This window comes from Felis catus, chromosome A1 (genome assembly GCF_018350175.1).
Source record: "Felis catus isolate Fca126 chromosome A1, F.catus_Fca126_mat1.0, whole genome shotgun sequence".
In the NCBI taxonomy this organism is placed as follows: domain Eukaryota; kingdom Metazoa; phylum Chordata; class Mammalia; order Carnivora; family Felidae; genus Felis; species Felis catus.
This window is the reverse complement of record NC_058368.1, coordinates 20,654,230-20,726,318: the sequence shown is the minus strand read 5'-3', so window position 1 is coordinate 20,726,318 and position 72,089 is coordinate 20,654,230. Positions and strand designations below refer to the sequence as shown.

At 42.0% G+C, this 72,089-nt stretch overlaps 1 protein-coding gene across 1 annotated transcript; it reads right to left on the bottom strand.

The window, feature by feature from the left end:
- Positions 1-43,945: 43,945 nt before the first annotated feature.
- On the bottom strand, positions 43,946-61,572 carry DLEU7 (deleted in lymphocytic leukemia 7). Its single transcript, XM_023259966.2, is given in 4 exon segments — positions 43,946-44,414; positions 60,799-60,931; positions 60,933-61,050; positions 61,053-61,572. Coding segments are annotated over 4 exon segments (1,038 nt in total). The 3' UTR covers positions 43,946-44,147.
- Between the last annotated feature and the right edge of the window lie 10,517 nt (positions 61,573-72,089).

Sequence of the window (72,089 nt, the reverse complement as noted above, 5' to 3'; positions counted from 1 at the left end):
CTGTAAGGAGTGATGGAAAAATGCATCTCACATAGAAATCAGACATACTGGAATTCAATATGCATATCTGCCTTCATTTAGCCTGGTTATTGATTCTCTTGGGGTGCTTACTTCATACCTTCGCTAGTCTCCCTTAGCTTATTTCCATCTCAAAGGAAAAGGGAATTCTCAAGCACATTTTCTTCAAGAAAGATGTGTGTGCTCCAACTAAGTAACAAACATTTCTTTCCATAGAGCATGTCACACTCAGGAGAAGTGTTCAAGGATGTTTTCATACAGGCATAAACGGCAGCCAGTCCTGGAGACACTCATAGATTAGATCACCATGCATTTGAGAGCCTGGACCTCCATCCCTGATCCTTTTTTCCCTACAGGTGACCTCAGATAAACCACTTGAATTGACTGAGCCTCCTTTCTCTGATCTGCAGTGGGAAATCAATCTAACTGTTCAATTTCCTTCCCTGGATCCCTACCATATAATCCCTTCCCTGAATCTGTGTAAACACTTCAGTGCTTTATAAAAGTAAGGGATTCATATTCCTACCTAACCTGTAGCTCTGGGTAAACTCTTTCTTTTCTTTTTTTTAATTTTTTTTAATGTTTATTTATTTTTGAAACAGAGAGAGACAGAGCATGAACGGGGGAGGGGCAGAGAGAGAGGGAGACACAATCTGAAGCAGGCTCCAGGCTCTGAGCCATCAGCCCAGAGCCGGACGCAGGACTCGAACTCACGGACCGCGAGATCGTGACCTGACTGGAAGTTGGACACTTAACCAACTGAGCCACCCAGGCGCCCCTAAACTCTTTCTTCCTAGAGCTGTCAGTCACCAACCTGAAACTGGCAGTCTTCAGATGTACAAATTAGCACTTCCTCAGTGGAGAACAGTCCGGGATTCTTTGATCTCCAAATTTATATCATGGGCTTCCAAGGGGGTCAGTTATAGGAGGAGAAGTAATGACCCCTCAGTTAACATCATACACAACAGAAGTGCTATGACTCCTTTACGTTGCCAGCACACCATTCGGTTCACTATAGCCAGAGCTTGCCAAGGAGTAATCTACCAGGTAGCCTGTGTTAACATTCCTCCCGCTGACTCAAGTGGAAGAGTGACTCGTCCAGACATGATATGGAATCATTTGGAGGAAACTCAAATTCATGGGCACCTGGGGTTAGAACAAGTGAAACATGTAGATGGACACACCAGGCATCAGGAATGAGGCAGTCACTCACTAGCATTTCAGTTATTAACATCTTGGGGAATTTAGCTCAAGTCAGAAGAGGTAACAGTTGATAATAGCAACTGTTATAATGTTATTGTTTCCTTACATCTTGTTGATTAATTTGTTGGTGGGGAGGTTCTCCTAGAGTTTTGCTGTGTTAGAAGCCTAATATGGTAGTAGATGCTGGAGTCAACATAACCCACTGGACACTGGAAATCGGAATGCCAAATAGTCATTACAGCTCTATCTCCAGCTATAGAAAGGATCACCCATGACAACTTGACCAAGAGACTGCAAAGCTAAAGAACAAATTGGGCATCTATCATTGTCAGACAGGCTGAGTGGAAAACACTCTTGACACACCACTTTTTTCCTCTCTTGGCTATAGTCAAATTTCCTGACTTCGGGAGTTTGAGTTGTCATCCATGAAATGGAGATAAGCATCTCAAAGTATAATGGGGAAAAACTGTTTTCTTCAAGAGCAGATCATTTATCACCAATACTCGATGAAGTTCTCAGGGGACAATCTGCTGGTAGTTCAGTCACGGCAACAGCTATCTTTCCCAGGTCTCTTTATCTGATGCTTTCTTAGCCTACAGGCAGAGACACAGTTAGAACAACAATAGAACAATAGAACAATAGACCAATAGCTTAAATAGAAGGAAACCACCAATTATAATTGCTTCAAAAGATTCTAGCATAAGAACCAGAATTAACGTAAGAATTAGGTATGGCAACTGAATGCAGCTACTAGGTTATTTTCAAGGAGAACGTGGATGCTGGAGAGTTGGCAAAAGGGAATCTTTATATAACATCATTTTGCGTGTCCAACTTTCCAAATATGAATTCCATGGGCGCAGGGTTCAGAAAGACACCTAATCCTCGGAATTTTCATAGGCCCTCACCCCATCATCAAGGAGCCTGCTTTTTACTTTTTCTGGTTTCTCCCTCTACAATGGCAAGTATACTCGGTTCCCCATATGCAGAGGCAGCCATAGACACCAACTGAAAGAAAAAGGCAAATTCTATGAATGCCCAGAAGAGTCCTTGCCTGGCTGCTTCTAGAGCCTGGGCACATGGACAAGAGCTTGCTTTTAAGCTTGTGCTATACAGCCTTAATACAATATACCATGAAGTAGATTAATTCATAACCTGCCACATAGTAGCAGATCCATATATATTTGCTAAATGAAATAAAAAAATCTTTGCATTCAGTAGGAAGGGAAATATAGAAAAGTCAAGAATAGAGAAAAGTGTTCAATAAATATACATGGGGAATGAATAAGGAGACTTTTCTGGAACTAGAATACCTGAGTTTAAATCTCAGCTGCAGTACTTGTATCTCATTGACCTTGGGCAAGTTCCATAACTTTTCTGTGCCTCAGTTTACTCATTTGTCAAATGGGGATAATAATTTTCAAAATGCAATTTTCAAAAAATATGAAATCATTGATTTTTACATTCATTAAAAATGAAATAACTAGTAAGATGTTATGACTGGTTCAAAGAGCATCTGAGAAACTAGGACACTTACAAGAGAACTTAATAGAGAAATAGTAGGATAAGGTCATTGGGTTACATATGACCTGAGTAATGCCCAACATGTCGTAAATCACTGGGGCTATGTGTTCCACTTATGATAAATTATTTGTAAATCTCCTGGGTCAAAGTCTTCAAATGCACAAATGACTCCCTAAGTCTGGGAACTTGAATCAAGATTAAGCAATGCGGCAAACCAAGAACATTTCTGGAGAAAATCCTTGGGCGGCCTTTTCTCTCTTGCATTGAAAGGACATGTTGTCCACCTTTTTGCCTTCATTCTAACTTTTGGATAATTTTTTCTGACAGCACCTCCCTTAACGGGTTATTAGGATTAGAAGGCTATGGGGATTAAATGAGTTAATATGCGTACAGTCCTTAAACCGGGGCCTGGCATTTACTTAGTAAAAGCTATTAAAGTTACTCTCTGAGTTTGGCTGGTTAAGTCATGTCCACCTAATAATGCCCAGGAGAGGATTTAGAGCAAAACTCAGAAATGTTATGACTAGCTACATTGCCTTCACTTCGCTCAGGAGACTCCCCGCTATTTAATCAGAGGAGAAATGAATACCATTATCTGTTGTTATTACCAATATTAAAACTAGCATTTTGGGATGGGAGTAAACCAAACATCAGAAGGTGTGGAGGGTGAGCAAGAAGGGGACAAACAGAGAGAGAATCAAAGGGCCAAGGCCTTCCCCATCCAATCAGCCACCAGATCCTTGGAGAAGTCTTCCATCACGTCCCCACTATCTGCTCTGACATTTGTTGCCCAGGGTGCTGAGGCAGGTTCCTCACCTGGCTCCCTCCTCCTGCTGCTCTCTGACCACCCCTTCATCCTCCACACACCCCCAGAGCCTCTGCCTGTAATATGGATCCATCTATTCTTGGCACACCAGTTCCACCCTCCGTGTCCCCCAGCTGGTTCTGGTGGCCTCACTCCCCATTCAGGCTGAAGTGCCTGCCACCCTCACCTCTCCTCATCGCCACGCCCCCCTTCTCCTCCCCACGAAGTCATACTCACAGACCCACTTGAAAGCAACCTCTGCATCGAGACCCTCCCTAAGCCCAGGGAACAGGCAGTTCCCTCCTGTCTAGTCTCACGTCTCTGTTGACACCACCATCTTGCTGTATTATGCACATGCGCCTAGAGGAACTGAGAGCCGGCTCTGTCTCTGAACTGTGAGTTTCACTTCACCTCCTATTTCCCGCCTGTAGCCCAGTGCACGCAGTCACCAGCAGTAAATACTCACTCGCCGAGTGGTCTAGCCTTGCTCCGGTGCTCTCTCTAGGGCACAGCCTGGCTGGATGCTTAGCAACCGTGTGTTCTCATCTCTCAGGGTGCCTGGCGAGACCACATGGCTCAGCCTCCCCTTGGAATATGAGCGGAAAAGTGTGCCTCAGTTCCAGGCTTGCCCTTGACATCACCTACATTCGCCTCACCCCTAGTCCCTCCGTGTCTCCGTGTGTTTCTGGAAATGCTGACAAATAATACCGAGGCAGTGAGAAGAAAGGATGAAGGCAAGAAAAGCAACTCCTGGCCTCTAATTGCAAGAATTCTTCACTGCAGGCATACTCTTTAGATACTGGGCCTCTACCACCGTCATGCTTTCTGTGTCTCCGGCTCCCATACGTCACTTAGAACACGGAACTCTTAACACCGCCCTCTGTTCTCCGGACGGAAAAGAGCAGTGGAACGATATCACTTTTCGTGGGGTCAAGAAGTGAAAATATTATAAGGGGAGAAATATTTCCTGAGAGGAAGAGAGCATCAAGGGCCTGAGCCTGGGGTTTTTGGATGTGGGAACACAATACATGGGAAAGAACCTCATGCAGGGCTGATAGACAACCGGTGGGTGCAGACGTCTACCGGGACTAAAGACTTGCTTCTAATGCAGGTGATGTGAGAAGGGCAGTCTGCTCCCTGTTTGTCAGAGTCCTCACTGCGGGCCGCAGCCCAGGGGAAAACACGAGGAAGCAAATCCCGCGGGCTGGGGGATATCCTCTACGTGACTCTCCCAGGGGCAGTTGGGGACTGCCACACCGCCAACAGCACCTCACTGTCAGCCCTAGACAGAGACGGGGAGCTCGGGTTATGTCAAGGGGGAGAGCAGCTACTAAGAAGTCTGCAGCAGATGGACGTTTATCTTCCCTTGGTACGTCTGTAAATAAATGGTTTTGATTTGGGGAAACATACATCTGGAGTATCGCTGCATTGCCAAACAGACAGAGTCTTGTCACAATACGACAACAGCATCCAGAAGGTTGTCTGTTTCTCGTGAAATGTCGCCTAGAGGGTGCTCGGTGTCTCAGAATTCGACGTGCTCCGTGGATGCCCGTCACGTGGGCACGTTAACATGTTATTTTGGGGCAAGAGTTAGCCAGGGAAGGACTCGGGGGATGTTAGGGTCAGGGTGTGGGTCTAGAGTCTCCAGGGTCCTGGAGCTGCCCTGACTTCTCAGTAACCCCATTTAACCTCTCTGTGCCTCAATTTCATGCCCGGGGAAATGAGATGTAAAGCACCCTGGATTAACATACCTCCTTCTTTAAGAAAATTGAATTTGACATCCGAGACAAATAGGGCTCTGCAAAAAGCTTCATCATGAGATTCTTGAAAGGAGAAAACCCCATGGTATATATAAAATGGATGTTGATTCCTTTTCAAAATGTAGATTTCATTCACATTCTCAAGAACACAATTGTTTCCTACAGAAAAGTGCTTTTCTGAGTTATACAGCCCTGTTAGTGGTTAATCAATGCCTGGCGACTCGATTACAAGGCACTTAAAAATATATAAAACAAGACAAATGTTAACCAAATGTCAAGATAATGTTAACATTATTCGTATGAGATCACAGAGCATTAGCCCTAGAAAGGATCTCAAAAATTGTTTTGTTCTAACTTCTCACATTGCCGCCGAGAAAACAAAGTAACATGGATCACTGGCCACTTCTCCTGTATCAAAATATGTTGCCTGTATAAAAGTCTTCATGATGCTAGTTAAAGTGCTGCTCAGGTAAGCTGAAACATCTTAGAATGGAAGAGACTTCCACAAGCCTCTGTTTCCCCAAATTATCTATTCACACGACTATTGGGTGTCCACTACCATTAATATATCTTTCTTTTGCTGAAAAAACAAACAAACAAACAAAAACAACAACAAGATCTGAAGGGGGAAGGATCCAGAGTTGTGGGGAGAGAAGTGTGTTTTTCTTCCTACAGATCCTTTTTTACTGCTTCCATGGAACATTGTGGATGTTGAGATTTCCTCTTCAGCCCACAGGCTCGCGTGTGAACCCAAATAATGCTCCTTGTCTAAGGAGACCCCTGTTGCGTTTGCTTGTGATCTCTGAGGCATCTGCCATGAAGTCTGATGTCATCCTTGCTCAGAGTCAGCTCTGAGAAATGTTCGGTCTCACAGACACTAGTGGAAAGGAAACACGTCTAGGGAAAATCGGGAATGGCAGGGAGTGTGGAAAAGTGGGATGGCCAGGCCATGGTTAGGCTGGGATGGTTGGCATGGGGGGTGCAGACTTGCTGGCTAGGAGAGGAAGAGGACAGTGGATGCCATCACTAAGCCCCTGTTACAGATGAGGCAATAGCAGTCAAAGAGGCTGCGTGTAGAGATTTGTCATGGGTGCTATCTATGGGGTTTCCTGCATTCTGGAAGGAACGGCCAGGACTGAGCTTCGGTGCCCATTAGAAAAAAGTGTCCCCTCCTCAAGCTAAAAAAAAAAAAAAAGTGTTTCGTGTATTACTGGCCAACCTAAATAAACTGACTTGAGCTGTACGCAAGGAAAAGCAAGATAGGTGGTAGAGAAGGAGTCAGGGCGAGCCCCTCCTCCATCTGAATTAGTGGCTCTGGACAGTGGCCTGTGAGGGGGAAAGGAGTGGGGGAGGGGAGGGGAGTAAGGACTTAAAGGAAGAGTCAAGGGAAGTTCTGGCTCTGGGGCCTCAGGGGTAAAATTTACCATAAATGTACCCAACCTCTGGTTCCTTGAGTCACTCTCTTTATTAAATCAATATATGAGTCCCATTGGATTCAGGAGAATTTCTGCTGCATAGACACGTCCTGGGCTTGGCCAGGCTCTTCCCTGTGCCATCTATGGGGACAGGCAGGGCTATGCACATGCCCCGGAGCACCTGAACTCTTTCCCACTCACAGACCCAGCACCTGCCCTGTGCCCCCGACCCCACCCTAGCCTCCCACAGGAGGTGACCTTATGGGGTGCAGGGAACATGGGCAGTGAGGCTTGTAGCTCCAGAAGCAGCAGCCCTGGGGCCACCTGAGGAGTAGCTGGGAGAGAGTAGAGCAAGGTGCACGCGTGTAGGTACGAGGGGGTGTGTGCACCCTCTCGGCCACACCGGATACACCCGAATCTCCCCTCAGCTCCCCGAGGGGCCAGCTGCAGGGGTGGATTTGAGCTTTGTGGAGTCTTAAAAGTACACAGTTAAAGGGCTCTCGTTAAGAAAAAGTTATAAAATTATGAATAGCAATTTGCGTGGAAATATTTATCTAGAATGAGCAACGAAATTGCCACAGACGACAACTTTAAACATCTGGCGATGAAATATATTTTAATCAGGTAAAATCTAGAAACGTATTTTAATCAGTTAACAGCCTGACATCTTTGTATGTTTCCCACATTTTCTTGGCTGCTTACTGATCTTCTTTTCCTATGACAATGATAATGTCATAGCATTTTCTACATAGAGAATGGGAAGATGATTCCGTTCCAGCCCCTCCTTTCTAGTTGAAAACTTCAGCTGCACAACTTATTGGGAATATTTTACATTTTTTTTTCTTTTTTTTTTTTTAGAATTGCCACATGTGGGAAAACCTCTGTGGACTTCCTTTCACATGTGAGCTGCAGGATTTAAGGTCATTTCAAGTTTTCTTGCGCAGTGGCTAAGCCTAAATATTCTTTAAATATAACATTCATTAACCAGGGTATCATACATCCTGTCGTAGTGGTGACTGTATTTCCTGATTTCCTCATCGGTGTCCATCTTTATGTCACAGAGGCAAGAAATGAAAACCTTTTCAATGTGTCTGAGAAATCATGTGAATGATTTACTCCGCTTCATTAACTGATTATCAAATAATCCAAGTATCTGCCCATTACTTCTATTCGAAGTTCCATCCTGGAGGATATGTCTACACAGGAAATGTACTAGCTCAATAACTACACAGAGAAGTGACCGTGTGTCACGTAAATATACCTCACCAAACCCAAACTAAATGAATCCCCGGGGCAGCTTCCCTTTAGCTGCTTCCAAAAACGTCCTCAGCCACTCCACCACCGCTCAACACAGCAGAGGTGTGATGGAGGGAAAGACAGAGTGAAAACAGACAGCAGGCTTAACTGATCGCAATTTAAATACCCGCCCTTTGCAAATCGTACTAAAACGTATGACCGTGTGAAGACATTTCCTCCTTCGGGGCCTTGGAAGTTCCCTGGAGATGTGGGGGCCCTGGGTCGCCAGCTCCCAGCTTCACAGTGAGTGTGCCCCTGGCTAGTAGATCAGGGGCAGGTAGACGATGGAACAGGCAGTCTTGGGCAAAGCACCCCCCTGACCATACAGACGACCCGGAGGAAGGAAGGGAGGGGTGGAGGAAGCCTTTCTGAAACAAAGCTCGCCCTGCTCACTGGTCACTGGCAGTTGCAGAGCCTGCTTGGGCAGAAATGGCAGTCAGACTCTGAAAGATAATTTTGTCAACAGGCAAAATGTCATGTCGACACTCGTCTCCTTCTCACACCCCAAACATGGCCTGTGGCTCTCTGGAGGGAAGATAACACCCCTATCCTGGTAGCCGAGGCGTTACACGAAGAGACGGGGATTTTAGTGACAAAGCTTGCCCCGCAGTTCACCACTGGAGGTGCCCGGTCTCACACGGGAGGGAAGGTGAGGCCACACCAAGTGCTTGCTCGGCACTGCCCCGCCCTGGGGCAGAGAAGGGTGGAACCTCCCTGAGACACGATGGCCCCCGGGCACAAGGGTTCTGGGACATTGCTGACCCCCACTAGCAGTAGTTTCTCCTTGCCCCGAGGGGGTGGCTGATTCTCAGAGTGTGCGTGATAATCATACCCGTCAGAGCCTTGGTTACATGATTGCATCTAATCACGTAACACACGCAGAGGCATGTCAGAGACTAGAAGGGAATATAAGAAAAATGGAAACATCTGTGGTGGCGAGGTAGAATTATGGGTGATTTTTAAGAATTCTTTTAATGTCATTATAGTCTTGCTATAATAAATGAAAACTGAGAAAGGACAAGTAAAAGGACTAGGAGATTTGGATGCAGAGAGAAAGAAGGACCGTAACTCAGACAATCCTAGAAATGTAGGTAGTAAATCGCCAAATTGTGAGATGAGAAAGATTTCTCCCTGGGGCCCTTCTGCCTTCTTTTCCTTGGTCTGTTTCTTCCTTTCGCTTTCCCGCCCTGCTTCTCTGGCCACTTCCAAGAAGAGAATTTAACGAATATTTGTGGAGACTTGCTTGCACAATCACTTTCTGTCACTCTATTGTTTATAAAGTTCTAATAACCGACTATGTCCTTTGTATCTCGGCTCAAATGTCACCTCCTTAGAAAGGTCTTCCTTAACTAACCAGTTTAAGCCAGACCATTTTCTCCATATTCACTCTTCACACTGTTTAGTTTTTTAAAGTTTATTTATTTATTTTGAAAGAGGGAACGAACGCGCAAGTGAATAGCGGAGGGGCACAGAGAGAGGGAGAGAGGTGGAGAGAAAGCAGGGGGACAGAGAGAGAGAGAAAAGAGAGAGAGAAAGAATCCCAAGCAGGCTCCGCGCTGTCAGCACAGAGTCCGATATGGGGCTCAAACTCATGAATCATGAAGATCATGCCCTGAGCTGAAATCAAGAGTTGGACACTTAACCAACCAAGCCACCCAAGTGCCCCCAGGTTGCTTCGTTTTTGAACTACCCATAAGTATTTCAAATCATCCAGTTTATCTCTTTACTGGCTTATTGTTTATATCCTTCTACCCACCTTGCATCCACCACTGCATCCCAGCTCCTCAATGGTGCCCAGCACAGCAGTAAATATTTGTTGAATGAACATTTGTTGAATGAACAAGGGCCCTTGGGCCCTTGTCATAAAAGTTTGGGTGATTTTTAAAGTTGCATCAAAGGACCCAGTTTAACATGAAGCGATTGATAGTAATGATAGAATTACAAGCACTGAGCCTTAGAGAAGCCCTGGGAGGTGACTGGAGCGGGGATTATGTTCTTTATTTTACAAATGAGGAGCTAAAGTGACTTGCCCAAACTCACACAATTGAATTGAAGCCAAGTTTGGTATAGAACCCTGGGGTTCTGTCCCCTATTCCTGTGCTTTATCTACCCCATCAGGCTGTCTGACTACCGCGGGCTTGTGGTAAAAAAGTTTAATTCTTTTTCAATGAGGATCATGGCACTGACTTGCCACTCGTTGGAATTTTGCTTGTAATAGTGGTGAATTTGTGCTCAAGAGGAAAGAGCAGGTGTTCTTTACAGGCTCTCCATCCATTCTCTCAGCAACCTTTGGTGTGGACGTTATTAAGTAGTTCCATCTCACTGAGGCTCAAATGGATGAATTTGCTGCAGGGCACAATAAAAGTCAAATATAGAATTCAGATTTGCCCCCCACAAATGATTCTCACACACAAACAAACCCCTTGCAGATTAAGGCCTACATTTAAAAGCCGACTGGCTGACTTGGGAATTAAGTACATGGTTATCCGATAAAATAAAATTATTTGATGAAAACTAGACTGACTGTGATCTCCATCAAATTAAGAATTAAGTGTGGGGGCCCCTGGGTGGCTCAGTAAGTTAAGCATCGACTTCAGCTCAGGTCATGATCTCGCGGTTCGTGGGCTCGAGCCCCACGTCAGGCTCTGTGCGGCCGGCTCGGAGCCTGGAGCCTGCTTCGGATTCTGTGTCTCCCTCTCTCTCTGCCCTTCCCCTGCTCACGCTCTGTCTCTCTCAAAAATAAACACTAAAAAAAAAAAAAAAAAAAAAAAAAAAAAAGAATTAAGCATGACAACACCCACGGATCTGGCTTCAAAAACAATACACAGTGGTCCCAAGCTGTGGTGTCCTTGGACTGCTTTGTGAATTACCATTATTAACCAAAAGTTGGAACTCCTATCACCTGTAGAAAATCTATGCATGCTTTCCTGGAGAAGGGGGGGTGACGTGAGAAAACCAGCTTCTGGTCAACGGGTTATATATCTTTAGAACAAGATCTTCGTGAGCTCCAGTGGCCTTCTCCCAAGAGTCCTTGACTGTGAAACTAGGGACTACAGTGAGATGAAAGAAGGAAATTCACCTTGAACTTGTGCTGCCATGATCTCCCCAATGCTGTCCAGTACCTTGCTTAATCTCCTAGTCATCAAATGCAGCTTGATAGTAAAAGAAGAGTGGTAATGTGGGATGAGTCTAAACTAGGAAGGGACATGACTTTATCCTGTTTTTGGTCAGCATTTCTTAATTCAAATTATAGTTAAAATATTGAAATTCTCAAATTTCGAACCATTAGGTACCATAAGGATGTAACACGTGTTTGGGTTTTTATTAAATTCATTAATAAATGGCAAATGCTACTTATTTCCTTAACGTTTATTTATTTACTTTGAGAGAAAGAGAGAGGGGGGGAGAGCACGAGTGAGGGAGGAGCACAGACAGAGGGAGAGAGAGAATCCCAAGCAGGCTCCATACTGTCAGCATGGCACCTGACATGGGGCTAGATCCCAGGAACCATGAGATCATGACCTGAGCTGAAATCAAGAGTCGGACGCTTAGCCAAGCAAGCCAGCCAGGCACCCCACAAATGCTGTTTAATATGCTTTTAAATCTAAAACCTAAAATGTTAACTCGCGTTGAAATTCTTTCAAAGCAAGTGACGGAATTGAGATCAAGTACATAAACTGGAAGTTGAAGATGATTAATATGATTGCTATGACTGATCTATGCTCACTCCTTTCTCTGTTCTTACAGTGAGAAAAACGAGACTGCAAATAAGAGTTAGGTTAGATCACGAGTCCATATCTATCTAGTTAGGGGATAAGTTGTCTTATGCATCAACCGACACTTTCAACCTAAAAGCGTTTGGAACTACTTAACTTTAGCGCCTCGGTTTACCAGTACTCACCAACATGGACTCTCCTCTACTTTGTCAGCATGCGATCAGATTAATACTCCTTCCATTTGAGGGTGGTTATGGAGTCAAGTTCCAGTCAATGCAGCATGAGTAGAAGTGAGGAGTGCCACTACTCGTCCTGCTCATAAAAGACTCCCATGTCCAGTCCTTATTTTTCCACCATCGTCTGGTTGAACGGTGAGGTGTCTGAAGACCCGCACTGAATGGTGTTGTGAGCAAAAAGTAAACGTTTTGTGTTCGGCCACTACAAATTTGGGATGTGTCGTTAGTGCAGTTAGCTTATCCTGGCTGATGCATTGAACAACGTGTGCCACAGACATGCCTCAGGGAAATTCTGCACTTGAAAATGGGATCCATTAGAGGTTTTGCAACAGACTTGGAACACGGTCAGGCTTGAGAGGGTGTAAGACCTGACCATAGAGCATCGTAGATGGAGTCGGTTGTTCTGGGACACCAGTATGCAGGCCCCAAGCTGGGCCCAGACAGTAGGCCTAGAACCTGGATTCAAACCAAGGGAAGCAGTTGGCATTACAAAGTGTGCGGAGATTCATCCCCCCGGAAACTGGGGCTCTGTAGTAAGAATCCCAGCCTGGAGTCCAGGGCAGGAAGCTGGGTCACTGGGGGAGTAGGGCATGAGGGAGGAAACTCAGCCAAAGTCAACCTTGAGAGAAATCTAATCCTTTTCTGAACCATGCTAATATAATAAGGGTTCCAGACACAGGGGCCTTGTAGCACACTTTCAAGGCTTTAATCACAGAGCAGCACTTAAACAGGCATTTTTTTAATTTGCAAGTTTTTATATTTTAGTAACAGAATCAAAGATTTTGAAGTAGGCATGGGAGATGGAAAAAAGGCAGGTGTTAGTTTCTTCTTTGTAGTATTTAAAAAGCATTTTTTTTGCGTTTTGTTGGGGCTTGAGTTCGACAACAATTGTTTACTCCCAGGGAAGGAAAGATATGAAAAGATCTTTAGTCATGTAACTAAGGAAAAGGGACAGAGATGCAGATTCACTTTCCTTTGAAAAGGGCTGAGGACACCGAACACCCCTTTGGCACCACATATTTTCTCTCTCTCTCTTTTAAATTATTTGCTCATTCACTCAACACATACTGGACCCTGATTCTGTGTCCCCAAATCTGCCAGAATATCATGGGGTGCAAAAGGATTGTAAGGATAAATCACTGCCCCTATCATGGGGAGGATTCTTTAACTCATTTAGCAAAGGCCCCCCCTTCTGGGTCACACTATCTGAGCTTAGGGAAACACATGACTAAGAACTAAGAAGTTCGCACTCTATCAGGTGGGTAGATGAAGAATTAAGCGATTGTAAAAAAACAGAAACAAACAAAAACCACAAGCCTCGTCAGAAACTCAATGGTGCAAAACACAAAACTTTTTATATCTTTAATTACTTTATACCCTAAGTCCCCTTTCAGCTAGTGGGACATACATTGCAACCTGGGCAAATTGTGATTCCATTTAAGTTCAGGGCAGCAGGGCGGGGGGGGGGGGGGGGGGGTCCAGTGCAACGCCAGGGCTCCCACGGAGCACTTGGTTCTTCATCATCATGTTCTGTGCTGGCTTCCACTGACATGGTCACCATCCATCAGTCATGTGTACAAGGTCTCATCTAGCGCGGAGTCTCTTTATGCTGTCTGGGCGGTTCTTGAGCTCACGAGAAGTATTGGCTACTCCCAAACTGCACCAAGGCATGAAAAACCCTTGGAGGCTGGCCAGGTCCTAGCTCTACTTCCAGGCCGTGGCAGAACTTATAAGCAGGATAATTCTTTTGCTCACTGTCTGCATTGGAATGCGGGGAACTCCGTGCAACTGTCAAAGCCCTCATACCGCGCAGTCATTCCTTCTCCGGAATCTTCCTGCATCCTGGGACCCTGGGTCCCCCACTTGCTCTGGGGTCTCAGTCCACTTGCAGAAAAGATACCTCCTTGCTAAGCACTCCTTGCTTCTCCTCCAATTCCTCTCCTTCGCCATGGGAAAGCTTTATCTTTCTCCCGGACGTTGGAATCTTTGTTTTTGCTTTTCATCATCTCAACTTTTATCTGGTTTCGGAAACTCACAAGCCAGAAGAGGCTCCCCTCTCTCTGCTTTTGGTTAACACTTCCTTTCCCTAAGTCAGTAAACCACCAACAGTCAGCGAGCTTTGCCTGGTCGGGGTAGGGCAGCAAATGGGTCAAGATGTAACAATATTATTCTACTTACTATAAACTTGCACACAGTACGCACACTGGGGCCTCCAAATTACACAGAGATCGCTGTGGTCTAGATTCACCAAGTGCCCCTGTTCACTGATGCACTGATAAAATCTACACCACGAATGACCATGTGAAACACTTGTGCCCTGTTCCTGTCTGGATTCTTGTATTTGGCTTTACTGTTTTGCGTTATTTGCTGATGCTGTTTTTTCTCTTCTAGTTTGGTCTATGCCCCAGCTTAACCTGACAGATTGGTCAGACAAGTGACTGTCAGAGAAGTTTTGCTAACTACAGAGAATTCTGCTTCTCTGCGATGGTAAGAAGTTCTAACATTACAGTTAGTTCTAACTGTAAGAAGTTCTAAACAGTTCTAAATGTAAGAAGTTCTAACATTACCCTAAGCCTTAGATTCTTTAACGACGATATTTCTATAACACTTAGCTAATTCCATTCCTAGTTTATTCTGCACAGGTGTGGGCAAAGGCAGACACTTGGAGGAGGCTTGAGTCTCCTCCAAAATGGATTCTATAAAAGGATTGCTACAAAACGTCTTATCTCTCTGCACTCTGATGGGGAGAGTAGTATCCCTAGGCCACTCTGATTTGGGGACCGCAGTTGAAAATGTTTCTGTTTAGAAAACTATTTAGAAAGGCTGTCTCCTCTTTCCTCCACTCATTTGGAGTCATTTACTCTCTGATTACAGCCAGCATTGCATTGTCTTCATTCTCCCAAGGGCAGCAATGGCCTGGGGGGGTGGGGGGGTGGGGGGCGGGGGTTGATGATCTCTCTCCTGCATTGCTGAAGTTGTGTTATTTAACTATTTCAAGTCTACACACACGTGTGTAAACACGATCGAGGAACACTCTTGGGGGATGGAAAAGGGAATGATGAATTCTGCCTGGGGACAAAAGGATTGGCAAGGGGCACTGGAGGCTTTGTGCAGGAGGTGACATTCGAACTAAGTTTGAAGAATGGATAGAATTCCACCATTCAGGGAGGGTACATAGCTTGGAGGTGGCAAGTCATAAAGAACGCAGGAAGGTGGCAAATGGAAAGCAGTGTGAGCGAAGGCACAGGAGCGTGAGAGGGAGGCTGTGGGATGAAAAGAACAGAGGCAGTTTCTGGTAACTAAAGTACGTGGTATTTGTATCAGATGAGAAATATCTCTGGCCGGTACTCAGCCCTGGTTGACTGAACGGAGAAAAGAAACGGAAAATCTCCCAAAACACCAAAGTGTAAAAAAAAAAAAAGAATACCAAACTCAGAAACGAAGAAAGCACTTCTTTCCCTTCTATTTGGGGAGTGGGGGGGGGGGGAGCCTTTTGCTTATCAGAGTTTTGAGCAGGAATCACATGCTCTGAAGGAATAAAGAGCACTTTGTTCAGCACTCTGTTAAGTTACTGATTGCTACCTATACCCCCAGGCATTAACACACACAGAGGATGCCTTTGATCCTCCTCAGCTGCCCTTTGACTACGTAAGCATCTGAAAATATAGCCACTAGCAACCAGAAAGTTAAAAGCATACACCCTGGGGTTTTCCTGTACCCCGCCTTCCCCGCCCCCCCCCCTTCAACCAAATCACTTCGGTAATGAAGACCGAAATAGCAGTGCTGATATTCCACAGAGTTCTTTATACCCTCAAGTCTCCAAATTACGGCGAGAGAATTGTGGTCCTAGGTTGGAGAGGTGAGAACTGTCAATGGCCCCTTGGAGTTTTCTGTCTCTGCACGTCCTCCCCATGTTAACAGGTTCGCCCGGGGCTCCTCCCTCTTCCTTTCAATTTTCCCACAGGGTGCAGTATCTAGAGGTGAATGAGGCAGGCCCACAGGGAGGGACACCAACAAGCCAGCAGTGCGGGTGGCTCTTCTTTTGGAATGATTGTCTGAGGAGGCTTTGAAACTTCCTAGAAATAAGGATTGTGGCCGTGAGAAACATGCTGCCTGCAAGTTACCTTTATTCTTGGGGAGCAGCTTTCAGACTCTCCTCCCTTTTAAAAACTCACATAGATAAGGAGGAGCCCAGCATGCTCCCTTTGGATCCCCAGCCCAGAGGAATGTGGGGAATTAGTTTAAAAGACAGGGCCGTCTCTCAGGAGCTGAAGCTGCATGTAAATATGGTCACCCCTCCACCCACCTTCTCGCTACGCAACACCCTTCATGAGTTTGCCCCAAATATCATCAGCTACTCCCGGCAATCATTCTTCAGTAGCGTGGAGTTGCGTATACACTTTCAGGGTGTCACAGCCCCACATTTGTCATCTGTACGTGTCCTCTTTATGTCTGTTTTATGAGCAAGAACCTGTCCACCTTGGTAACGTCTGCATCTAGCTACCACAAGAGATCAGTGACTCAACACTGACCTCCACTGGCTGGCATAGAAATCCTTAATCCCTTTCTCTCCAAATGTTGCACATTGTCACAGGCTGAGCGGGGAGCCTGCCAGCGCTGTGCGTGGAGATGCTAGCATTTCACTGTGGACTGAAATTTAAAATGATTATAAATCCACCTTATGGGGGTATGTATGCAGATTCTGAAAAACTCTGGTCCGATGTTGAGCTATGGGACCACAGACCTCGGAGCGCCCAGCATTGCCAAAATCAAAATAGCACGTGCCAGCCACCATTTTGTCTGCCCCAGGTTTGGATGCTCAAGGTTGAGTTCACAGGGATCTGAGAAATCTAGGTCAATCTATTCCCAGGACGGTATTACTGACTACCCAATTGCCAAATGAGATTTTTTTTTTCTGTTAAATGCCTTGAACTTCAGTTGGTGATTGTAACCCCATTTTCAATTGGTATAATAACCTCAGCTACAGACTCAGCCTGCTCTAGATGCAATATTGCAAATGCCTTTGTTGGCTGCCAGGAGGTGGGCAAGGAAGGCCCACTTGGCTCAGTGCCACCAAGGTTCGGTTGTGATTCTCTTCATGGGGACCAGCCAAGGTTTGGAACCAGCCAGGGTTTTCTGGAGACATGGAAAGCCAAAGTCAACAAGGGGACCTCTGCACCCTGAAAAAATTGCAAGCTCGTTGCCTTTCCTGGAAATATGTCAGGAAATAGTTCCTGTGTACCCCTCAAGTCCAGAACAGCCCTTTAAAATTTGGGCACTTGCTGATTATAGTGGAAGCCTAGCTGAGGCCTCCCTACTCAGGAGCTTACAGTAAGATTAAGGGAGCGATTGGTGGAGGAGATTCTGATTTGGAAATAACTGTCATTTGGTCACAGTGAACAGAAAACTGTAAGAAGACAATGCACCAGGTGTTCCTGACTGTTAAGAACCAGAGTCAAAAATGTAACTCTCAGAGAGCAAACCTGTGTTCAGGTTAGTGCCTGCATTTGGAGCAAGATGTTGCCTTAACACTGCTATGTTGAGGTGAATTTTAACCAGAAATTTAAAAATATCCATTGCAGTAGATATAAAAAAAATTGAGCAAAACAGCTTCAGTAAATATCCTTATTGGTTCACGCCTTTTAACGGATGTAAATATTTTATGTAAAGGTTGAATAGGTAATACATGTTCATGGTACTAAATTAAAACCCATAGAAGGATACACAAGAAAAAGTAACTCTCCTTGTTATCCCTGTTCCAGAGTGAAGCAGTTCTTCTCCCCTAGACAATCTCTATTCCTAATTACTTGTGGAACCTTCTAGATAGATTCAATATGCCTGTACATATATCTATATATCTATATCTATATCTATATCTATATCTATATATATATATATACATAATTTTTTGCACAGTTGGTACTAGTCTTGGTATTTATACTTGTCTGTGTCTTGCCTTTTCCCTCTCATATGACAGTAGCTGGAATAGCCTCCCATAGCATCACCTGAAACACTTGCTTGTTAGTTTTGATTGCATAGTATTTCATTGTATAGCGTTCCACAATTTATTTAACCTGTACTCTACTGATACATTTCTAGGCAGTTTCCATTGTTTTGCATTTATAAACAATATCCAATAAATCGTTGGTACGTAAATAATTTCTTGCATTTGCAAACACATCTGTGGGGAGAATTCCTAGAATTGGAGTTCATAGGTCAAAGATATAGACGCTGGTCATTTTGATAGATACTGCCAAGCCTCCCTCTACTGACACCAATTTACCCTCTTACTGTCAATGTATAAGATGGCTGACTCTCCTCTTCTTCATGGACACAGCATGTTAGAAAATGTATTGATCTTTGCCAATCTGAGATGAAATGTAATATTATTTTCGTTTTTTTTTTTTTAAAGTAAACTCTTGTGGTGGTGTCTGGGTGGCTCAGTCAGTTAAGCATCTGACTTCAGCTCACGTCATGATCTTACAGTTCACGAGTTTGAGTCCTGCATCAGGCTCTGTGCTGATGGCTCAGAGCCGGGAGCCTGCTTTGGATTCTGTGTCTCCCTCTCTCTCTGCCCCTCCCCCATTCATGCGCGCGCACATGCTCGCTCTCTCTCTCTCTCTCTCAAAAATAAACATTAAAAAAAATTTTTAAATTAAAAGTAAAAAATAAAGTAAACCGTTATGCCCAATGTGGGGCTCAAACATACAACCTGAGATCAAGAGTTGCATGCTCTACTGACATAGCCAGCCAGATGCCCCTGGAATATTATTTTCTTACAGTATTTTAACTTGGAATTCTCTAATTTTTAGCAAATTAATAATGTTTTGGGGCACCTGGGTGGCTCAGTTGGTTAAGCAGACAATTCTTAGTTTTGGCTCAGGTCATGATCTCCTTGTTGGTTTCATGAGTTCTAGCCCTGCATCGGGTTCTGCAATGTCAGCATGGAACCTGCTTGGGATTCTCTCTCCCTCTCTCTCTGCCCCTCCCCCACTCACACTGTTTCTGTCTCTCTCAAATAAAATTTAAAAAATTAAAAAAATATTAATAATATTTTGTCCTTTTTTGTTAGATTTTCTTACAGATTTATGAGAACTCTATGTTAAGATATTCTATGATAAGGAGATTAACTCATTAAAGTGTCAAATATGATCACCAACTGCTACATGTTGCTATTGAGCACCTGACCAATGGCTTATGCATATTGTGATGAACAATAAGTTATAAAATATACACCAGGTATATTACTACAAAAATAAAAAGTTTGGAAACATGTCATTTATAATATTTTATTATTGATTACCTATTGAAATGAAAATACTTTGGATATGTCAAGTTAAATATAATAAATCATTTAAATTAATTTTGTCCATTTCTTTTTACTTTTTTGATGCCACTAGAAAACTTAGACTTGCAAATGTATTTTGCATTATATCTTGATTGGATGGTGCTAGTTATGAGCTGCAAAGTTTTGCCCAGTTATATTTTTATGTGGTCAGATTTATTTGTCTTTTTTTTATGACTTCTGAGTTTTGTGATATTCCATTTCCCATGGAAAGTCCTAGTAATTTTATATTTTTATTCTTTACATAAAAATCTTTGATTCTTCAGAAAATTATTTTGAGGCAAGGTGTGAGGTAAGAATCCAATATTACTTTGTCCAGAAGGCAACCCAATAGAATAACTGAGTCAGATTAAGCAACATTTATTGTTTAATCTCAACTTTTTTTCCCACTGATTTGAAATGTCACACTTATTACATCCTATATATGGTAACGTGTGGTAGGGCTAGTACTACATATTTTCTTTCTCTTTTTTGCTGAATTTTTCTGGTTATTCTTGCTTGTTTATTTTTCTGTATGAGCTTTAGAATCATATATAGATCCAGAATTCCATTGTTATAGTAACTATATTAATGTTTACATTAATTTGGAGAGAAATGAAAGCTGCACGATATTGAGTTTCCCTTGCCAAGAACATCATATATCTTTACATTTATGCTAGTGCTTTTTTTGTGTGTCCATGAGTAGCATTGTAAAAATTTCTTCATATAGCTCTTCCACAGCCGATAAATTTATTTCTAAATATTTTCTAGTCAAATTGTTATTAAAAATGAAGTCTTGGGGCGCCTGGGTGGCTCAGTCGGTTAAGCGTCCGACTTCAGCTCAGGTCACGATCTCGTGGTCTGTGAGTTCGAGCCCCGCGTCGGGCTCTGGGCTGATGGCTCAGAGCCTGGAGCCTGCTTCCGATTCTGTGTCTCCCTCTCTCTCTGCCCCTCCCCCGTTCACGCTCTGTCTCTCTCTGTCTCAAAAATAAATAAACATTAAAAAAAAATTTAAAAATGAAGTCTTTCCTTCTATTAATACTTCTTTTTTTAATATATGAAGGATGATGACTTTATATATTAATTTTGGAACCAAGGGCCTAACAACATTTCACTTTGTTTTTAAAGTTTATTTATTTATTTGGAGAGAGACAGAGACGGTGTGAGCAGGGGAGGGTCAGAGAAAGAGGGAGAATCTCAAGCAAGCTCTACACTGTCAGCGCAGAGCTCATGTGGGGCTCGAACTCATGAAACCATGAGATCATGACTTGAGCGGAAATCAAGAGTTGGACGCTTAACCAACTCAACCACCCAGGCCCCCCTGTTTTGTTAATATTTTTTTAGTTGGATTACTTTTTATTGTAATTCAATATTAAATCATATAATCTATGAACAAGGATGATTTGTCTTCTTCTTTTCTAAATTGTATACATTTTATTTCCTTATTTTATGTAATTGAATTGGCCAGGATCTCCAGGTCAGTGTTTATTAGTAGTAGTAATAGATATCCTTGTCTTGTTCCTGATTTTAAAATGAATAGTTCTGAGGTTCCCCACTCAGCATGATGCTAGGTTTTAGACTGAGATAAATGCATTTAATTATATTAAGGCAGTGTCAATTGCCATTTTATTGATAGGGATTTTTTCAATTAAAATAAAAATTTTAAATCTTAATTCCAATAGAGTTAACATACAGTGTAATATTAGTTTCAGGTATACAATGGAGTGATTTAACCCTTCTGTCCAACACCCAGTGTTCACCGGGACTAGTGCACTCCTTAATCCCCATCACCTATTTAACTCGTCCCCCGCCCCGCACACGCACCACGCCTCTAATAACCATCACTTTGTTCTCTATAGTTAAGAGTCTGTTTCTTGATTTGTCTCCCTCCGTCTCTCTTCTTCCTTTGTTCAATTGTTTTCTTTCTTAAATTCCACATAGGTATGAAATTATATGTCATTTGGCTTTCTCTGAGGGATTTACCTCACTTGGTATTAGATAGGGTTTTTAAAAAAAGACTCGACGTTGGGTTTTATCAAATGCCTCTCAACATATAGGCAAATGACTTTTAATCCATTTGTGTGGTGAAAAGAACAGATTTCCTAAATTGAACCATCCTTGCATCCCTGGACTAAATCACACTTGGTCACGGTGTATTAGTTTTCTAATGTGCTACTGGGTTTTGTTTAACGATGTTTTGTCTTGATTATTTTTGTGTAATATTTCTCAGATTGGTGTCTGTTATTTCAGTTTGCTTCTTTAGGGACACCAATTATGTATGCATTTAATTTATTTTGTATGTATTCCATATCTATCACATCATCCCTTTAACGTCTTGTGTGTTGATTCTTTATATTCCCTTTTTCCATTCCTGTCTTCCACATCCCCAGCTGTGCTTTCATCAGTACCCAGTCTTTATGCAGCTTCCAAGCCGCATTTGACCTTCATTTCTGTGATTTTTTTTTCAGATCTTCCCTTAATCCTGTCAGCATATGTGTAATCTACTTCTGTTGCTTTGTCATTGTTTCCTGTGAAATTGTATATAGGTGATTACTCATTTATGTTTAAAAATTCAGGAATATATTTAGCCATAATTTTCATCTACCTCATTGAACATTTTTCCAGTAAATGTTTTCCTTTTTTTCCTGCTTTTTTTTCTTCCCTTAATATATTTTTATAGATCCTGAGTTGATTCCTTTTTGATTAATCACCCTGGAATAAGGCAAGTTTTTCTGAATCAGCTCTTTTCAAAAGACTTCTGTGAAAGAGAGGTATGGGCCATATTCTAGCTAGCAAGAGTTGTTCTACTGAAAAAGCGGGTTATTTCACCCTTTAACTTTGTCCAGCCAATTGATTATCAGCAGATTTGGGCCATTCATAAGGCAAAGTAACTTTCTTCCTCACCGGCAAACCAACAGATTGTTTCCAGCAAGTATGGCTTTTTTGTAGAACTTTTCATTCAACACCATCTCTTCTCCTTTTTCTAGAAACCTCACCAGCTTGAGATCCAAACCAGAGAAGCTCACACTCAAGCTGGTATACTTTTATTAGCATAAAACAAGGGTCAGCAAACTGCAGCCCACGGACCAGCTGCCTGTTTTTATCAATAAAGTTTTGTTGAAACACAGCCATGCCCATGTGTTTGTCTATGGCTGCTCGGGCTCTACAGTGGCAGGGCTGAGTAGTTGAGACAGAGACCATATGTCTACAAAGCCTAAAATATTTACTATTTGGCTGTTTAAGAAAAAGTTCACTGGCCTCTGTTGTAAAAAGCTGGGTTTACATTTCAATATGTATCGCTTATAACTCTTAAGACTTTTTCTGAACTCAGCATCCATGGGCACCTTCACTCTGGAGCTTGCTATGTTTCAGTTTGACCTTCACTGATTTTGCAAGTCTTTTATTTTATTTTTTGTTTTGGGGTCTCTGTTGTTTCCTAGATGTATAAAGGGTAGGCTTTGCATTACTGTTTTTCTTGTTTTCCTTTCTGCTTTTGGGTGGTTCTTCTGAGATGTGAATGAGGAATTGCTGAGTTTACTCTGTATATTAAAATTAGAAATTCTCAGGGTGCCTGGGTGGCTCGGTTAAGCCTCTGACTTCAGCTCCGGTCATGATCTCACAGCTTGTGAGTTTGAGCCCTGTGTCGGGCTCTGTGCTGACAGCCAGTATCCCTCTCTCTCTGCCCCTCTCATCCCTCTCTCTCAAAAATAAATAAACATTTTTAAAAAATTAGAAATTCTCACGTGATATTCCAAAGAATTGGTTTTTTGTTTGCTTCTTTGGTTGGTTGGTATTTGGTCATTGATGAGAGATCCCAGCATACGAAATGTCTTTGTCCTAGATACATGTAGATTTTTTTCTCTTTAATTTAATTTATCATGACACGTATCATGATATAAGCATTTTCTCTTTAAATACATACATTTATATGAGGTCGGGGGTTGGTCCATGAAAGGTGAGCATATTTCTGGAGGAAATGTACCCGAATGTAGTTGCTATGAGAACAGGGATCCATATGTGTCTTGTCCGTGACTTTGTCTCCAGTACTGAAAGGAGAGTCTGGCACATAGTAGGGCACCCAATATGCATGTGCAGAGTGAAGGGGTGGAAAGGAAACCCTCTGGCTACAAGGTCTTGCTGTTGAGTAGGCAGGGATGCCTAAAGATAAAATAAGAACTCCAGAAGAGGAGTCAGCCTGGGATGGGTAGAAGTGAAGAGGAGGATTGGTTTACAAATTGGGTTTGGGAGTCAAAAATTAAGCTCTAGCAACTAGGAATAACATAAGGTATTCAAATGAGAAGCTGTTGCTATTCTTGCAAACTGAGTTTCTTTTAATCAAATCACGAAATTAAATTCTTTCTTCATCTCAAAACAACAAAAAAAAAACATAGAAAAGTCAATAGGAATAACAAGGGAAGTAAAAACAAAACACAAAAAGAAACTACTATGGTGTCCTTGAGGTGTATTTCAAATTAGAAGGCACTTAAGCAAAATGTCTTTTCTGTGAGGACATTTTTAAAAATAAGATCAGTTTCCAGTTTCCCAGGCAATTCCACATGTCAGGAAGCTTATCTACCTACTTGACTGACTCAAGTATGAAAATGATAGTAACAACTTGATGGATAGTCAGATAAAGCTTGGTAACTTTTCCTCACCAACCACTGGCCCCATAGGAGATATTAATCACTCTGCTTTTTATTTTGTATCTGATGTTTTAAAAGTAAAACCTAAGAAATTCATTTCCATGTGTTTAGGTTGAAAGAGAGAGAGAGAGAGAGAGAGAGAGAGAGAGGTTTCACTCAATCTATTTCAGAAAATATAGGCACCTTGAGACTGAACATTTCTTTCAGTCTTGGCCCAAAGGCAATCACATTAGGGACATTGCATGCATTTGGGGTGATAAAAATTGAGCTGTGGTCTATCCTATTGCATAATTTTCATTCTAAAATTACTTGCACTGGACATAATGACCCCATCAGTCAACCTATCATCTGGTTAGTTAAATGAAGTAAAATAATCTCAGCTGGTCTCAGAGGAGTGGGGCTGAGATTTCCTGTGGGTTTGTTCTAGATCTCTGTCAGCCAGCCAGCATTGGCTCTTACCTTCTGTCTCTACGGCAAAGACTACTCAGGCCAAAGGAGAAGCCGCTTTAGATGAGGTCTGTAACCCAAGATGGAAGCACTTAACTAAGCCAAGTTTTTTTTTTTTCCCCACCCCCCCCTTCTGGTAGATCTAATGCACAGTGATTGTTCCTAATTAGGCGGTCTTACTTGAAAAGTACCCCCCCCCCCCACAAATGCCAAGAGGGAGCTCTCTTTAAGTGTCTTTGAAACAAAGATACATTGGGGTAGAAAGTCACTTTTCACTTAAGAAATCACAGCTGCGTAAACAATGTTTGTTCACTACAAGAAGAAAATTTATAGTATTTGTCAGGAAAAAATAAACACATTGGGACTGTTTGTGACAGTGTCACACTTTGTGATCCTTTGAGCCAGGCAACACAAGAAACAGATCAACAATGGAGGCAACTTTCTCATAATGTTTTGGAGCAGCTTTTTGTTTCCTTACCCATCTTCTATTTCACTTTTCAAGAGGACCTATATTTCTATGCATGTTGGGAAAAAAAGAATAGAGTAGTAATGGACCCTTTACTATCCTCATTGTCTATGTTTTCCAGAAGAGAAGTTCTCCTTAAAAACAAAACAAAACAAAACAAAACACAAAACAAAAAAATAAAAAGATAAATTCTCTTATGAATTTTAGCGGTTGTAGGCATTCACTCCTGGTCTTGGGATTTGACCCAGCCTTAGAGCAATGTTTTCCAGACTAAATTTCATGGAGAGTTAAAATTGGTTTTAAAACCAATACAGAGTTTTCATCTTTTAATTTTATAAGGAAAGGTCATTTAAACAAAACAGAATATTTTTATCATCTACTATAACCCTCATTTTTTATAAGAAATGAATATTTTGAGGCGCCTGGGTGGCTTCGTTTGTTGAGCATCCGACTTCGGCTCAGGTCATGATCTCATAGCTCATGGGTTCGAGCCCCACGTCGGGGCTCTGTGCTGGCAGCTCGGAGCCTGGAGCCTGCTTCGGATTCTGTGTCTCCCTCTCCCTCTGCCCCTAATCCACTCACTTTCCGTCTCTGTCTGTCTCAAAAATAAGTAAACATTGAAAAAATTTAAAAAAAAGAAATGAGTATTTTAATACCAAAAGAGAAAGGACAGAAAAGCAAGTGTAAAAACCTCAAAACGAAAGACAGAGCCTTTCACGGAATACATTTAACTCTACGAGACAACTGAATCTATTTTCCCGAATTTCTCATTTCACTCCAACTTTCAGTTGAAGACCATGTCAACAGCTGGCCCCGGGCCACGACTGGCATTTGGAATTCACTAGATTAGGGCAAGGCCACAGAGAACTTCTGGTGCCAAGGGCTATAGAAAGGGGAGGTGTTTGGTTGAGTGCTGCCCATGCCCTTTCGTGGTCATCCATCATTACCCCATAGCTCAGCAATCTGTAAGTGTTTTTAAGGGACCTTGGGGGAATTCAACAGTTGTGGATTTTTCAGTTTATTTAAAGGTTTGGCAAAATTTATATTAAACACCCCAAAAGTTTTAAATCTTTAAGCCCCAGTGGAATTTCAAAGAGCTTAATGATATTTTCTTTTTAATGACTGGACCCTAGAAAATTATTTTTAAAAGTAGGGTTACTATAAAAAGGGTTCTGAACGTTTTTAGGACAGCTTATGGTACCAGTGAAAGCACATAGACTTCTTGGTGGTTTCATGCAGGAAGGTGTGCGTATGCATGTGTGTGCGTGCACGTGTGTGTCTGTGTGCACGTATGTGTGGCAGCTGGAAGCACCTGCCAAGGAGCGCCCTGCTTTTATTTGTCAAGGCCACAGAAACTTGCTACCATGACCCTAATAGATAAACTCCATGCTTTGGAGCCTTGATAGGGGGCACGTAAACAGAAAAGGAAAGGCGGATCAGAAGAGTGTAGGCAGAAAGTGAATGTTGAGGACCCAGAGAAAGCAGTGAGAAGGGGACGTATCCAGAGATGCACAAGAAGGAAAGATACCAAGGAGAAGTAGGGCCCATATCAGACTTCATACAATGAGTCCTCGGGTCTCCATGGATATATGGCTATACCGAGTGGAGCCTCATGAGTTTGGTCCTTTACATAGAACTCCTATCTGTTTAACAGAAATGCTGATAATTGGCTGGAACCTTCTGTCCCTAAAAGGATTGTAACGATTGGCATTTCTGAGAGGGAAATCTGCTCATCTACAAAAATTACCCAGCGGGGACTTCTGTGGTTAGGCCCAGGGAGAAAATGGACCCATTCAACAGGTTTAGCATTAACGCTCCCTTCTGCCTATCACCAGCCAAGCTGAGTAGGCAAAGACTAGCTATACCGGCAGCTTGATGCGTTTGAGTTTTGGGGTCTACCAGAGGGAAGCCTGAATCAGAAGTCAGAAGAACTGAATTGGTCTCTATAATCTTAAATATATGTAATTTTGTTTTGAATGTTTATTTTTGAGAGAGAGAGAGAGGCAGACAGACAGACAGAGAACGAGTGGGAAAGGAACAGAGAGAGAGGGAGACACAGAACTGGAAGCAGGTTCCAGGCTCTGAGCCGTCAGCACAGAGCCTGACGTGGGGCTTGAACTCATGACCTGTAAGATCATGACCTGAGCCGAAGTCGGATGCTCAACGGACTGAGCCACCCAGGCGCCCCGGTCTCTATAATCTTAAAAAAGTCACCTAAATTTTCTAGCCTTATACTTAAAAATCTATAAGAAAAAGAAGGTTGGTGTTTGTCAGTTTTTTGGTTTTGTTTTTATTAATTATAGTATTTATTTTGTGCTTTTTTTTTTTTCAGTAGCAGAATCCTGTTTTCACTAGAAATGCTATTTGAAATTGATATAAATAAATAACCATGAAGCCAACCTGATATTGTGGAAAATACCATGGGGATGAGTTCTGGAAGCCAGACCTGAGGCACCCCTGTGGGCTTGGCCCGTCTTATCTTTTCTGAGACACTCTTGGTGAAATTGTGGGGTAGATGGGATTTGACATCCTTCCAGCCCCCACAGCAGCTGACTCTGCTCCAGCTACAGAAAATCTATTTGGGTGTGTATGTGTGTGGTTAACGTTTCAAAGATGAGTGTTAGTCTGTACCTGGAGATACAGGTAAAGGGCAAGCAAGGCCATGGCAAGATAAACAGCTTACTCCTAAATAAGCACAAGAAAAATAGCTATGAAGGTCCTGAGGTCTAGCACAGGGCAATACCATAAGTTACATCAGCAGAAAGGCATAAACTTTCATCTACTGAATAAAAACAAGTGTCTTTCAATCAACCACAGTTGGGATTCAGGGTGTAACTTGTTGATATATGCGAAGTTATATATAGTTTTACGTGCATAAATCTACTTCGTAGATAAATATATTTAAAACAATGGAGAAAATCTTGATATGAATGTAGCAAAAGCTATGGAATTAATGCAAAAATAATATGTCTTAAAATTAAGACTTCTTTTCCAAGTTTAATATGACTTGTTGCTTATGAAAAACAAATGCTCTGAAGGGGTAAAAATGAAATAAATTATTCCTTTCCCAGAGTAATCTACAGATACAAGAACTCTTCAGTGCGGTGGTATTTGTCCGGTGAAAAAACACACTTAAATTTATGCATCTGAGGGGCGCCTGGGTAGCTCAGTCGGTTAAGCGTCTGACTTCGGCTCAGGTCACGATCTCACGGTTTTTGAGTTCAAGCCCCGCGTCGGGCTCTGTGCTGATAGCTCAGAGCTTGGAGCCTGTTTCAGATTCTGTGTCTTCCCCTCTTTATGTCCCTCCCATGCTCATGCTCTGTCTCTCTCTATCTCTCAGTAATAAAAACGTTAAAAATTTTTTTTTAAAAATAAAAAAATTAATGCATCTGAGTTTTACCAAAAGTGTTGTTAACCTTGAGAAAAAGGATTTAAAGAAGAGTTTAAATATTCTTTCTTGATTAACTAAAAAGTCTCCATAATTTCTTTGAAATTTTTGATATCAAATACATAAACACTTTAAGGTAAATAATAGAGATCTTTGGGTTAAATATTAAAGTGATGATTCTGGAATAATATGGTAAAATAAAACAGTGCTATGTTTTATGACTCGCCATCTTAGGAGACAAAATGCATTATTTATAAATCTAGTATTTATAAATAAATAAGTTCTATTTACTCTCCATGATACACTTACCTTATATAAATTATAACAAATCTCCCACTGATTAGATTGAATAGATTTTCTTTTTTTTTCTCATTTGTGTTTTTATTTATTTTTTTAATATAATTTTTGTCAAGTTGGCTAACATACAGTGTGTAAAGTGTGCCCTTGGTTTTTGGGGTAGATTCCCGTGGTTCAGCGCTTACATACAACACCCAGTGCTCATCCCAGCAGGTGCTGTCTCAATGCCCATCACCCACTTTCCCCTCTCCTCCACCCCTCCATCCACCCTCAGATTGTTCTCTGTATTTAAGAGTCTCTTGTGGTTTGCCTCCCTCCCTCTCTGACTGCGGGTGAAATAGATTTTTTAAGAGATATTTCTGTCCATAAAGGCATTCTTATTATCTATTTTACAATGAAATAGTAAATGCCATATTTTGATCTTTGAAATAACCAATTTATATTAAAGAGATTGAGCTTTTCTATTTCATGGCTAGAATAACAAAAAAACCCACAAAAGATGGCATTTTAAGCAATATGTATTTTTAAATTGAATTGAGCTTCAGCATGGAAAGTGTTTAAATTAGCAAAGTATTATCAGCCATACCTGGTAAGATCAAACAGGCAGTTTTTTACAATCTAATTTAAACTCCAGAAAAATGTATTAGAAATGTAAAAGGCTGGCTCTGCACCTATTTGAACAAGGTCATTGTCACCACTATAATATTTTAAGAGGCCTCTTGTGAAGTGAAAATATGGGAAATCACTTAAAAGGAAGAGTCACACTTGGAAATATTTAGTTCATAATATGTGTTATATGGGTTGGGGGAGAGTAATACACATATGGAAATTCATTCTACCAGCCCAAGAAAAGAAAATACTTTCACTCTAATGATTTTGATGAGGATTATGATGGCAGTCATTTTCATTAACTAGAATTTACCAACTTAGCAGAATTTCCAGTTATGAACATTGTATAAATTTTACAAAACTCCTTCATTTAGGAAATGAATTTTGAAAACAAGAAAGTGAAACAAATAGAAGCTGACTTCATGAGTCCTTAGCTCTCTTCTACAACCCACTTAGTCTCAGTCTAGAAAAAAACAGGCCCAACATTGATAGAACACCAAATAACACAGGCTGTCCATCCATGCAACCACCCATCCATCCATCTATCCAACCAACTATCCAGCCATCCAGCCAGCCATCCAACCATTCAATCATCCACTCAAATTTTTTTTAAGTTTTTTTTTTTTTTTTCAACGTTTATTTATTTTTGGGACAGAGAGAGACAGAGCATGAACGGGGGAGGGGCAGAGAGAGAGGGAGACACAGAATCGGAAACAGGCTCCAGGCTCCGAGCCATCAGCCCAGAGCCCGACGCGGGGCTCAAACTCACGGACCGCGAGATCGTGACCTGGCTGAAGTCGGACGCTTAACCGACTGCGCCACCCAGGCGCCCCTCAAATTTTTGAGAGAACTAATTTCGTGACTGAATTGAGTTTTAAATTATGTGGTTTATTCATTAATACTCAATGAATGAGTATTTATTGATATGTTGTTTATTCCCATAAATTATGTCGTTTCTACAACAAACTAATAATAAACAATTATACCTAACATATGTAAATAAATCACAACTCTTCCTTTTGTCCTGGTCATCTCAGCTAATCCATGCTTCGTAACAGTGGGATCTAGAATGGAGTAATTATCATTCCCTTACAAGATTGAAAAGCCAGAAGCTAAGGGACATATAGAGCACTCTGTAAGTTAGCCCTAGAGCCAGAGCTAGAACTCACATTTTCTGACACATGAAGCTCTCTACTTTTTATTTTGATTCCCTGGTTCCATCTTTACTTCAGGGAGACAAAAGAAGCCATACCATCTCTCCCATGTCCCCTTGTGAAGAGGGAGAAAAACCAGCCATGAGCCATAATGAGCAAAACAATGTGACATGGGAGAAGACCACAAGCATTGGAATCAGGCAGAAACAGCTTTATATCTTGGTGTCCACACTGCTTTCTGCAGGAGTTTGGGCAGGTTCCTATACCTCTCTGAGCCTCAGTTTTCCCAGCTTTATGTTTTTTAATATAATTTATTGTCAAATTGGTTCACATACAGTGTGTACAGCGTGCTCTTGGTTTTGGGGGTAGATTCCCGTGGTTCATCGGTTACATACAACACCCAGTGCTCATCCCAACAAGTGCCCTCCTCAATGCCCTTCGCTCATTTTCCCCTCTTCCCACTCCTCCCCATCTACCCTCAGCTTGTTCTCTATATTTAAGAGTCTCTTATGTTTTGCCTCTTCCCTCTCTGTTTGTAACTATTTTTTTCCATTCCCTTCCCCCATGGTCTTCTGTTAAATTTCTCAGGTTCCACATATGAGTGGAAACATATGATATCTGTCTTTCTCTGACTTACTTAGTTCACTTAGCGTAATACCTTCCAGTTCCATCCACGTTGCTGCAAATGGCAAGATTTCATTCTTTCTTATTGCCAAGTAGTATTCCATTGTCTGTATAAACCACATCTTTATCCATTCATCAGTTGATGGACATTTAGGCTCTTTCCATAATTTGGCTATTGTTGAAAGCACTGCCATAAACATTGGGGTACATGTACCCCTATGAATCAGCACTCTCATATCCTTTAGATAAATTTCCAGTAGTGTTATTGCTGGGTCATAGGGTAGTTCTATTTTTAATTTTTTTGAGAAACCTCCACACTTTTCCAGAGTGGCTGCACCAGTTTGCATTCCCACCAACAGTGCAAGAGGGTTCCCATTTCTTCACATCCTCGCCAGCATCTGTTGTTTCCTGAGTTGTTAATTTTAGCCACTCTGACCGGTGTGAGGTGACATCTCAGTGTGGCTTTGATTTGTATTTCCCTGATGATGAGTGATGTTGAACATCTTTTCATGTGTCTGTTGGCCATCTGGATGTCTTCTCTGGAAAAGTATCTGTTCATGTCTTCTGCCCATTTCTTCACTGGATTATTTGATTGTTAAAATTATTTGATTATTAAAATGAAGATAATAATGCTATTTTTGCAGGCTTTAAAATAATAATTAAACTGTGTTTATAACATATACATAGCTTCTGGCACATGGTAAATAACAAGTGAATAAGTGGGAGATATTTTTTTATTAATAAAGGGGAAGACTATGCCCGCTTAAATTAGATAATAAACATTTTATTATAAACACTTTTGTAGCGTAGCTCACTGGTCTCTATAGATTTCCTCTGCAAATCCCAGCCTTGTGGTCACCAGACCCCTTGGGTGACACACAGTTAAGGCCAAACAACAGCCACTCTGCCAACCCAACTAAAGGCCCACAGCATACAGTGCCCATAACATGATCCCAGGAACATAAGATGAACACTTAACACTGTCTAGACCAGAAGTTGCAAGTTTGGGAGCCAGCCTCATAAATTAAATGAAAGAAGCAGGCTGAGGCTTGACCGTGGGAAAGTTGAAAGCATGCATCCTCTCAGGAGGGAGCAGCCCTGAATTCCAGGAGACTGGAAGCCTCATTTAAGGGGGGTGGAGCGGGGATAGCAGAATGGGGATAGCAGTGTTTCCACCTCAGTGTTTCAAGAGAAACTGGAAGTCCTGATTATATGAACTCTCCCAGTGTCTGAACGTGGCTGACAAAATCACTCTCTCTGGGTCCCATAAAAGATATTCACAGCCCAGTTGGGCCCACAGACTATTATTTGGGACTCTATTCTGCACCTCCAGGTAAGGGGAAAACTCACTGGACTTCAAAGGAAAGCATAATAGCTTTTCAGTTCATATTTGTCTGCCCTTCCGTTCACATCCAATCACATGAATGACTTTTTCTGAACACAGACCAGAATATCTACATCCCTATTGCCCTAAGATACTAGAGTGAGAAAGTTGGATGATCAGAATCTTGAATTGTGCAAGAAAATTCCTTGTGCTGTTAACACGCATCCTTTGACAGAGTCTTGTCTTAGTTCCGAGTGAGGTGTCCTCTGGCCATAGTCTCCTGAGCCTGGGAAAGAATCTTCCCTCCAGGAATCTTTCCTCCAGGAAACTGGTTTGCCTGCATCTTTAGACTATGAGATGCCTCGCCGGCTGTTTTTCTCTTGTGGTAACTGCCAGGAAGCTGAAAGCCAAATTTTCTAGCAACTGTTTACCTGTGTTTCACGTGCTTATCTTCGTCCTGACTTCATTTTAATTTTCCGTTTTAAATTTATCATTGAAGTATAATTGGCATACAATGTTATGTTCGTTTCCAGTGTACGACATATTGATTTAACAATTCTGGGCATTACTCAGTGTTCACCACGACACTCGGATAAGTATAATCACCATCTGTCACCATTGAAAATTATTACAATATTATTGACTATATTCCCTATGCTGTACTTTTCATCTCCGTGACTTATTTTATAACTGGAAGTTTGTATCTCTTAATACCCTTTATTTATTTCACCCCCTACCAACCTCCATCTGGCAACCACCGGCTGGTTCTTTGTATTTAAGTGTCTGTTTATTTGTTTGTATATTCATTTGTTTTGTTTTTTATATTTCACATATAAGTGCAATCCTCTGGTATTGTCTTTCTCTGACCGACTTATTTCACTTAGTATAACACTCTCTAGGTCCATTTATGTTGTCACAAATGGCAAGATTTCTTTTTTTTATGGTGAAGTAACATCCCACTGCATATATATATATATATATATATATATATATATATATATATATATACAACATTTTCTTTATCCATTCATCTATGGATAGACACTTGGGTTACTTCCACATCTTGACTATTATAAATAATGCCGCAATAAACACAGAGGTGCATATATGGTTTTGAATTAATTTCCACTTTCTTCGAGTAAATACCCAGTAGTGGCCTTACTGGATTATACGGTATTTCTATTTTTAATTCTTTGAGGAATCTCCATACTGTTTTCCACAGTAGTTTTAACAATTTACATTCCTACCAACAGTGCATGAGGGTTCTCTTTTCTCCACGTCCTCACCAACACTTGCTATTTCTTATATGTTTGATACTAGCCATTCTGATAGGTGTGAGGTGATACCTCATGGTGGTTTTGATTTGCATCTCCCTGATGATTAGTAATGTTGAGTATCTTTCTCTCGTGTCTGTTGGCCACGTGTATGTCTTCTCGGGAAAAAGAAATGTCTATTCAAGTTTCTCTTCTCACTTTTTTTAATAAAAGTTGATTTATTTCTCTTGAGAGAGAGTGAGAGAGTGGGGAAGCAGCAGCAGCAGCAGAGAGAGAGAGAGAGAGAGAGAGAGAGAGAAAATCCCAGGCAGGCTCTGTGCTGGTGAGCCAGACGCGGGGCTCCAACACATGAACCATGAGATCATGACCTGAGCCAAAACCAGGAAGGAGTTGGATGTTTAACCTACTGAGACACCCAGGGTCCCCTCTCTTCTTACTTTTTAATCAGATTTTTTTTTTTTTTGGTGTTGAGTTAGATATGTTCTTTATATATACATTGGATATTAACCCCTTAACACGTATATCATTTGCAAATATCTTCTCCCATTCAGGTTGCCTTTTTGTTTTGCTGATGGTTTCCTGTTCAGTACAAAAAAATTTTTATTTTGGTATAGTCCCCCAAATTTATTTTTGCTTATGTTTCCGCTGCCTGAGGAGACATATTTTGAAATATGTTGCTAAGGCCAATGTCAAAGATTACTGCCTATGTTTTCTTTTATGAGTTTTGTGGTTTCAGGTCTCATGCTTAGGTTTTTAATCCATTTTGAATTTATTTTTTGTGTGTAAAGTATAAGAAAGTGGTTCAGTTTCATTCTTTTGCATGTAGCTGTCTAGTTTTCCCAACACCATTTATTGGAAATTCTGTCTTTTCCCCATTGTATATTGTTGCCTCCTTTGTCATAGATTAATTGGTCACATACACATGGGTTTATTCCAGGGGTTTCAATTCTGTTCTGTTGACCTCTGTGTCTATTTTTGGGCTAGTACCATACTGTTTTGATTTCTATAACTTTGTAGTAGTTCTTGAAGTCTGGTATTGTGATAGCTTCCGCCTGGTGCTTCTTTCTCAAGATTGTTTTGGCTATTTGGGTTTTTTTGTGGTTCCATACAGATTTTAGGATTATTCGTCCTAGTTCTGTAAAGCTACTATTGGTATTTTGATAGAGATGACATTGAATCTGTAGATTTCTTTGGGAAGTATGGACATTTTAACGATATTAATTCTTCCGATACATGAGCATATTAATTCTTTATACCAGATTCTGATGTTCTCACTTACATTTTTTATTTTAGTGAGCCCCCCAAATCCCATGTTTGGAACGTGTTGTGGCAAAAATCAATTTGAAAAATACATAGAGATCGAATGCTGCTCAGCAATTTAAAGGAAGAAACTATTGATACATGGAACAGTTTGGAGGGGTCTCAAGGATACTTTGTTTAGTTTAAAAAAGACAATAACAAAAGGCCATGATTCCATTTACATAAGATTCTTGAATGGCATTATAGAGATGGAGAACACATTAGTGATCGCCAGAGGACAGAGATATGGTGGGTGGAGTGGGTGCGTTCAACTACGAAAGGGTAGCACAAGAGAGTGCTTTGGCTGGAACGGCTCTGTTTCTTGATGGTGGTGGTGGTGACAGAAATTTATAATGGAATCAAATTGTGTAGAACTACACACACGCACGGAAACACACGAGCATATGTAAAAGATGATGAAAACTGGGTAAGGCTTATAGTCCAGTTAGCAGTATTGTACCAATGGTAGTTTCCTACTTTTGCTGTCGTGTCACAGTCATATAAGATGGCATCATTGGGGAAAGTGGTGTGAAAAGTGCCCAAAACCCATGTACTATTTTGCAACTTCTCGTGATTCTGTAGTCTCTGGATAATCTGTGAATATAATCTATAGGCCTATAACTATTTTAAAGTAAAATATTAAGAAATAAGTAGATGCATAAAGACTTACCTGGATGCCTATCAAAGGGCCCAAGTTATTTATTTGGCAAATTCTTTTCTTCCCTAGTGATAACCGATTTGCTAAGGGCCACCCTCACTTTCCAAGGAACTCACTTTATTCGTGATGAACAGTTTTAAAACCTGTAGCCAAAGGACCTCTGGGAAATTATAATGTAATCATTAGTCAGTGCTCAAAAAACCCACTTGGGAACACATTAGATATGTAACGATTGCTTAGGACCGAATGTCCCTCAGAAGTTTTCATTTTTACCCATTGCTAATAGAGAAATCTCTCCACTCAATGACCTCTTTAGCCTGCTGAAACGAGTAAAGGAAAATGAGAAGGGATGCCTAGAAAGTCTGTGTTTATTAATATAGAGAATTACGCATATGCACATGCATACACACTCCTACTGAGTTGATGGGATTTGCTATCAATTATTTTCCAGTTATTGCCATACTGACCAGATCAACTATTGATCAGATTGATCAGCTTCAGTCATCAAAACGCCTGGAAACCATGGAACGGCTGCAGTCTGCATCTAGAATAGATGGTGTTTTGTATAGAGTTAGATCAAACTTAATGAGTACATTTGAAGTGAACTGTCCCACGGGCCCACTTAGGCTGCAGCGAGTTGCGAATGTTTTGTGACTTAATGTTGAAGCAGGCCCCGAGAACAGGAGCAAAACAGTATTCAGTGCAGCTTCCTAACAGTAATTCCAGCCCCATTAACTTTATAGCTCCTGATACTACTAAATAGCAAAAGTTCCTACCTTTTTAATAAAAAAATTCAAAAATTTGGTTTTGAGAGCAGAAAATATTATTAAGGTGCCTACAAAAATGCAGAATTCCAGAATATTGAGGAATATAGGTAATGAGGTAACCATTTAAATTTGATTGAGCAGAAGTACGAGGGACATTTCATCGAGTACGATAATTCTGAGCACCAATTCCACTGTGTGTGTATGTTTGCAGGGGAGTGGTTCCCCACGCCACTGAGAAATTCTCTGACACCAGCGGTGTGTCCCACAATTCAACTGAATTCTGACACTATCTACTAGAGGGAATATCAAGTTGACCCACAGGTCAAGGGCTCAGTCCCACAAAATGCCTCCCCCGCTTCCGATGCCAATCACAAGCCCCAGGTGATACCTGTGCTTCAGACCCACCTTATAAATCAGATGTTCCCATCACTCCCTCCTTGAATTCTATAAATCTGTTAGTGTGGCTCACAGAACTCAGGATACTAACACTCACTAGATTATCAGTTTATTACGAAGGATACGAAAAGATATGAATTAATAGCCCAGTGAAGAGATCCACAGGGCAAGGTCCCAAGCAAAGGAACTCTGCCCTCATGGAATCTTGGACACCCTCTCGTTTGCCAACCTGGAAGCTCTCAGAACACTGTCCTTTTGGGGTTTTATGGAGGCTTCCTTACATAGGCATGATTGGTTATATCACTGACCACCTGCTATTGATTCAACCTCCAGCCGCTCTCTCCTCCCAGAAGGTTGGGGTGGGACTGAAAGTTCCAACTCTCTAAACACATGGTTGGTTCCATTGGCAATCAGCCCCCATCCTTTGGTGCCATTCAAAAGTCACCTCGTTAACATAAGACACCTGTATAGTCTCAACAGTTTGGAAATTCCAAGGTTTTCAAACCTACAAGGCTTATCTCCTTCTGCCTTTTTTTTTTTTTTTTTTGTCTTTTAATCAACATTGCCTCAGGACAGGCAGGAAAATGGACAGAAAAGTTTTATTCATATTCCTCTAGGAAGAACTATTCATCCAATGTGAGTGTAAATAGTGTTCCTGCTATATACGCTTACAGTTTAATTCTGAGTTACACAGGAAATAGATGACTGACAAATGTCCTAAAGTCTGAAACCAGAAGAGAGGCAAGAGAATATATGAAAAATGGAAAGGACCAGAACCAGCATCCATTTGTTTTTGCATAAAATAATGTTTAGATATAAAAGCTATACTGCAATTAACAGTCTTATGAATGCCTTTGCCCTCAAACTCTAGGAAAGATGGTCCAAGACGTGGAGAAGGTTGAGACTGAGAGAGGAGAAGGTACTGAAGACAGACTAAGGATTGAGTGAGATCGTGTATAAAACACCTGTCACGTCGGGTATACAGGTGGCATGAACAACTTCATGTGAGACAAGTTCTGTATTTTTCATCTGGGCAAATCAGCAAACCAAACAAACTCATTGGATATGCTCTTCAAGGTGAGTCTGGATATCCCCAAGGACGTTAACATTCCCAAATTATTCCACAGCTTTCTTCATGTGTGAGATTGCGGCACCTTGGGTGTACTTCTTTGCCTTCCTTCTAGTCCCTCCACCCCTACACACTCCAGATTGTTCCAAGAATATCCTGTATGCGTAAGCTACACTCAGAGATACAGTGACACATGCAGGGAAGAGAAGGGGGTTTCGTAGAACCTCTTTTCTCCTCTTTGCTCCAAATTTAAGTCAACACAGTTTTCTGTGACTTGTTTCTGTGATCACTGTGAATTTATTTCTCTGCCAGATACCTTTTACACTCCACAGACATTTCATAATGCTTGTTTAAGGAAAAAGAAAATGAAGCCACGATTATCAAAGACTTCATCAAAGCAAGGGGAACAATCACTGTTACTTCTGTGCTGGAAAAATTTCTGCCAGTCTTGAAAGTGTCTCCTGACTTATGACTGTAAACTCAGATATAAACTTGTCTACCAGAGGAGAAATTTATAAACTATGGGTCAGCTTTAAATATCACTTCTATTGAGCATAGCAGTAAACAAGTCACATCAGACAAAGGTAAGCTCTACTGGTAACACATGCCAGGGCTACAATAGCCCAGACCTTTGCTTCTGTTGTATATTTAAGTGCAACCAGGACTGTGGTAAATTTTTTTGGCTGTAAAAGAGAATACTAGAATCCCTGATGAGGATACCCAGATTATATGGAACACTTCTTGTTTGAAGTTCTGCTGAATTAAATGTGTCTTAAAACTCATGAATCCCAAGAATTTATACTCCTCTCAGATAGATTTACTACATAAGTATCTGGCACTGGAGCATGAAGAACAATGGAAATGGTGCTGACTGTTGGAGAGAATTTTTAGACGTGAAAGACACATCTTTCTGGCAATCCTCTGGTCTATAGGAAATAAGTATCTTACAGTTTTCTACTCTCTGAAGGCCTTCATCTAAACCAAGAAAACTAATCTACTTTGGGGAGTAACTACCAGTTAGAAGAGTAAGAGAACATTTATATGGGGAAAGGGGACCAATTCTGAAGAGGCAAAAGAAAATGGAACACAGCCAAAGGGACCTGAAGATAGTTACTATGTCAGCATAAGGCATGCAGTCAAAACGATGTAGGATCAAGCTGACCTGGAAGCTCGTGGAACTTCCAGAGAAGTAGAGGAGGCAGTGAGGAGACCATCTAAGGAAAAGAGGTGTGTAGGTACCATGTTGTCATTGCTTGTCTACCTCTGCTTAAAAATTCCCAGCATGGCCCCTATTTTTATTCCATAAGCAAATGTGTTTCCACTGTCCAGAAATCTATTGTTGTGGAGCATTGAAACAGAAGAGTCCAGGGGCGCCTGAGTGGCTTGGTCGGTTAAGCGTCCGACTTCGGCTCAGGTCATGATCTCACGGTCCTTGAGTTCGAGCCCCACGTCGGGCTCTGGGCTGACAGCTCAGAGCCTGGAGCCTGTTTCAGATTCTGTGTCTTCCTCTCTCTCTGCCCCTCCCCTGTTCATACTCTGTCTCTCTCTGTCTCAAAAATAAATAAACGTTAAAAAAAAAATTAAAAAAAAAGTAGATGAAACAGAAGAGTCCAAAGGAATGGGAGCATGAAGTATCCAAGGAAATCCAAGAGAGAAAATATCAGATGGCTCAAGTTTTTCTCAGCATTATGAAGAGACATCCAGAACCTCTCCTTATACAAGTATCACGTACTGCCCAAGGCACCATACGGTCTTAAACAAAAACCACCGCCTGACTCTGAGGTGATCAAATCTCTCCAAACATTGCTGGAGCCACAAAAATGTGGGAATTTCATTAAGATTGTTGTCGTTGATGATGATGATGATGATGATTATAGAGCTATGGAAGAAAGAAGCCCACAATCATAAGGTTTAAAATGTGCCTTTTTAAACATACATTTATGTAGCATTTGGGGTAAAGGGAAGAGGAAAAGGACTGCATGGGAAATCTGAGGCGAAAAAGACTACTCTTCAGAGTGACTTGGACTGGCCCCATCATTGTTACAATGAACATTATGATTATTAACCGTTTATTGAGTAGTAGCTACATGACTGTTTTTAACCCAATACTTAACCAAAATGTTCTGGATAAATTAATCCTTAAAATTGCCCTTTTAACTTTTCTCTTGGTGTTTAGATATTTGCTGAAAGATGGAAGGCTTGTAAGCATACTGGAGGGATCAAATCCCTCAGTAAAATGCCACTTCTGATGGCATTTAGGGTCCACTCAGATGACCTTAAAGAATCTAATCTCATTATCTGTGATGTAATCACCTCTGTTACTATCCAACGTCATATTCGCTTTGTTGGGAATATATAGTAACGGACACACATTCTACTGACTAAGACATGGACATACTCTTCGGGGGCCACCATTCAATCCACTACACTGGTCAATAAACACATAAATTTAGGCATTAGAAGATGGCTTTATGAAGAAAACAGAGCAGGGAGAAGGGTAAGAGAGTGACAGGGGATACTATTTTTGATAAGGGTTAGAGAGAGCATCTGTAATGAGGCGCATTGTAGTGGAGACTTACTTGAAGTAGATGGGAGAGAAGTCTTTCAGGCAGAGGAAAGAGTAACACAAAGGCCCTAAAACTAGTTGTGTTAGAAGTGAGAACAGCAAAGATACTGGTATTATGAGAATAGAAGTATAGTAGGAGACGGGTCAGAGGCAGAATTTGAACTTTATTCTGAGTAAAAGGGGAAGCCATTGGTGTATTAAGCATAGAGGAATAATCAGTCTGACTTTTACTACTGTGCCTGATATACAATATGGAGAGGGCAGCAAAGTAGTGTGACCATTTAGGAAGATACCGTGATATTCCAGGTAGGAATAGGGCTAGGGTAGTAGCCATGGAAGTGGTGAGAAGTGATTTGATTTGGGATATACTCTGAAGGCTGAGCCATTAAGATTTGCTGATTGAGGGGCTATATGTGAGAGTGATAAAAAGAGTCAAGGATGATTTCAATGTTCTTTTTGCACATGTGGCTGGATGGATATAAGCCAGCACCAAGTGAGACTTAGAAGACGGGGAAGAAGCAGATTTGGGGGCGAGAATCCTGTTTTGGATTTGGAAATTCCTTTTAAACATTCAAAGAGAGATACTCTTTTGTGAGTTGGCTATAGGAATCTGGAGTTCAGGGCGAAAGCTATATATCTTGGCATCATTGGTGGATACTCACTGTAGAGTAAGTGTAATATAGAAAAAGGACTAAGACTGAAGAACTCTAAAATCAAGAAGCCAGCGTGATGTGGAGGAATTAAGAAACAGATCCTTGAAGTGAGTTAGTGATGTAAAACCATGAAAGTCTGCTGATCTGGAAACCAAAATATGAAAGTGATTCAAGGAGGAAGTAGTCAACTGTGTCAAAAGCTGCTGATAGATACAATAAGATAAGGATTGAGGATCTGCCATGGAATTTGTCCATGGCCAATCATTGGGAGTCATGAAAAGAACATTTTTGGTGGAGTGTGGACACAAAACCCATTTAGCACGAGTTCAAAAGGGAACTAGGAAAAAGAATCGTAGACGACTAATTTGGGCAATTGCGATGACTTTTGCTTTTAAGGGGAGGAGAGAAATCGAGTAATAGCTGGGGGAATTGTTTTTTTAAGATTGGAGGAGACACTATAATACCATGCTGATGAAAATGCTCCTGTTGAGAAGCAAAAAATGATAATGCAGAAAAAGGAATGAGTGCAAGAGGGATGTCCTCAAATAAGTGAGAAGAGACAGGGTCCAGCGCCTGAGTGGTCAGTCAGCTTTGGAAAGGAACAGGGCATGTCTTTCTTATAACAAAAAAGGAACTCGGAGTATATAGTAGATCTATTAGTGTGAAGATGTGCCTTCTAAGGGCTTTTATTTTCCCCGTGCAATAAAAAGCAAGGCCATCAGCTAAGAATGAGGAGAATGGAAAAGGATCAAGTGTGAAAAGGTGTGGAACAGCCTTCCTAAGGGAGTAAATTGTCAAGCACAGCACTGAATTGTCTAGTGAATTTTCTAGGACACCACTATCCTATAGATACACGATGTAAGCCAAGAATGGAATTTCAAACTTTCCAGTAGCCACCTTAAAAGGGCAAAATAAAACTGGTACAATTAATTTTAATAATATATTGTATATAACCAAATATATTCAAAATGTTATTTCAGCATGTATGAATATAAAAAATGGAGAAGATTTTAAAAGCCAAAAAGAGTGCATTTTACGGTTTCAGCATACCTCAGTTCAGACTAGCCATATTCAAGTGCTTAATAGCCACATGTAGCCAGTGGCTACCATATTAGATATTGCAGTTCTAGGGCATGAAATAGTTCTAATGGATAACATGAGGGCCCCTTGAGATTAGTAGCCATGAACTGAAGTGAAATTTGCATGACTATGTGTTGTTCTTAAGTCACATTCAGAACTCACATAGAGATGGGGAGTAAGCAGAATCGGTCTTGACCAGGGATGGAGTTTTGTGAGCAGAATTCAACCAAAGGAAAATGGGAGAAGGGAATTGGTGGCATGTACAACCAGATGATTATACAAATTAAGCAAAGAACATAAGCCACAGAAGTAAGGGAGGGGGGCAGTGTGAAAAGGTGATAGAGACAATGGGAGTTCTAGCAGGGTCAAAGAACTTTCAGAATTGTAGCTGCTATGCAATATACAAATCTGTCCAAGCACAACATGTGTTTTATGTGAGTTCAGAGGAAGAAGAGACCATGCCCTACCAGGATGATCCAGGAGAGTTCAAGGAGGAGTTGATGGGTAAATCAGGGCTTGAAGGATGAAATAGGGTTTTTATTGCTCTATGTGAAACATTGCAAAATGAGGAAAAAACACAAGAACTGATACAAAGAAGCAAAGATATTCAATATTTCCTGGGGATGAGAGTTTAAAAAGCCTTAATATTTATTGAGATAGCTATTGATTACAATGGGCAAAGTGGCCTATAATGATGGGTCTTTAGAGAAAGAGTCCTGGGGTAATTTCACTGAGGAAAGAAAGACTTGACTATATAATATGGTGATAGTCCCAGAATACAATGTTTCTTAGGAATTGGAGAACCAAGGGCTAACAATTGTTTCCAAGAAATACATGCTCTTCTCTTCTGGCCCACCTCACCCTTACACACACACACACACACACACACACACACACTCATGCACAAACACACACCTTTCATCTTCCATTTAGAATTCAGTCTCATTAATGTAATTCTCTTCTATGGAATAGTCAGTTACATCCAAAGAGAATCAATATATATACCTTTCATCATTATATCCTGGAATAAATTTTGGAGCCAACTAGGATTAGAACATGTGGGATTAAAAAGGCTTTGATTACTACTAATACTTTATTTTTTAATAGCAGATCAACTCTCACCATACAGACCTAGTTTTTCATTCCTTCAGAAAACAAGGCGCACTGTTTACAATATACATTGTACTCTTTTTTTTTTTCTAAATACAATGCCATTTCTATTGAAATTGTAAGGGTAAGGCATCACTTGAATTTACTTTGGTTCTCAATACAGCCATTAAACGATACAATCATTAAGCAATAGGAAATTTAGTTTTTCCTAGCATGTTCAGATCATTGTTGCAAAAAAAGTTAGCCTCTCTTTTCCCAGCTCTAAGTGTTTAGGGAAACCTGCCAGTATATCCACTGCCTCCTTTTTTTTCACGAGAATTTCCTACTTCAGTTGGAATATTTAGAAACAGTAAGAAGAGCTACATGTTTCCACATGAGACTTTAATAATACTGTACTTTGTATTTACATATCATATATCCTTGGTACTTCATAGCTCATTATCATTATAAATTTACAAATCAGTACATGAAAGCACAAGGCTTAGAAGCAACTCTTTTCCTGTCCAACAGTAAGTTATTAATGCCAGGATTGGAACTCATAATTATTGACACATGTGGTCCTACTACATCTAAAGATCATTTTCATAACATGAAATGAAGTGCTCAGTAAGTAGAACATATCAATTATCAAATATCCTATTTATTCAAGATAATTTTAAGAACCATGAAGCTTTAACCACATAACCATATATAAATAACCATATTAAATAACCATATTAAACCTCATAGGCTTACATTAATATAAGTATAGATTAATGTATCATTTGATCAAAACTAATCCTTCTATGGATTGGTAAATATAAACATATATGATACAATCAGCTCTACCAAGTGGAATACATTTCAATCGAACAGTAAGCAAATATATCAACATACTTAAAAATGTGGAGTACTGCTTTAAAAACCTGTCACCAACATGCTGTGACTCTGAAGGGTACAGATGCCACTGGTCAGACTGCTATATATGTCATCACCTCTCTCCTTCCTGGGAATAAAAGCACCCACTGTCTGCTGATTCAATTAGGAATGTCAGGTACCCAGTCCTCTTAGCAGTACTGGCTGTGGTTCTAATTCTGGTGTCTTGAGCATCCACATGTCTGGGAGATTCTGTAAGATCTGTCTCAAAGAAGCACAGGCTATCACGTGGGCATCTGAAGGAAGATTAGCAAGTGACTGAATCAGCTTCATGACTATCATCTTCAAACACCGGTGGGCAGTATCCAGATCTCTGTCAAACTGTTGTCCTTGAATTTGTAGAGCCAAATGACTGCAGATGTGTCTAAACTCAACACGATCCTGAAATAAACAGCAAACACATACAATTAGATAGTTTATGGGACATTTGTTATGTTTTGTGTACCTAGCTTCCATTCCCATCTCTTCTCATCATAGGACCTCATTTTTTCTCTCGGAGAACCTCTCCCCTCCATTTTCAGCCTATGTGGTTTGACTAAAGCTGACCCCAATTCTACGACTCCAGGGACCAGACCAATCGGAGACCACCCCCCTTCGGCCACTTGGAGTGGTCAGGAATGGACAGGTCTAACAAAGACCAATAAGCCACAGTTCCAGAATGTCTGTTAGATTGTGAAAGAGAAGCTCTCTTTAACTGGGGCTTTTAGAAAGCATCTTGTCACTCTAAGGGGAGAATCCAAATGAGAAAGAAGACAGCACAGAAGAAAGTAGAACAAAGGTATTAAAAGTGATTGATTCTAATTACATTGTCTGAGCATATTGACCCAGCAATACTTGAACAATAAACCCCAGGATTTTGGGGGTATCTGAGTCAATAAATATGCCTTTTTACTTAAGCCATTTGGAGTTGAGTTTCTGTTATTTGTTCCTAGCAGAGCTTTGAAGAATACACAAATAGCCTTTGTTGCTATTATTCCATATTCACTGTCTTCAAAATTCCAATACAGGATTTGTATTTGATAACATCATCTCAAGAAGTTTCCAATGCAAATTTAGAAAGAACAGTTCCCAGGTAGTTAAAAATAATCAAGTAACTAAACAGATTTTTAATCCCCAAATGGTTCACATTCTAAAATCCATTATATAGACATGGTATACTAAAATTATTCCAATAAATAATCAAAATTATTCCATCTCAGCGATAATGTTAAATAGATAACTTAATTTAAATACATGTAAATGACTCTCCACAGGCTTCCGGCTCTGGTAACATGGCACACTTAGTTTCCCCGAAACCTTTTGCTAACTGAATTCTAAATAAAATAGAACAAACATCCTTTCTGATATTGCAAGAAAGCAATGGAAATTCCTAACAGCCCAAGATAAAGGAAGAGTAGATTATTTGAGCTGTGCATCAATACTCATCAAAAAAAGAAAGTCGGTCTCGAGCTGGGTTTGGGATAGAGGATAAAGTTGCCCCGAGGATGCATAACTATTGACCTTTACTACACAGCAGCTTAAGTTTGGAGCTGCCCTCTACACTCCATACCATATATATGTTACGGAAACACTCACGCTAAGAAATTAACTTAAAAAATTGGAACTGGGCTGAAATATCCACAGACACGTTGGTAAAAGCAAACAAGAGCCTAATCCATGGGGACACATCCACAGCCCATGCCCGACAGTAGTATTCTCATAAAGCTTTGTCAAAGACAAACTCAGAATATGAAATTTAAAACATAGTCCACCATGATACAGCAGATACCAATGCAGGGCAGGATTAAACTCCGAGTATTTCAGCTAGAAACTATACAATCTGTTGAAAGTGATTAAAAATATAAAAAGGAACCAAAACTATTTGAAGTAAAAACAGGCTTGAGAAAGAACCAAACGCCATTTCTAGCATGACAACTATCATGACAAATTAAAAACTCAACAGACAATTTATACACCTGAATAAACCTCTGAAGTGAGGAATGGTAAACTGGATGGTTAATATGAGAAAATTACTCAGAATTCAAGATGAAAAGTCAGATACGGAAAATATGAATGAGATGTTAAGCAACATGGATGACAGAATGATGAAACCCACCAGATGCACTTCCAGGAGAGACGAGAGAGGCTGGGGGAGAGGTGGGGAAGCAATATTCAAAGAGAAAAATGGATAAGAATTATTTGAAATCGATCCAAAACATGAATCCAAGTTCATGAACAGAGATTCAGGAAGTAAAATAATCCGGGAACAGAATAAGTTAAATGAGATTAAAATCTAAACTTATTAAGGCAAAAGTACTTTAAAAAAATTTTTTTTCAAGGTTTTTTTTATTTTTGAGAAACACAGAGTGAGTAGGGAAGGGCAGGGAGAGAGGGAGACACAGAATTCAAAGCAGGCTCCAGGCTCTGATCTGTCAGCACAGAGCCTGACGCGGGGCTCGAACCCAGGTACCATGAGATCATGACCTGAGCCGGAGTTGGATGCCCAACCGACTGAACCACCCAGGGGCCCCAAGACAAAACTACTCTTAAAGGCAACCAGAGAGAAAATGGCTGATGGCTTCAGGAGATGACAAGTCAGACAGCCAACTACTGAGCTACAACCACTGAAGACAGAAAGGAATGAGATAATTTTTCAAATAATTGTCAACACAGAGTGGTTTTTTTAGTCCAAATAAGCTATTATTTAAACGTCAGGGCAAAATAAATATACCTTCATTTAATAGCACAACAAGAGTTACCCCACTGTCATATTTTTCTAGAGCTCTAATTCAGAAAGGAAATTTAATTCAAAAGGAAAGAATGAGATATAAGAAGCAACAGTGAACAAAGGAACTTAAAAATATGACGCAAATCTAAAGAACTGATTAGGCAATTAGCTAACAATGAACTTGGGGCTTACAAAAGCAAGATGCTTCTAAGACGCTGAATAGGAGTAGCATGTAGGATGCAGTGGCATTCTGAGACTTTGTACATATTCAGAGAAAGGTGGCAAAATTGATAAACATCAGACTTGTTAAGTATGCATGTGGGAAATGTCAGTGCTATCATTAAAGCACAGAAATAATACGTAAAGTTAAAACTCAGCAGGCTTAAGAGGTATATTAAAACTTAATTGATCCTATCATTCGTCAGTAAAAATGAAGAAATATAAATCGAGGTGAAAAGAAAACATCAAATAAGCCACCTTTTGAAATATAGTGTTCACCAGATTGGATTTTTTTTTTTAATCTATTGGTATGTTCTTTATAAGAAACACATTTAAAACTAAAAACACCTAAAAACTTAAAACAAATGGATGCTAAAATAGATACAAAGCAAACAGAAGCCGAAACAAAGCCAGAAAATTCATTATTGGGGATAAAATAAACAACAATTAATAAAAGAAATTATACCCCAAGATGTTACAACAGTTTTGTACCTGTGTGTGCCTAATATGATAATGTCAATTTACATTCAATCCACAAACATAAAAGCTGATTTTTACCCAGCTTGCTCGGAAACTAATAAGTCAAACAACAATACAATCAACCTTGAGAGAAAAGATGGAAACACTAACCACAAGCTTGGTCCAATAAAGATAAGCAGATACACTTATTCTCAAAAACATACAGAAAAATTATGAAAGCTGATTATATTATAATAGGCCAAAAGCAAATTCTCGATGAATATCTAGAAGTCTATATCATACAAGTCACGATGCAAATAAACGAGAAATCAGTAACATAATCTTCCCAGTACATATATGACTTAAAAGTCGACTTCTAAATAATTCATAGATCAGTGAAAGAATAACTGAAATTTTAAAATGCTTTATACTGAACAATTATGGAAACCGTAGATCGCGAATTTGTGGGATCCAGCTGCATTGAGAAATACATACACTTACTGCTATAGATAAGTGAAGAATAATCACTGGAAAGTCATGAGCTAAGAATTCAACTCAATAATTTAGGAAAAGGAAAAAAAAAACAGATAATCCCAAAGAAAATGAAAGAACTGAAAGCTGAAATTAGAGTTTGGAACTAGAGTTTTCTTCCTAATTCTGTACAGAAAGAGAAGGTATTCTTCTCCCTAACAAAAAATACTGTCACTTGGGTTAGAAGGACTTGGGCTTCTGGCAAAGTGTTTATTACAGAACATCTTCTGGGAAACAAAACAAACAGTCATCTATTCAATTCAGCAAACCATGGCAAACCATGGCAGCAGGACCCAGGTGACTTAGGTGCTGGGATAAAGATAAACACAAGACACCACAGTTCCCTTACTCAACTATTCACAGACACCCATGCTTCTTGTTTTGAATTCCTCTTTAAAGCATTCTCGCGTCCCTGCCTTTGTGTGTTGCTCCTTTCTGCTCAGAAGGTATCAAGGGGCTACTGAGATAATCTGTCCCCTACTTTATGGAGCAACCTATATTCCTGGAGCATATTGCTTGGGAATGGGAAAGTAGAGGGGGGAAAAAATGCCTCTGGACTACTTCCCCTAGATCCACATCAAGGGAAATTGTCTGCTTGCTTTATAGAAGTAATACAACTCTAAGTACAAAGTGGAAGGATCAAAGACAACATGCAAAGGGAAATTCAAAATTGAAGGAACCACCGAAATGTGTGCTGACGTGCGCCTATTAGCCAGTCTGCAAAGGCATTCATCACCCAAATAAGATTAAAATGCCTTTAAAAATATGTTTGTGGGCCTAAAATCTGAAGTCAATTTCACGTTTACTGTAAAGAATCAAAGAAGGCATCGTTTGAGGAAAGTATACATATAATAAAATTCCACTGCTGGGCTGTACTGGTCCCTGAGGCCCTGGGTAAACTTCAAATCCCTGGCAAGCTCTGCAAAGTCTCTTTATTTTACTCTTTTAGTACAGTATTTCTTTTTAATCCTTTCTCAAATATATTCACAGTCAAAGAAAACAAATTAATAGGCATAGGCTTTCCATGGGACTCTTAAGCCAGGGGATGGAAAAATAGAGCAGGTGGTTGCTTCTCTTCCTTTCTGAAGGGTCTGAAGGCCAACTGTGGATCCAATAATCATGGCCTCCAACTAAACCTCTACTGATTCTGTTGCACAGGCGGGGGCCAAAAATTCACAGCATAGAGGCAACGGAATATTGAATGGCTCATGGGCTTTCAGTAGAAAATCACATCATCAATATTCGTGATGATTTCCTGTATGGTGCTTTCCGTTCAACGACAGAGCACATCCTCCCGGCAGCCTTTATTTGACAAGTCCCAGATGCTTCCAGAAATGATGTAATATCCTACGTGGGGTTTTGAGCACATTGTCAGCATTAGCACTATGAGCAATCTAAAAGCAGGTTTTGGAGCTTCCAAAGCCTTGTGTAATTTCAGACTCTGGATATGAAATGTATTGATTGCTACAGTGGTCCAAACTGATAGCCAGCATCTACATTTTATACGGACTCAACTAATCTACTGGGGTAATGGCCTCAGCCTGTTTGGCTCAGTAAATTTAAGTTAATAATTACGTTTATTTCAAACGTGTAAAATCTCCACTACGTGCTTGCCCTCACTGGGTAAAAAGCATTAAGACATGAGTGCCTACTTTCTAACGAGCTTCTAACCTAATAGGAAGATTGAGACACATACAGCATGTATCCAAGTGTCTAGGGAAATGGGATGGGGGCTATGGTAAAAACACGGAAACCCAATCCTACAGAAGACAAACATTTACAGACTCATAATCCAAGCACTGCAGAAGTTCATACGAAGCTCGTTCCGATGTGTGAATCCTTTCTATGGCATACCTGATGTCCCACCGCTTGCCACACTGGAAGCAACCCGTGGCTCTAGTCTTCAGAACATTTTTTCTTAATTCCTAGCCAAAGTCTGCCCTATAGTAGACAGAAGAGTGGCCTCCCGAAGATGTCTATGTCCTAATCCTCAAAACCTGTTGAGCATGTTACCCTATGTGGCAAAAGGGACTTCATAGGTGTTAGTTAGGATGGGACAGACCTCCAGGTATCTACAGAGACACCTGGAATGTGGGGTTGACTCCTTCATGAGCACTGGATTTGCCACCAGAGCCCTGGTTCTGCCCCTCTAATCGGCCATCTGCGGACAAGACATTTTATCTATGGAATAGTCAGTATTCTAATCTGTAAAATGGAAGCAGCGACCACGTGGAGAGGCCGTGAAGGTCAAATAAGCTTACGGTCCCACAAACTCTGCATTTATAAGGCACTCCATCAACCTAAGCTTGTGCATAGGGTACTCCGCTAGATGGTGATATCAGCAAGAAGGACAGAAGGGGAAGGAAGGACAGCAAAGCAAAGAAAACTATGTCCCATAGGAGTTGGGAATCTAATCGGCGAGATGAAACTATTTAAACTGTTCAGTAGAGATGTCACACAGGATAAGATTAAGGCTCAAAAAGAGTGGTCGAGCTCACCTCATATCCATTAGGATGACCACCGTCAGAAAAACCTGAACGCAACAAGTGTTGGTGAGGATGTGGAGAAGCTGGCACCTCCGGGCACCGCTGGTGGGAAGGGAAAGTCACCGAGCCACTCTGGAAAACAGTATGGAGGCTCCCCCCAAAAATGAAACAAGGAATTACCATATGATTCAGCAATTCCACTTCTGGAACATACAAGTGCAGCCAAAAGACGGAGTCAGGGTCTCAAAGAGATACCTGCACATACACATCCACAGCGGCACTCTCCACCACAGCCAAGAGGGAGAAGCAGCCCAAGTGCCCGTTGACAAATCGATGGATAAACAAACTGTGGTATATACATAGGAGGAAATACTATTTAGCCTTTAAAAGGTGCTATGACGTGAATGAACCTGGAGGACATGATGCTAACTGAAATAAACCAGACACAAGACGATAAATACCGTACGATTCCACCTATGTGTGGTACTTAGAGTCAAAGTCACAGAAACAGAAAGAATGGTGGATGCCAGAGCCGGGGGGGAGGAGAAATGGGGATTTGTTGGGTTTTTTTTTTTTTCATTTTTAAAAAATGTTTATTTATTTATTTTTCATAGTAAAAGCCTTTATTTTTTTTTTATTTTTTTTTTAACGTTTATTTATTTTTGAGACAGAGAGAGACAGACCATGAACAGGGGAGGGTCAGAGAGAGAGGGAGACACAGAATCGGAAACAGGCTCCAGGCTCTGAGCGGTCAGCCCAGAGCCTGACGTGGGGCTCGAACTCACGGACCGCGAGATCATGACCTGAGCCGAAGTCGGATGCTTAACCAACTGAGCCGCCCAGGCGCCCCATAAGCCTTTATTTTTTTAATGTATTTTTGGGAGAGAGAGGAGAGAGAGCGAACGGGGGAGGGGCAGAGAGAGGGAGGGAGACACAGAACCTGAAGCAGGCTCCAGGCTCTGAGCTGTCAGCACAGAGCAGACATGGAGCTCGAACCCACCAACTGTGGGATCGTGACCTGATGTGAAGTCGGAGGCTCAACCCACTGAGCCACCCAGGTGCCCCTGGGGATTTGTTGTTTAACGTGTACAGGGTTTCGGATGTTCAAGATGAAAAAATTATGGAGATTAGTTGCACAACAATGTGAACGCTCTCTATACTGCTGAACCATACGCTTAAAATAGTACACTTTATGTTATGCCCTTTTTTTTTTTACCACAATAATCTTCTTTTAAGTGGTCAAGACCATCAGAGTTCTGTCCTGCCAGCCCTTGCAGAAGAAATGAGGCATCAGAGAAGTGGTGGGAAGACTGTACCGATATTACGAGGCAGGTGATTCTAGGGAAAGCAGTATCGGCCCCCCAGGGAAAAGACGGCCCCCGCAATCAGAATGAATAACATGAGCTACGGCCTGAAGTCAAGGAGGGGCTGGGACTGGGAAGGGGCCAGTCTGAAAGATCTTTGTGCTCCGAACCAGGACAGAAATTAGTGTGCGAGCCTTGAGCGCCACAGTAAGGTCCCTGGACTCTTCCAAGCGTGGGGATAACAGGGCGAGCCAGAGTTTTAAGAACGCTGGTCTGGCCTAACCCACTAGATGCAGGATCCAAAGCCAGGCTCCCTCCTGACACACCCTGTCTCACTCAGTCCTCACAACAGTCCGTGAATGACAGGGGTTTAGAGAGATCAGGCAATGTACCCACCTCGCACAGCAAATGAGTGGCAGGGCTTGAGTTATCCTCTCTTCCCAAACGCAGATGTTCATCAAAGACCCGCCCCCAGATCAGAAACCAGGCTGGTACAGCAGTGATTCGCAAAGCAGAGTTTACTCTCCAGGGCAGGCAGCAGAAGGGGGTGGGGGCCTGGATCCCCCCCCCCCCACCATAGACGCCACAGAGGGGTGAGCAGGGATACCATGAAAGCACGCCGCAGAGGCACCGCATTAGCTTTGGGATGGAACAACAATGTCTGCAAGTGAATGTTTCTTCTTTGGCCACAGTCACTCTATTTTTCTTAAGGCTGGGTGTTACGAACCTCAAACTGGCATTGGTCACATACAAATTGAAAATTGGTCCATTGGTCCATCCCTCCTCCCTGCAACATAATTGAGAGGGTTTGGCTGTCTGGAAGACGGTCAAGGTGTGGAACCTTCTACACCCCATGCAAAGCCAACCCGTAGCTAATCAGACGCCTCCTAGCTGGAGCTCACTCTTCCGCCGCTCGGCCCTCTCCTACCTGGGAGAAAGGGAGGTCTCTTACAAAAACTGCCCACTTGCCCTTTGCTGCCTTCTGCATTGTATTTATTAGGAATGCGCACATCTGGAACCCTGGAGCAACCGTAAATGCACCTGCAAAATCCAAAAGGGAAGAAAAGCTAGGCCTTTTTTTTAGCTTCTTACTGAAAATAAACAGTCCCATCGAAACTGAAGGCTTGAAGGCAAAAAGAATCTGGCAGCAGCAGTTTCAAGGCTTGTTTTCTGAAACCAACACCAACGGATAGTAAAGTCAAAAACACAATATGACTTTATAGGCTCTACAATTCAGATTACTTTTAAGCAATCCACGAGGAAGATCTTTGGCTTTTTCCCTACCTCATCACCTTCAAAATCACTTCTAGATCTATAAAAACTAAAAACCAGTTCAAATAGGCTTACCCTCCGGCTTTAAAATAAGTCCATTCTTTTGGAAACAGCAACATTTTAAGCTATATTCTCTTACAAGGGCCTCCGCAACCTTGTTTCTTTTCACATTTTCCTTTCTTGCTCCCCATGAACCTAATGCCCTCTACAGAGAGGATTGAAGAAAGAGCTTTTTCCCAGCTTTCTGGGATGAAGCCTGACCTTAATGAACTTCAGCTTGGCCAGCAGGCCGCTCTCCACTAAAGGAACACAAACCCCCTCCCCCAGACCCATCACAGCCTTCTGCACTGGATGTGTACGTAAAATGAGAACGCCATTTCTTTATTTAGAAGCGTGTTGTGAAAACCACGCTATCAGAAACAGTATACTACAAATTGCCCCTTGGTTCATCAACATCTGGCTTTGAACTACAAGTTCACAGGGCCCAGAGCAGCCTCCAGTTGCCTGGACCCCAGGTCAATCTCAAATAGATATGCAACTGTGTTAATAAAACACTCAGTGAAGAACCAAAGTATCTGCCAGTCACCATAAAAAGTCTACCGTCCACAGGAAATTAAACATTTTTACGTGTGGGGTACCCAGTTTCAACACTCAAAAGTAACTAAGGTTCCTTATGCATTTGCTTTGGGTATGGTATCGTTTTCGTTAGAAAAGTCCAGTTAAGGGGCGCCTGGGTGGCGCAGTCGGTTAAGCGTCCGACTTCAGCCAGGTCACGATCTCGCGGTCCGGGAGTTCGAGCCCCGCGTCAGGCTCTGGGCTGATGGCTCAGAGCCTGGAGCCTGTTTCCGATTCTGTGTCTCCCTCTCTCTCTGCCCCTCCCCCGTTCATGCTCTGTCTCTCTCTGTCCCAAAAATAAATAAACGTTGAAAGAAAAGTCCAGTTAAAAGCACTTTGCGATGGATACAAGCACTTGATTCAGGTACGTTCACAAGGCAAACCCCAAAACTGTAAAATAAAGCACGGCAGCATTTCCAGCAAGATGTTATATGTAAGTAGTTTTGTTTTAGGGCCTTCCTGCCCTATCTTTCCCCAAAGTTTCATTTTGGAAGCATAAGTGCCCTGATTTTCTTATCATTCACATTATGAGCAATAACAAAGCTAGAGTTAAGCTACTTGAAGAGCAGTCACTGGGCCTTTCTGTCACAGAAAAACATGATTTTATCCCCAGTGAAGGGCAATTCTGTGGCTGTGCTACTAACCCTATAACCCTGAGCATTTATTTCTTCAATAGTATGTTCGTAATTTTTAAAGGCACAGTTCCCACGTTTGCAGAAATTGGCTTCAAAACTCATATTAATGAGGAAAAAAGCAGTCATCACCAATGTCTTCCTCTGAGTGACCCAACATTCACACTTGCAGTTTGCAAAGAACATTAGCAGGGACCGTGAAGCCAAAGCCAATGGTTTTATGACCACCGCACTCGGTATGTAGAATGAGAAAACCAGCAAAGACTACTGAACATGAAGGAATGACTGCTAGTGGAATTAGCTCATTGAAATGAGTGAACCCACAGGCAGGTTTTTTTTAAGCTTTATTTATTTTCAGAGAGAGAGAGAGAGAGAGAGAGAGAGAGAAAGAGAGAGTCCCAAGCAGGCTTCACAGTGTCAGTGCAGAGCCCGATGTGGGTCTCGAATTCATGAACAGTGAGATCATGACCTGAGCAGAAATCAAGAGTCTGACACTTAACCGACTGAGTCATGCAGGTGCCCCTCCAAAGGCAAGTTTAATCTGTAACAGCAGGAATGTTCTCTTGCCTCCGAAAGTTGGCATCAGCCATAGTTTCCATGAGACTTGCTCCAGAGCAGAACTCTTGGAAACTGTAAATGGTTTTAACTCCTCAAAGGAAGACAGACAAACTCAATCAGAGTGACTTCATAATTGGCTTGGTTAATGGTGTCTATGTGAGTTGATCATTTTCAGCAGCTCTTAAAATCCTAGACTGCGTGTTTCTATGTTCCCTTTGAGTGGTGAGTGCCTAAAGCATCCTTGATAGTTATTACCAGTTTGATGATGATTTCCTACATTTGTCTGGTGCTTTTTGTCACTATGTAAAGTGGCCATCACATAAAGAGACACACAAATGACCCAATATAATGAGCTAAATTGTGTCCCCCCACAAAAAAACTCATATGTTGAAACATAACCTCTAGCGTGACTGTACTGGAAAAAGGACATCTAGGGAGGTAATAAAGGTTATATAAGCTCGTAAGGGTGAAGTCCTAATCTGATAGGATTGAGGTCCTTGTAAGAAGAGGAAGAGACATCCAAGATCGATCTCTCTCTCTCTTTCTGCATGTACAGAGGAAAAGCCATTCATGACATAGCAGGCAGTCTACAAGCCAGGAAGAAAGCCCTTAACAAAACCCAAATTTGCTTGCACCTTGATCTTCAACTTTCCAGCCTTCAGGACAATGAGGAAATAAATGCCCGTGGTTTAAGCCACCCAGTCTATGGCATTTTGTTACAGCAGCCCACGCTGACTAAGATACCCAGTCTATAAGGTGACTGTTGTAGTTCAAGCAGTGTGCAGTGCACAGCACATATAACCGTACCTCGTCAACTGTACACACTCATGTACTTGATTTCAGCATGATATTCATACCCCTCTCTAATTGATTTGGTAGAAAAAGTCAGCTAAAACCATGTTTGGATCGTGGGCCATGACTTCCCGGTTATGAGATCTTTAGCAAAATCCTAAATTCCTCTGAACCTCAGTTTCCTCTTGTAACAGATGTTTGTCAAGCTGATTAACTCTAGGCTCTCCCACAAATTTAACAAGACTCAGTACCGTGAAGCATTTTTTATCCACTATAAAGAATCTCACTTCATGTATGTTTGGCGTGTGTTTGATAATCTCTAAATATTCAAAAAGAATATTGTGTTGGATTCTTTAAGAAAAGACTAAAATACTATCAAAAAATATCCATTAGTATTGTGATGAGAGTTTCTCTGCCTCCGAGCCTAAAAATTTCACTTCCTTAATTAATCCTCAGTGGTTTGATCAGGAAGTCATTCAGTGATAACGTCTCTATGCTAGTCATAAGAGACATGGGCTAAAGCTGACCTCTGGAGAGCAGAGGCCTCTTAATCTCCTTGGGTCATCCTGACTCTGCTTCTGTAAACTCAGAAAATTAAATAGAGTCCATGGGTCAGATCCATCAATATCAAGAATGCAACACAATAATAATAGTTGACAAGAACATGAGGCATCAACTTATTATTAATAATAATAATAATAGCTCAAAGGTACTGGGACTTTGTATGGGCAGCCACTAGCTAAGACTTCATGTGCATTATCTTAATAACCCAGTAAGGTTAGATCCCTCTACCCCCACTTTACACGCAAGGGGATTGAGGCACAAGAAGGATACTCTGTCCAAGGGCCTACAGCAGGCAGTGGCATAGTAGGTTTGAAATATTCTGGAAGACCAGATCACCGAGCTGTGCTGCACTGTCTCTGCTTTGGGTCCCTGCTGCCTATCACCTGGGCTGTGGGCTTCAGGCCAAGTGAGTCCTCCTCTCTGTGGCAAGTAACACTGTGAAAGAGACCTGATGTTGGAGACATTTCCACACACTTCCAAGTGACACACAAGTGTTATTTCCATTAGTACAAGTCCTCTTGAAATCATTCTGTGTAGAAAATCAATCTGCGTGTCCTTAATTTGAAAATATAGAAAACATGAAAGGAATTGGAGAAGACACACATAAATGGAAATATATTCCGTATTTAGGGATTGAAGGAATTAGTACTGTTAAAATAGCCATATGAACCAAAGCAACCTACAGGCTCAGTGCAATCCCTATCAAAATTCATGGCATACTTCAAAGAACTAGACCAAATAATTCTAAAATTTGTGTGGAGTTATAAAAGATCCCAAATAGCCAAAGCACAATTAAAAAAGAACAAAGCTGTAAGGATCATGCTCCCTGATTTCAAGGTATACTACAAAGCTATACCACAATGCTGGTGCAAAAACAGACACACAGATCAATGGAACAGAACTGAGAGCTAGAAATAAATCCATACATATATGGGCAATTAATCTATGACAAAGGAGCCAATAACAATGAAGACAGGACAGCCTCTTCCATAAATGGTAATGAGAACCTTGGAGAGCCACAGGCAAAAGAATGAGACGGGGGGACAAAGCATAGGCAGTAAGCTCCCTTGACATCAGTCTTAGGGACACATCTTTGTGGATCTGACTCCAACAGCAATAGAAACAAAAGCAAAAATAAACAAATGTGACTACATCAAACTAATGAGCTTCTCCTCCACAAAGGAAGCCATCACCAGAATAAACGAGCAACCTATTGAATAGGAGAAGATATTTGTAAACCAAACATCTGAGAAGGGGTTAATATCTAAATATATATAAAGAACTCATACAACTCAACAACACAAAAGTAAACTACTGGCTAAAAAACGTGCAGAGCAGGTGAATAGACATTTCTCCAAGAAAGCATACAGGTGGACAGCAGACACAGGAAAAGACGCTCAACATCATTAATTATTAGAGAAATGCACATCAAAACCACAGTATCTCCTAACACCTGTTACAATGGCTAGTATCAAAAAGACAAGAAATAGCAAGTGTTGGTGAGAGCGGGGGGAAAAGGGAACCTTTGTGCACTGTTAGTGGGAATGTAAATTGGTGCAGCCACTCTGGAAAACGCTATGAGGATCCCTCAAAAAATAAAGAACAGAACTGCCATAGGAGTCAGCTCTTCCACTTCTGGGTGCTTATCCAAAATATATGAAAACACGAATGTGAAAAGATACACGCACCCCTGTGTTCACTGCAGCATTATTTTTAATAGCCACGATATGAAAACAACCTAAATGTCCATTGATACATAAATGGATAAAGAGGTGGCTCCACACATACACACACACACACACACACACATAGCCATAAAAAATAATAAAATCTTGCCATTTGCGACAGCATGGATGGATTCAAGGGTACTATGCTAAGTGACATAAGGCAAACAGAGAAAGACAAATATTGTATGATTTCACTCAGATGTGAAATCTAAAAAACAAAACAAAAGGACAAACAAAATAAGGCAAAGACAAAAATCAGAGATACAGAGAACAGACTAGTGGTTCCCAGAGGGGAAGGGGGTTGAAGGGTGGGTGAAATGGGTGGAGGTGGTCAACCGTGTGGTGATGGGTTGTAACAAGACTTATGGTGGTGATCACTTTGTAGTATATACAGATGTCAAATGATAAAGCTGTGCACCTAAAACTTATGTCAGAAAAAATATATAGAAAGACAATTCTCCCGACTTTTTCGAGTTAACACCAGTGATAATGAAGCCAACTCTGCATAACCAGCCCCCTGGAAAGACAAACTATTGTGTCCTTAAGTCTGAGTTCTTTATAATCATTACTCCACAACCAAATGGAGATACTACCTTCTCTCCAAATAGAAAACCAAGAAAAATCCCAAGATGTTAGTTAGCCAGGAGGCAAATCATCCAGAGAAACCTCTGCCTGTTTCTCTCCCTTCTGAAAGTACTGGCTCTTCTCAGGAGCTCTAAGAACTCACCCTTGCAGGTGAGCAGCAGACTCCGGGAGTAAGAAAGTTGACAGCTCTGTTCCTAATGAGCACTCTGGACACTTCTAGAAAGTGGAAGCAACACATGCAGATGTCTACTTGTTTTCTCGGAAGGTGAATAAAGGACTGGGACTCAAGGTGCGGGGAGGTAAGGGAAGCTTGAGCAAGTTTATGGACTGAGGAACCGGCAGAGTGCAGGCAGCAGAGACTATACGGATGAGAAGCGAATTGATAGAACGAGGTCCAGGGCAGATGAAGGATTTGCTCTAGCAGCTAAGAGGAAGGCTACTTTGGTTGGGGGTCAGGGGGACCAAACAGCATTTATTAGCGACAAGAAGGAGGATGAGTGGAAATGAGATTTTTCAGGTCGAGAGGAAGCTGTTTGTGTCTGTCGGCCTCCATTTTCTCGGAAAAGGAGTGAGGGGGTTGAGGTTTGGATAAAGAAAGCTTGAGGACGGTGGAACATGTTGAGGACAAAAGTCAAGTCGAAAGCGTTAAGAGGGTCACCAAGTAGAAGTGACAGCTGGGTAAAGTTCTGGAGGTGTGATTTGTAGGCCAGAGCAGAGAGCTCAGTGCGTCTGAGCTGGGTCAGGCCCTCGGACCACGGTCTCTGACCTGACCCCCAAACTGCGACCTCCCCGGCTGTGATTTATCCAGGGTCAGGTCCTCGCCTCAGTCATTTCAACAGTTGCCTTTGCCTGCAAGACGATTCAACGTCCTCTGCGTGACACACAGGCCTTTCGCCACCTGACCCCACTTACGTCTCCAGCATCCTTTTATACCTTCTGCCATAGCGAGCTCATTTCAGTTCCCCCAAAGGCCCAGGCCCTTTCCTTGCTTCCGGGCCTTGGATCACACAGCTCCCCTGAAATGTTTTTTCCCTTTCATGTCTGCGAGGCAAGCCTTCATTTTGTTTCTTAAAGATCACTTCCTCTGAGAAGCCTTCCGAGATCACCTAAGGTGGAACTCCTCACTCGGCCTCTCCTCTTGCCAACCTACCTGTGCCCCACCCCAAATAGGTTCCTGACATCACACAGCGCTTCCTACTCCGTCAGTTCTAAAGATGCACCTCTTGTCACGAGGTTTCAAAAATCTCGGAAGTGGCGATACATCTTAGAAACGGCGCATCATAGTTTAACTGGCAGGAGTTTTTATTTCTTTGGGGTACCAAATACAAGGTGCATTTCACACGAGAGAGCATTGGTGAAATGCAGCTGCTTTTTTTAACTGTCTAACATGAGTGGAGCAGCACTTCCCATTTTTGCCCCAAACCCTGGCTTGTGGAGCAAGAAAAGCAACTCCTGAGGACAGCTCCAGGCTTTCTTCAACATCCCTCCCTCATTTCCTTCCGCTAGCCGCCGGGGAGGCAGCAATGAAGCAAAACTGGAAAGCCAGAAGATCTCAAGATCCGTGACCTTCAACCAATTAAGGTTAGTTAATGACAAAGCGGAGACTGGATCCCAAGCCCCCCCAGGTCTCCACAGCCCCACTCGGCCTGAGAGGCGGCCGCTATGTTCCCCGGCTCGACTGACTTAACAGTTTGGTACCGTAAGAGGAAACGTGCCCTACAGATATGAGCTGCGTGACTTAGCAGGAGTTTAGCATTAGTATTCACGCTTCAACACCCGAAACCCACCCCGCTCTCACCCCACTTTATGAGAATTTAGGTTGACTCTGCAAGGCCTCTGAACTCTGCGGGGAGTTGGATTTGTGCAAAAAGAATCGTGAGTCTTAAGTGTGAAGGAACTTTAAATAAATCTAGGTGATTTTGTCATGCAAAAGACAGAGGGGACCTCATACGTGTATGCAAGGCTCTGGAGAAAGGGCTATCAATTTAGAAGGGGGGGCAGGGGGAGCCGTCCTCCATCCACAGACCGCTGCACATGTGGAAAGGGCCTTCAGCTGGAGCAGGAAGCTGATTTATGTGAGAGACAGAAAGGAGTTCCAGAGGCAGGTTTTGGCAAGGCTTCCCCGCGTCTCGGCCCCGCAGTCAGGTGGGCTCCAGGTGGGCCCGAGTTCCTGGACTCAAGTCCCCGGGGGTGTCGCCTCCCGCGTTCTCTCTCGCCCCGGCGGAAGGTCTGTGGCCAGCGCGGCCTCGCAGTGGGCGGCCCCGCCCTGCCCGGGGATCCTGCGCCCCACGCGGGTGCGGGAGGCCAGACTCGCCTTCGGATGGTTGGGGAAGGACCTCTCCTGCAGGAGGGGGCCCAGCAGCGTCTGCTCCACGCTGACCAGCTCCGAGGTCGAGGCCACCACGCGCGCCAGCGCGCTGCGCATGCCCATCTGGGCCAGGGTGCAGCTCCGCGCCCCCCTCGGCGCCTCGCACCGCTTCCGCTTCTGGGGAGCTGACCCGCGCCCCAGAACCCCCCATTCCTGCCCCCCCCATCCTGGCGCCCCAGGACAGGCCCGGCCGGCCGAGGGCCTGCCTATGCGACGCGCTGGGGCGGCGGACACGTGGTCTGGATCGCGCGGGCTCCCGGGGTCGCTCGGACCGCCCCCTCAGCCCCACTCCTGCTGCAGCAGCTGCAGAGTCTGCAGAGCCACCATTTGGTGGCTGATGGAGGCCACTAAGGGCGCGGGGCTAAGCCGGCTTCCCTGTCGGCGGCTCCGCGCGCTCCGCGGGCAGGTGCAGCAGTGAGCGAGAGGGGCGGGGGCGTTTGGGGTCGCCAGGGTCACATTTCCTAATCCGCCGCTCGCGGCCTCCTGGCCTCTCCCGGGTGGGGCCGGCCCCGCCCCCGCCCCCGCCCCCGGCCCGCAGTGGGTGACCCGGGCTGGCCGCTGAATTCGCTCCGTCCGAATGGGCGTGTGCAGACCCAAGGCTGCCCGAAGCGCTGCCTCTGTGCGCCCGAAAATCAGCCAAATGCTGAGCGCTGGTTTTACATCGACTCCAGGACTTTGCCGGGGGGTGGGGGGGAAGCGTGCTGCTTTGAGCGGATGCATCTACCTGCAGGGATGGCCCGCCCCCATCTCCTTTGAAAGAGGCCTGTCAGTGACCATTCGTGCCGCGGGTGCTGGAGGTGGCCCGTGAAAGACCCGCCCCGATCAAAAGTGCGAAGAGCCAGAGAAAGCTCACGAAAGGAAGACTGTGCCTGATCATGCCCTCCCACCCCCTTTCCCAACCCTGAGAATTTTCAGGAACTTCGTCAAGGCCTTGTGTTCCCCCAAACCAAACAAGGGGACTCGGGTATGGGAAGTCCTGCCCCTCTCTGCCTTGCCCCATGCCACGTGAGCTCAGAGGATCTGACCCCTAAAGTAGCATCAGGGCACAGCATGGGGGGGGGGGGCGCTCCTGAAGTGACTGGGGAAGCGAGGGTCTGGTAACTGCCCAGATGAGGGGCCTAAATGGCTTTGTGTGAAAGTCCCAGAGGACAGGGGCAGGGAGGTTTGAAGCTAAATCCTTTTACGAGCCATGAACCCCGAGACAGCTGTACAAATAGTTGCTGCTTTTAATTAAACTTAACTTCGCCGTGTCCTTGACTTAGGAGAGAAGACTGGGACATTTAAGCTTTGATAGATTGGAAACTATTGGTGTGTGGTTACATGTTAGGAGGGGGGAGAAAAGCAACACACGCTTGAGGAGAATGGTTGGAAGAGTGTTACAGAGCAGCATGGTCTCCGCTTTCTTCCTGCATGGGAAACTGTTTGCATAACTTAGCAGGTAAGGAGGGTACAAGCCCAGGGACAGACCCATAGACCCTAGCCCCGGGGGAGGGGGGGGGTATGGAAAATGGGATTTCATTCTTCCTTTAGAAGGGAGAGTCCACTCTTGGTGCCGTCCAGTAAGAGCTGGAGAGACCTTTGTGTGGGAAGGCTGCTCCAATGAGTCTGTTAGTCTAAAGGGGAGTCCTCAGAGCTATGGGGTGAGATTCAGGGTCCTTTAAGGTTTCTTCAACTCTGGGATAACATGACCCCATATAATCCTCCCAATTCTCCAGCGAAGGTTCCTTCTAGTTCTCAGTGTTTTCTTCGCCTATGAAAACAAATCTGAATGCCAAGGTAAAGAAAACCTTTCTTAAACAAAAACGAGCATGTTCACACTAATTATAACTAAGTAAAAATGCATGTCTGTGCATCGACAGAAAGGAAATTACTTTGGAAGGAAGTAAATAGCTTAACATTGATGAGATTCTCTTGATGAAGTTACTTAAGTTCATGATAAAAAATTAAAAAAAAAAATCTTTGAGTCTGTGTGTGTTTTAGTCCTCAAACACTGAAATACATTAGGTTTAGCGGAGACTGACCAGGAATAGCAAAAACTAAGCCCTAATTTGCACAGAGCACGTCAGATCTCCAGGCAGGCGTGCTCCTCTTTCTAGATAGGCAGGAAATCCAGCTTCGTGGGCTCACTCTTCCGCTATCAAATGGCTGACTGCAAAACCTTCTTGACAGATGAAATTCCAGCCAACAGCAAAATGGAAATGGCTAGACACAGCCTGACCTGAGGCCCCACTGTTCTACAGAGCAGGCTGATTCTGAGACCCAGGAGACCAGCTGAACTTCAGGGACTATGAGAGAAGGGGCCACAGAACCGTGGGGTCCAGGGGCTGGTACATACTGCATATACTGTTTGGGTTTCCTTGTATCTTTTAGAGAGCCCTGGATCGCCCAGCAGCTCAAGGCCATCTCCGGCATCTGTCTTAGCCATGGACCACATTTTTCTTTGCTATGACCTTCTAATGGCTGATGTCCCAAAGCTGGAGATATGAGGCCCTAAGTGAGGAAAAGTATTCATAGGCTTATTGAGATGGGTGGGCAGCACAGCAGATCTACCTTTGGTTTAAACACCCCCAACGTTACACATGCTAGGCTACCAGACCAAGCAACTAATTACACACTCCCAGCTCACTATGGTGACAGTTTGAGGCCACTGTGTAACAGAAGGCACACTCAAATTGGATGAGGTACTGGACACCAGATATTGTTGCTTCACAGTATCTATTTCACTCTTTAATGGAAACAACACCCTCATCACCCAGTAGCTATCCGTCCTCCTCCATGCTCAGTCCATGTAGTCAAGTAGGATGAAGCTGTCCCACTGCACGTGGACAGGGGCATCTTAGGCTGGGGCCACTTACACATCACATTCTCATTGTGAATGATCAGGAGTGGGCACATGACCCAACTGGAGCAAGTATGACAATAATATTTAGGATGCCTTCAGCTGAATGTACTATATCAAATAAAATGATGGAACAAGTAGAAAGTGTGGACCAAAAGATGAAATAGCAAAAAAAGGTGAATTCCTCTTTTAACAAGAAACCAATATAAAGGCATTTAATCAATCAGAATAAGCTATTGTCTCGGATCACACACCTTAAGGTAGGATGGCTCCAGGGTTGGTTAATCTCTAGGGGTGTCACATCTCCAGGCATGCTCCTCTTTCCAGATACCCTGGAAATCCAGTTTCATGCAGCTAATCCTTCTTCTATCAAATGGCTGACTGCAATGATCCCTTGTGGATGTGGAACTAAGAAGACGTAAGCTCTGGAGCTTCTGCAGCCATCTTGTGAGTCTGAGGGATGAGCCTGTCCAGGAAGGAGCCAACACTCCAGCGAGAAGAGCAAGGGGTCCATAGAGAGAAGCCAGTGGCCTTACAACACACGTGAGCCCTACATTTGGCAGCATAACCAGATGACCCCACCTCTGAACTCTTCAATTATATAGGCCACTAAAATCTCTTTTTGTTTGAGCCCCTTTAGGTTGAGTTTATGGCCTCTTGCAACAGAAAGTCGCAATGAAAGCAAATTGCTTGACATAGCTTATAGGGTGGATGCGATGTTACAATGTTAACAGGAGTGATCCTGTAACCCGGTGCCCCTCAGGCAAAACACTGCTAAAAGGTCCTTCCAACCAGTTCCAGCAACACCTCTGTCATTCACCTCAACTTTCTATTACTTCAGCACTCGTGGGGAAAACTCTTGGAGCAAGTCCGGTATTCCGGACAACTGATAGGAGCATTATGAAATGAGCAATGGGAACACTCATGACCCTGGGTGATGTGGGGTGAAAAGGAGAAGAGGATAGAAAACTCGGTGAAATGAGAAGCAATATTCTATCTGTTAAGAAACATGATAGAGTGTGGTTAGAGGAATACGTATTCCGGCGCCTCTGTTCATCCGAAGGTTCTTTTCCACATGAGCAAAAGATATGAACTTCTTTCTTCTTTTCTCTCTCTCTTTTTGTCGTTTCTTCTATTGGCATACAGTCAATGCACAATGTTACACTTGTTTCTGATGTACGGCGAGTGTTAGACATCTCTACACGTTCCACTGCGCCCACCAAGAGTGTAGCAAGATACGAACTTGGATGTGGAATCTTGAAGAAGCCTGGCACAGTGAGGGAAGGGAGGTGCAGCTACATGAAGCCTTCCTCAAAGGACCTGGTAGAGCCCAGATACATTTGAGCTCTCCTTATATACTTTGGCACTTTTCTCCAAAAGGGATCCAAGAGCATTCCAGAAATGGAGCTGGTAACCTTCAACACACCCTGGCAAAGTTCATAGGCGGGAGCAAAACAAAACATGTCCAAAGAGACCAAAGAGTTATTATTTTTGAATGAAAATTATGGTTGAGGAGAAACAGATGCTGAAGAGATATCCCAAGATAGGAAAATGTAGCGTAAAAGAGAAAACAATGGCCCTAGAAAGGATGGAAACCTGAAGAAGAAAGAGCAAAAAAGATCAAATTCCCTTTGTAAACATACAATTGTAATGTTTGAATATGCCAGGTCATAAAAATGCACGTGCAACTCCAAGTTTGGCCCAAACATTTGATTTTCAGAAAAAAAAAAAAAAAAGAAAAATGCAGTCCTGCCACGAAACCTCTGAACTGCCAAAAACAATTGTTTACATAGGGCAAAGTGTTTTCAGGACATCATATACGCACTGCCTGCCCAGACCCTATTAAACTGGTGAAGCTAAGTGAAGTTTAGTAAAACCGAGTGGAGAAAAAAAAGGGAAGTGTAGTAAAGGGAGGGGGAGAAAGAAGAAGTTTAAAATGCTGAGTCTCACCTGACTGTGCCGACATAATCTGATGTGCAAGTCACATCCTCACCAGAAAATGCAATTCTTTCTGGACATGTAAATCATTTTACTTGGTTCTGTCTTTCTGACCAATTTACCTCCAGGAGGAATTCTTGATGTTGGCAGAAAAAAAAAAAAATCAAAAGGGGATTTTAAAAAGCACAGATAGGATTTTTCCTAATTCTTGTAGCTTTGGTGGATGATTTTGTGTTGAAGAGTGACAGAGTTGTTTTGGATTTCATGCTGCCTACACATAATTTCAACAAGACAACCTGGCTGGGTTTCCCCTTCAATTTCTGGTTACAGAATGTAACCCTTGAAGAATAACCTTTCCCTTGGAGGAAAAAAGTTAAAAGCTGCTTAATTCCCTGAACTATTTGCAGGTTCTTTAACGTTAGGGGCGGGGGGGGGGGGGGCTCGTGAGGATGTGACCACCCTCATCACTTCCCATGGCCATCCTGTATTTCCAGTAGGTACTCTCTTAATACGATCTAAAGAAATATACTACTCCTTTCCTTATATTTATCCTCATTCCCCGATGCATTTTTTTTCTCTAAGGAATTTTCTGTTCTTGTTCCCCAATTCCTCTTCTGTCAGGCTTTATGGTGGAGCAGGCGTTGGTGTTTTTATCTACGTTCTCATTTCCTCCTCTCTCCCTTCTATTTTTCCGGAGCTCTCTTTCCTAAGAGAAATAAAAGAAAGGGGGGGCAGGGAGGAGGGATTCGGGGAGGTACACAGTTCTGTACAAGATCACTGCAAGATCACTATGCTTATGTTTCTGCGAAGTCAGAACTTCTTACTGGGAGCTTCAATCCGGTTTCCAACTCTTAAACCCTGCGTGAGGGGAGGGGGAACTCGAGCAGTTTCGAGAACTGGATTAGTGCCTTCCCACATTGGCAATCTGTGTTAGGAAAACAAGAGAGGCTGACAGATCTGCTTGTTTTATTTGTTTGGTCATTTCAAACCTTTGTTTCAAAATATTATTGAGAATAGTCAGAAGAGTTGAAATAAGGTAAAAGACATTTTAAAAATAAAGATTTGTTGAATATGACTGGAAGCAATCCATTCCCCCCCCCCCCCTTGGAGGAAAAAGATATAAACTATTTTAAAACTTCTGTTTACAGAAAAACATGACATTGCGTATTTTGGCATTACGAATGTCTATATTTTAATCCTCATCATCTGTTTCTTTGTTTTTGTTTTTTTTACTGTTCACTGTTAATTAGCAAGTGGGGTCTTACAGATGCTAATCTGACCATAAAACACCAATGGTCCATAGAAGTGATCAAATTTCAAGCATTTGTTCAAAAAACCCATATATAAATTTTATTTGGTCTGTACTTCCCATTTGAAAATTGAAACCACATCCAATAGGATCTATAATGCTTCTGTTCAAATATCTAAGCTTACTCATAAGCTTAAATTATAGTCTTTAATGGATCATTCATAGATAATGGTAGATAATTTGTTAAAGAAGCGTTGAAGGAATTCTTAACATCTCCTTCATTTCAGCTAAGAATGAAATTTAATGCTTTCTGAGTAAATGTTAATTTTAATACATGATTCTATTTTACAAAGGCTCCGTTTTCTTTTTCTTAATTTTTTTTAGCAGTTATTTATTTTTGAGAGATAGAGTGTGAGCGGGAGAGGGGCAGAGAGGGAGGGAGACACAGAATCTAAAGTAGGCTCCAGGCTCCCAGCTGTCAACACAGAGCTCGACGCGGGGCTTGAACCCACGAACCGTGAGATCATGACCTGAGCTGAAGTTGGACGCTCAACCGACTGAGCCACCCAGGTGCCCCAACAAAGGCTTCGTTTTTAAAAAAAATTTTAAGTAAATATTATTCCAAAGTCAGCATAAAATATAAAATACGTGTGACAGGATGCCTGGGTGGTTCAGTCGATAGAACATGTAACTCTTGATCTCGAGGGCATAAGTTTAAGGCCCATGTTGGGCATAAAGCTTACTTAAAATAAAATAAATGTATATGATGAGCAAAAAAAATATACCCTAAAAACTCTTATTTATCACAATTTACACTATGCTTCAAAATAAAACCTTTTTTAGCTTTCTTAAATTTCCATGTTAATATTTTAAGTTCCCAAATTTAACATTCATGGAAGCTAACAGATTGGGCTTTTGTGGATGATAGAAACACCTGCCTGTGAAATCCAAGAAAATCAACTTAAAACTATAAGAACAAGTGAAATTTATTTCAGATATATATAGAGTCAACATACCAAAACTGATTAGCTTTCCTATATACCACAATAACTGATTAGAAGTGTCAGGGGGGAAATGGTCCATTTCATAATAACAACAAACCTAGAAAATAGCTGGAAATATAGTAAACATGAACATTTTCAAGACTTATGACAAAAATTATATGTAAAACAAAATTACTAAAAAACTGTAAGAGAAGATCTAAAAAGAGAAAAATACTCCCTTACAGATTGAACGGTCCAAATGTATAAAGTTATAGATTTTCTCTAAATCTAATAACTCAATGCAATCCCAATAAAACCTCAATAGGATTTTTATGAAACTCAGCCAACTCATTTGCAAGTTCATCTAGAAGAGAAAACATCAAAATAGCTTAAGAAAATTTTATTTAAAAACTTTTTTAATGCTTATTTATTTTTGAGAGACAGACAGAGCGTGAGCAGGGAGAGAGAGGGAGACCCAGAGTCTGAAGCAGGCTCCAGGCTCCGAGCTGTCAGCACAGAACCTGACACGGGGCTCGAACTCACAAATCGCGCGATCATGACCTGAGCCGAAGTCAGACGCTTCACCGACTGAGCCACTCAGGCACCCCAAGAAAATTTTAAAATGAGAAAAGTTAGGAGGGACTTTCTATCCTGTGTATCAAAATGTGCTATAAGCTATACTAACTTTAAAAGTGTGATAATGGTACCAAAATGGACAAATGGATCAACAGAGTCAGAGCCAGGTATGTGTATATATACTAGAAGCTGCACATATGGTAAGGGCTTTCAACAGGAGCAGGGAGCTGATTTATGTGAGAGAGGAAAGCGTTCCAGAGGAAGCTTTTGGCACGGACTTCCTGCATCTCTGTTATGCAGTCAGGTGGGCCCCACGTGGGCCCCAAGTTCCCTGCCTATACTGAGTTCTCATAAATGTATACAAGGTACAGTATATATACACCACAAAGGAAAAACTGGATAGATTTTATTACATAAAATTGTAAAACTTTTATTTGATGAAGACCGTAAATAACATTTGAAAACTAGTGAAGTCTGAGAAAATATATTTGCAGCATTAAAAACAGCAAAGGATTAATATATGGACACACAAAAAGAAGCTATACAATATTTTAATGAGACAGATTTTAATAAAATATAGGCACAAGAGGGGCACCTGGGTGGCTCAGTTGGTTACGTGCCTGACTTCTTGATTTCAGCTCAGGTCATGATCTCACGGTTTATAAGTTTGAGCCCTATGTCGGGCTCTGACAGTGCAGAGCCTGCTTGGGATTCTCTCTCTCTGTCCCTCTCTCTCTCTCTCTCTCTCTCTGTCTCTCAAAGTAAATAAATAAACTTTAAAAATATATATATATATATATACATAGGCAAAAGAGATAGAATCAATGGTCTAATAAATATATGAAAAGATGGTCAACCTCACTAGTTCTTAGGAAAATGCAGGTGCAATCAACATTGAGATATGGCCTTCTACTCCTCGGCCCCTCAAACTGGCAGAAATAAAAGCTGATTAAAATACATGTGGCCAACAATGTAGGGTAATGCCTACTTTCATATACCATTAGTAGGAGTATACTAAGTCAACTGTTTTGGAGCCTAACTTTTATCCTCCAGAAAGAGTCACATGCGAGGACAGTTGTACATACACTGTGTGCAACAAAGGAGGAAAATGCAAATAAACGAAATGCTTATCTGTAGGGGAATGGGTAAAGAAAATCATGGGACACTGAGAGTATATGTCTCTGTTACAAAGAGTGCTGATACAAAACATAAGTAGAACTATAGCTCTTAACATGGAAAGAAGGAAGTCACAAGGCAATGCCCTCACCTGACAAATATTAATACTGATTGAGCTTCTCAACTGGTCAGGCACTGTCGTAGACTCTGGGGCACAGAAATAAGCAAAACAGGTCAAGTTCCTTCCCGGAGCAGCTTACACTCTAATGCAAGTTTGAAAATAAACAAATCAACAAATAAATGTCACCAGTCGTGTTCAATAAGCGCTGTGAAGAAAAAGGAAGCATTGTGTGTCATTTTACTGCGTTCAGCTGTAGGAGAGAAACGCAAGCAGCCAAGACTTGACGAAATAAGGATTATTTATTTATCAACGTGTAACGGAAATTCAGGCTAGGGAGAGGGAAGCTGAGGGTAGCTTACCAAAGAACGACGTTCCTTCCAGCTTTCTGTTCTACCATCCTCATTGGTGGCTTTCGTCCTCTTGCCTACAAGAAGCATACTGGCTGTGTGATTCGTCAGCATTCCAGGCGGGGACTATTCTTTTTTCAGTAAGCTCTACACCCAGCATGGGACTTGAACTCACGACCCTGAGATCAAGAGTCACATGCTCTACCCACTGAGCCAGCCAGGTACCCCTCATGGGGCCTATTTTAGATATGGCAGTCAAGGCAGTGACATCTGAGTAGAGACCTATGTGAGGTGGAGGGAGTGAGCCTTGAGATGTTGGGCCTGAGGGAAAGGCTAGCAGTGAGGCCCATGGCAGGAGCAGGCCCATGTGTTTGAGAGCAGCAGGCTTTGTGGCTGGAGCAGAGTGAGGGCTGGGCTCAGAACACACAGGGTGTTCTGCATGGACCTTGGAGGTTTTTTCCTAAAGTTTTTATTTTGGAAAATATTCAACAGAAAAGTTCTAAGAATAATGAAAAGGACTCACGTACTCCTCATCTAGAATCTGGAACAGTGGTTGGCATTTTTGCCCCATTTGATTTATCTCTCACTCAAATCTCTTTCACTACACGTGTTTTGTATAACCCATTTAAGAGTAAGTTGCAGACATCAGGACTCTTAATCCCTACGCACTTTTCATGAGTCCATTAAAACAAGGACGTGTTCTTATATAATCATGGTGTGATTGTCAAATTCAGGAAATTGAACATTGATTAAACACCACTGTCTGATACATCCAAATTTCACCAATTGCCCCAGTAATGTCCTTTTCTTTCTGAATCAGGATTCAATCCTGGATCACACATTACCTGTAATTGTCATGTGTGTTTAGTGTGTAAGCTGGAACCATTCCTCAACCTCTTTGTCTTTCATGACATCAATCTTTTTTAAGAGTACAGGCAATTTTGGGGGAGGTTTTCCCTCAATTTGGGTGTATAAACGTTCTCTCATGATTAGATTCAGGGCCTGTGCTTTAGACAGTGATGCTGCACAAACCACGTGTCCTCCCCGGTGTGCCGTATCAGGAGGCACGCAATGCCGGTTTGTCTCGTTGCTGGTGGTTTATGCTTCCGATCACTCATTGAAGACGGTCTCCTCTGCATAGACACCTTTTCCTCTTGGTAAGTAATAAATCATTTGTGGGGAGATATTTGAGACTCTGTAAATATCCAGTTCCCCCCTCCCTCACCACCACCACCAATAAACTTTGACCCAATGGATCCAAGGACTTTAGACTTTAAATTGTGGGAAGCCACTAGAGGGTAATAGTGTGATTCCAATATTTTAAAAAATTACATCTGTATGTAAGTGCTCAGTGCTAAAGGCTGGGAGCATTGTTAAGCAAGTGATTAACTGTAGACTTCTACATTATTTAGGTATTTGAGAAGAATAACATGTCCTTGAACTACCTGGGTAATTTTTTTTTAAAATGTGTATTTTTTTTCATTGAAGTGTAGTTGACACACAATGTTTCAGTCGTTTCAGGGATACAACAGACTGATTTGACAAGTCTATACATTATGCTGTGCTGCCAGTGTCGCTCCCATCTGCACCATAGAATGCTACTAAAATGCCACCGACTATATTCCCTACCCTGTACTTTTTATCCCCATGAATTAGTCATCTCCTGACCTGAAGCCTCTATCTCCCACTCCCCTTCATCCACTTTGCCTATCCCCTTACTCACTTCCCCTCTGGCAACCATCGATGCCTTCTTTGTATTTATGGGTCTGGGTCTGCTTTTTTTGTTTATTTGTTTCTCTGTTTGTTTTTTTTTAATATTTCACATGTAAGTGAAATCATGTGGCATTAGTCTTTCTGTACCTGACTTATTTCACTTAGCGTAATGCTCTCTAGGTACATCCACGTTGTTATAAATGGCAGAATCTCATCTTTTTATGGTTGAGTCATATTCCATTGTATATATACCATGTCTTCTGTATTAATTCATCTGTAGATGGACACTTGGGTTGCTTCCATATCTTAGCTTTTGTAAATAATGTTACAGGAAACACTCAGGTGCATATATCTT